The sequence below is a fragment of the Hermetia illucens genome, chromosome 4 (genome assembly GCF_905115235.1).
Source record: "Hermetia illucens chromosome 4, iHerIll2.2.curated.20191125, whole genome shotgun sequence".
In the NCBI taxonomy this organism is placed as follows: Eukaryota; Metazoa; Arthropoda; class Insecta; order Diptera; family Stratiomyidae; genus Hermetia; species Hermetia illucens.
The window spans coordinates 143,609,012-143,681,100 of NC_051852.1; the positions used below are offsets into that span (position 1 = coordinate 143,609,012).

At 43.5% G+C, this 72,089-nt stretch overlaps 2 protein-coding genes and 2 non-coding genes across 4 annotated transcripts; 2 read left to right on the forward strand and 2 right to left on the reverse strand.

Moving 5' to 3' along the window:
• Positions 1 to 10,353: 10,353 nt before the first annotated feature.
• On the forward strand, positions 10,354 to 44,448 carry LOC119654626. Its single transcript, XM_038060098.1, has 6 exons — positions 10,354 to 11,517; positions 42,787 to 43,186; positions 43,246 to 43,332; positions 43,396 to 43,500; positions 43,618 to 43,752; positions 43,825 to 44,448. Exons 1-6 carry the CDS (start codon positions 10,874 to 10,876, stop codon positions 44,338 to 44,340), a joined length of 1,887 nt encoding a protein of 628 aa, XP_037916026.1. The 5' UTR covers positions 10,354 to 10,873; the 3' UTR covers positions 44,341 to 44,448.
• Positions 21,663 to 21,744, reverse strand: Trnas-uga. Its single transcript has one exon. It is a non-coding gene; the product is annotated as a tRNA-Ser (tRNA).
• Positions 44,449 to 58,174: 13,726 nt separating the features above from the next.
• Positions 58,175 to 60,125, reverse strand: LOC119656015 (chitin deacetylase 7-like). The gene is made up of 3 exons (XM_038062265.1): positions 59,473 to 60,125; positions 58,670 to 59,394; positions 58,175 to 58,596 (listed from the first exon to the last, which is right to left on the reverse strand). The coding sequence occupies exons 1-3, from the start codon at positions 60,100 to 60,102 to the stop codon at positions 58,329 to 58,331; spliced, it is 1,623 nt and encodes a 540-aa protein (XP_037918193.1). The 5' UTR covers positions 60,103 to 60,125; the 3' UTR covers positions 58,175 to 58,328.
• An 8,341-nt stretch (positions 60,126 to 68,466) lies between these two features.
• Trnal-aag lies at positions 68,467 to 68,548 on the forward strand. The gene has a single exon. It is a non-coding gene; the product is annotated as a tRNA-Leu (tRNA).
• Positions 68,549 to 72,089: the final 3,541 nt, after the last annotated feature.

Below are 72,089 nucleotides of genomic sequence, written 5' to 3' on the forward strand. Positions count from 1 at the left end.
TCCATCTACCAGGGCTGAATGAACAAAGATTGGTTCTTTCCTCTAATGTAAAGTATCTGGGTGTAATCTTGGATCCTAAGCTAAATTGGAGGTTGAACATAGAAGGCCTGTATAGCCTTCTATGCCTGCAAGAGAACCTTTGCAAAGAAATGGGGTCTCCGGCCAAAGATGGTTCTCTGGATGTACACCGCTGTAGTGCGTCCGATCCTCAGGCAGGCAGGTGGCAGGCTTTGAAGAAAAAATACAATAGAACAAAGCTTAATAGGATTCAAAGAACTGCATGTGCGGGTGCTACTGGGGCTCTGCAGTCCTGTCCGGCAGATGCTCTCAATGTACTCCTGCATCTCCTCCCCCTAGATCTCCACATCAAATATGTTGCAGCGTGCAGTGTCGTCTGACTACGTGAGTCCGGATGCTGAGCAGCGAAGTCCTATGGCCGCAGCAATATCCTAGATGAAATACCTCGGTAAATCTGGGCACCCCCCACGGACTATGCCACTAGCAAGCTGAACTTCACGAGAAACTTTGCTGTGGACCTTGCAACCTGAGAAAAGTGGAAGACCGCCGGCGTGTTGCAAAACTATGACAAAGTATTCTTCACGGACGGATCAAAGATGGCCTATGGATTCAGCTCGGGGGTTTTCTCGAATTCACACAGTGTATCCAAGTCGTATGGTCTCCTAGGTTTCGCCAGTGTATTCCAGAGGGAAGTACTGGCGATATTGGAAGTCTATCGATGGCTGGAGCGTGATTCGAGCCCCAAGCGTAACATAGCCATTCTGATCGACAGCCAAGCGGCCATCAAGGCCTTGTACTCAACGATGACATCTTCCCGGCTGGTGGGGCAGTGCAGAGACGCGCTTAACTGTCTGGGCGGCACGCTCAAGGTCACTCTCCTCTGGGTTTCCGGGCATAGGAACATATACGGGGAATGAGCGGGCTGCCGGATTGGCCAGGCAAGGCTCTGTTCTTGGCAGTCCCTCCGATCATGCCGCTAGGCTCGGTATGCCCTACAACTCGCATTGCCGAAGCTGCGGAGAAGAAAGGGAAACCTTCATGCACTTTCTCTGCGATTGCCCGGCTCTAGCTAGAGTCAGGCTGCGGACACTGGGTAAACCATTCTTTGGGGACCTCAGAGAGATTTCTAGCTGTAGGGTGAGAGAGCTGCTTTCCTTCGTGAATGCTACAGGCTGGGTCTGAAGATCCCAGCCGGTTGGACTCTGCCTTGTTGCTCCCATAACAACAGTCACGGTCTTAAGAGTTTGTGACATCAAAACGGCGCACCAAAGCGCTAATTGGGCTCCTCGGCGGCCACTAATACCTACCTACCTACCCCTGACATTGACTTTCAAGGAAGACGAGTGAGCGTAAGTATAGGAATTTGTTCCGCATATATCTACGCTATCGTCTTAAAACTGCTCTCGAAATTGGTGTGGAGTTAAAGGCTCAATGGCCATTATATGGATTTACGTGGCTCAGCTGTGAAACGGCGGGGGAAATATTTTTTAACGTGAGTAGAGCTTAGAACAAGTCGGCGCTTCAGGTATAAAGGTTTTATGTTCATCTTATGTGAGGAACTTTCTACGTACATTTTTCCATTCGTACATAGATAGTTCGTTTCAACTCAGCTGAACAATCCCTGCCGGCTTCGAGTTTTGCTACGAGAGGCAACAACATCTGCAAAGATAGAGAAAGACATACATCTGACGATACACACACTCCTTATACTGGTGACGTAGTGTACACAGGCTAGACAAAATAATATCAATACGAAACGTCAAATTGCTGATGATGTCACATGAACCGATATAATGTGTAGTGAAATTTAATGAACATCTTGCATCTCTGGAACTATTATGGCTAAAGGAAAGTTATGAATTAAGATGTGCAGGTAACATCTCTATCTATGAATAAAGTCCATATCTATGCTGATCCCAACCCAAGTAAAGGAGGAGGTTTTGAGGCAACGTACTCTGTACTCTTCTTTTTCTTCAGCCTTTGTCCCGTTCACAAGCGGGGTCGGCTAGTCGTGATTGGTTTCGCCATTTGGCTCTATCGAATGCCTAATCCGGGTGCAATCTCTAGACTTTCAAATCCCCATCCAGCGTATCAAGCCACCGTTGTTTAGGTCTGCCTTTTGGTCGTTTACCATCGACTTCGATGTTCAGACCAATCTTGGCAAGTGAATTCTCGTTGGCACCAATTGCGTGACCATACCATCGAAGACGACTCTCTCGCAACTTTTCCACGATCGGTGCAACCCCATAACGATCGCGGATATCCTCATTTCGGATGTGATCTAAACGTGTCACGCCACTAGCATCTTCGTCTCCATTACCGCAAGACGCCGTTCATTGTCTTTTATAGTCAGCCAACACTCAGAACCATAGAGAGCGACTGGACGGACGACATTGCGGTAAATTTTAGATTTCAGACGTTCGTTGATACGTCGATCACAAAGGACACCAGTTGTGGAACGCCACTTCATCCAGGTTCATAACGCAGTTCTCCATTGGCTGATAGCGTTGACCAGAGGTATTTAAATCGCTCAATTCTGGGTAGATCACTGTCGCTGACAGTGATTGTGCCTGTTTCATGGGGATCGGTCGTCCAAAATTTAGTTTTGTTTAAATTCAATCTGAGACCATGTTGCATGAGGCGATCATTCCATTTTTGAACAAGTTGCTCGAGATCACTTTTGCTATCAGATGCTAGGAAAACATCATCTGCATAAACCAGTGTGTATGACGCTGGACGTTGGATATCCCGTGTGACGGTGTCCATAACAAGAACAAAGAGGAGTGGTGAGGGGACAATTCTTTGATGAACCCCAACAGAGGCACGAAGCGGTTTTGATACACCCGCCATACCTCGAACTTTACTTTTCGGATCGTGGTAGAGCATTTGAATCCAGCGCAAGAGTTCTTCTGGTACTAAGTGTTGTCGTAACGCATACCAGATGAGTTCGTGTGGTACACGGTCAAACGCTTTCTCGGTATCCAGAAAGGCAATGTAAAGAGGGCGATGCTTCTCACGGTGTTTCTCCATGAGTAACTGCGCAGCGTGTATTGCGTCAGTAGTTCCGCAGTTCTTGACAAATCCGGCTTGATTCACGGTTATTTCAACGATTTCGCGAATACGGTTGTCAAGAATGCGTTCAAAAATCTTCATGGTATGAGAAAGTAACCGGATCGGACGGTAATTTGAACATTTTGCTGGACTACTTTTCTTTTTCCATATTGGCACAGTGGTACTTTCTTGCCAGTCAGATGGTTTTCTTCCTTCCTGAATAACCCGGTTAAAGAATTCACTGAGCCACGGTGTTGGGTCCCAGCTCTTCACTTTTCAGAGCTCCGATGCGATGTCGTCAGGTCCTGTTGCTTTCCCCGACTTCATTTGTTTTATTGCCTCCTCGACTTCAGTTGCGCTGACAGGTGCAACTGGTCCAAATGTCGGCAATGATTGTGGAAGTGGAGAATGAGCAAATTCTTCAGTTGAAATCTGCTCGAAGTATTCTCGCCTTCTATCCGTTGCGGCTCGACGGTTGGTAAGCAAAGTACCGTTCTTGTCATTAACGCAACAGAAATGTTCGATATCTTGTATGCGTTCATTACGGCTTTTAGCAAGTCGATACAGATCTCTCTCGCCATCCCGAGTGTCCAGTTTATCGTAAAGACTTTTGAAATGGTTCGCTCGGGTGACAGCGACCGCTTTCTTTGCTTCCCGGTTGGCAGTTTTATAAATTTGCCAATTAGCAGGCGTTATCGTCGAGAAATTTGTGGTAGAGGTGTTTCTTTTCACCGACCTTCATTTCAACATCATCATTCCAAAGCCAAGTATCACGGTTGATGTATCGCTTACAGGCGCAGAGGCCGCTTTCTGGATCGTGCCTTTCATTTGGTTCCATGATTCTTCCACATTCGTAATGGTCGGCGATCGCATGGGTGAGATCGTTTCTTCTTTCTTCTCACCAAATCGTCACTATTTAATGTGTCGCGGGCCAGTGCGTTCATCACGCTGTTTTATCGGTGGCTTAATTCGCAGGACGGCAATCAACGGCCGATGTTGAGGTGTGATGGTCTCATAGGGAACGACTTTGCAATCAGTGACAGTGGTAAAATTTTGGCGTCTTATGAGAATATAGTCGATTAGCGTTTTACTGTTCCCACTATAAAATGTAGGAAGATGAGACAATCGTTTGATGAACCATGTATTCGTAAGTACAAGGTCATGGGTGTCCGCAAAATCGATTATACGCTCGCCACCCTCATTGCGCGCTCCGAACCCCTTTCCCCCATGGCACCTGGTACCGTCTGCCTTTTCACCCATATAACCATTAAGGTCGCCGGCAATGATTATATAGTCGTCAGCAGGCACGTGACAAGTCTTTTCATCGAGAAGTTGCCAGAAGGCATCTTTCTCGGCATCAGGTCAACCTGTCTGTGGTGCGTACGCGGTGAAGAAGTGAATAGTACGATCAGCTGATATAATGGTGAGCTTTATCAGCCGATCATCAAATCGTTCGACTTCTTTAATGGCATCACGGAAACCCTCTGAGATAGTAATGCCAACACCATATTGAGTGTGCGGTTTACCAAAATAGAGAAGTTTATAGCCATTTGTACCGCGTTCGCATTCAATGTCGCATCTTTTAGCACCAGACCATCGGGTTTCTTGCAGAGCGCAGATATCAATGCGCCACCACTTCGATATCCTTAAAAGCTGTCTGGCGTCTTGACCTACGCCGTCGCTCCATCTCAGGCAGGATCTACCACATCTTCTTTTTCTACTATCGATATTGCCCTTATAGACTTTCTGGGCTGGATCATCCTCATCCATACGGATTAAGCGACCCGCCCACCGTAACCTATTAAGCCGGATTTTATCCACAAACTGACGGGCATGGTATAGCTTATAGATTTCTTCGTTATGTAGGCTACGGAATCGTCAATCCTCATTTAAGGGGCCAAAAATTCTTCGGAGGATTCTTCTCTCGAACGCGGCCAAGAGTTCGCAATTCTTCTTGCTAAGAACCCAAGTCTCCGAGAAATACATGAGGACTGGCAAAATCATTGTCTTGTACAGTAAGAGCTTTGACCCTATGGTGAGACGTTTCAAGCTTAACAGTTTTTGTAAGCTGAAATAGGCTCTGTTGGCTGACAACAACGGTGCGCGGATTTCTTCATCGTAACTGTTATGTTTTCGACCCTAGATAGGAGAAATTATCAACGGTCTCAAAGTTTCTTCTACCTTTATTCTTGCCATTTGTTGGTTGGTTGGTTTTCGATGCTGACGTTGTCACCATATATTTCGTCTTGCCTTCATTCATGTGCAGCCCGAGATTTCGCGCCGCCTGCTCGATCTGGATAAAGGCAGTTTGTACGTCTCGGGTCGTTCTTCCAATGATGTCGATATCGTCAGCATAGGCAGGTAGTTGGGTGGACTTAAAGAGGATCGTACTCCTCGCATTTATCTCAGCGTCACGGATCACTTTCTCCACCGCCAGGTTAAAGAGGACGCATGACATGGCATCCCCTTGTCTTAGACCGTTGTTGATGTCGAATGGTTTTGAGAGTGATCCTGCTGTTTTTATCTAGCCTCGCACATTGGTCAGGGTCAGCCTATTCAGTCTTATCAATTTCGTCGGGATACCGAATTCTCTCATGACCGTGTACAGTTTTACTGTGGCGCGGTAGGATTCGCGGCATTCGAAATTTATTTCAAATGTTGCGAATGTGAGCGGTCAGATGGCGCCACCGGCGCTCTCCATACATTTTTTAGAACTCGCCGCAGGAGTGGAGAGGGCTCTCGATAAGTAGGGGGCAGAGTGACGTAAAAAATAAGAGAGATATATTACGGAGTCTTCCGTCAGACGTTAAGTTGATGACATAATCGAATTTGCTAATCAAATAAAATATATGTATATATTGTAACTTAATATTCATGAAACTAAATTGGATTAACCAAATCGGTAATATTTTTCTCTTATTTTTTTAAGTCACTCTGCCGCCTACTTATCGAGAGCGCTCTCCACTCCTGTGACGAGTTCTAAAAAACGTGTGGAGAGCGCCGGTGGCGTCATCTGACCGTTCACATTCGCAACATCCGAAATAAATTTCGAATGCCGCGAATCCTGCCGCGCCACATTACCCTGACTATGCTATCATACGCGGCTTTAAAGTCGATGAAAAGATGGTGAAACTGATGGCCATATTCGAACAGTTTTTCCATTGCTTGCCGCACAGAGAAAATCTGATCTGTTGCTGATTTGCCTGGAGTGAAGCCTCTTTGGTATGGGCCAATGATTCTCTGGGCGTATGGGGCTATGCGGCCTAGCAAGATAGCGGATATACCTCTATAATTGCTGCACTGTCTAATATCTCCCTTTTTATGTGTGGGACAGATAATGCCTCGTTGCCAGTCGTCAGGCATTGATTCGCTGTCCCACACCTTGAGCACAAGTTAGTGAACCACTTGGTGTGATTGGGCGCCTCCATATTTAACTAATTCGTCTGTAATTCCATCGGTTCCTGGCGACTTATGATTTTTAAGCCGATGAATTGCACGATCTGTTTCTTCTATACTTGGTGGTGACAGTGTTTGTCTGTCGTCTTCAGTTGGCAGGACCTCCAACTCGCCGATGTTCCGGTTGTTCAGTAGTTCATCAAAGTACTAAACCCATCGCTCCAATATGCCCATACTCTCGGAAATCTGATTTCCCTCTTTGTCTCGGCAGGATGAGTATCGAGGTATGTAAGGCTTCAGCCAGCTGACTTGCTGGTGAAACTTGCACGCCTGGTGCGATTGCTCCCTGCATTTTTCGAGTTCACAGATTTGCTGGTTCTCCTAGGCTTCTTTTTTCCGTCTGTGAAGTCGCTTCTTAGCTCGGCGGAGTTCGTGGTAAGTCTCCGCGCGTGCCCGCGAGAATGCAACATTACTTGGTATGCAGCATTCTTCCGTTCTGTGGCTAGCTTACATTCATCGTCGAATCAGCCGTTCCGACTCTTTTTGCGGCTGGGACCAAGTATGCTTGTGGCCGTATCCGTGATAACGTTCTTCAAGTGGTTGTGATGATCATTTGTTGATGCTTCATCTCCTGGGTCTCTGAAGGGCTGTGTTGTGGATGGCTTCAGTATTCGCTCTCACCTGATTGTTAGAGGGGATTGTAGGTGGTGTCGTAATTCGAGCTCGGAGCACCATGCCAACGAGATAATGGTCCGAGTCTATATTGGCCCGCCCCCTATATATGTTCTGACATTCATCAAGGCTGAGAGGTGGCGGCATTCAATGAGCACTTGGAGAATTTGGTTGAAAGTGGTCCCGTCTGGAGAGGCCCACCGTTTTCCATGCAAAGCAGATACTTCCAACAACCATTTCGTGCAATACTGCTAACTGAATAAACCGCAGTCCGTTATCATTGGTATCCCTATGTAAGCTATGGTAGCCAACGTATCGCCTGAATACGGGCTCCGTTCCTACTTGACTGTTGAAATCTCCAAGTATGATTGTGATATAATGCTTGGGACATGCTTTGCGGATCCGCTCAACTACCTCGTAGAAGATATCCTTCTCCGACTCTGCAGTCTCCTCTGTAGGGGCGTGAACGTTAATGAGGCTGATATTTATAAATTTATCTCGGATCCCGCAGAGTGGATAGACTTTCACTTATCATTTCAAAGCCGATAACAGCAGGTTCGATTTTTTGGCTGACTAAGAAGTCTACTCCGAGCACATGGTTTACTAGATGGCTGCTATAATATATGGTGTAGCGGCTCTTCTCCAGGAAACCGGTCCCTGTCCATCGGATCTCTTGCAACATCAGCCTTATATTGGTAGAGGGTATCGGTTAGCTGCTCAGTAGCATTCGGTCTGTACAGGGAGCGCTCCTTCCATGGCTTCGTAACATCGGTTTTCCGTGTAGGTTTGTCAGCCCTACATTTTGTCCCGTTTTTAGGCGGCGGAGACTCGCCTTCACCCTCCTCCGTCTGCAGTTTTTCATGAAGAAAGAACTCCCAGCGGTCACTACGTGGAGGTGGAGATAGGGTTTGGTAGTAGAATTGTTGGTGTTGGTTCAGCAGGCGTTTCCCAGGTTTTATGCTCAATCGCGGGTATCAATCCACGTTTCGCCCTGGGACCTATACTGCCCTTTGACAGCCAATCCTTCTTAGCTCTCTTCAATTCCCTCGTGAGGAATACCTTCGAGTACTGCTCTGTGAACTGGTCACCTTCCCGTAACTGTGATTGACTATCTTGCCCTTAAAAATGTGGAACGTAAATTCATCCGTTCCCTCTTCGATAAGAAAAGTTTCCCTTGTGTGGGCAAAGCCTTTCGCCAAACTTTCCGAACCTCCCCTTCCTACAATAGCATAAATCCTATCTGGATTTAAGTGCATTTCTTAAACTTTCCTCGTGTCGTGTCCTGCGTTTTATAACACACGTAACCCAGGCATTTTCAACACGCCCTTCGCAGAGCTCGAAGTATACTTTCATTCCCCGATTCCTAGGCTTGCCCGAAATTACAACGCACAATAGCTTGGTCCTCCTGAGGACAATAAATAAATGTTTGTTGTCACTTAACTAAATTAACAAATAAATATCCGCCGAAAATTACGCCTTTCTGCGTGGTGTAGCAACGCCCATGTCCACAGAAGAGAAGAAACTTCGCCTTCTTTCGCAGTGCCTTCCTTTGTCTTTGGCTGGGAATCCTTCTAGGTTCACGGTGGCCGGGTCTCTCGGATCTGTTGCCACATGCTGGTATTAGACCAGTTGTGTCCATATCACAAGTTTTTGTTCCGCTTCTCCTGATAAAGGCGGAGGAGAAGATTCTGACAGGTAAAATTTAGCCTATAGTCCCCTCTTTTTTGCAACTGAAGTTTTCTTCTGCCGAGCCGTTTTCTGGAAGGATTGGGCAACCGTGCCATCGACAGGCCAACCGTAGTCAAGTTTCTTGTTCCTCTTATTAAGGGCAGCTGTCCGCGCCGTAAACATTGGGTACAGGATTTCCAATGAGCATGTTTTCCACAGATTTCTCCGTGGGGAGCACGAATCTGGTGATGCCTCAAAGTCGTGGGTGGATTCGAAGTCTGTGACTTCTTACCATTTGGAGGGTTACAATCTATTGCTAGCATCTTCATGGACACTTTTAGTTATAAAATCGTCGTAGTTATAAACTACCAAAGGCTCCTCCACCACGACAGTGTGGTGTCCAAAGCGGATTAGTACTAATCTTTTCTTTTATATTTTTTTTCGTCGGATCATGAAGTTGAACCGGTTTTTGCCTATTTCTTCAACGAATTCCATGTTGACGCTGCTGGTAGATGTAGGTGGTGTCTCTAGCTCGGATGAAGATTGTGGAGGTCCAGGCAGTTGGTATTGCTATCTGAAAGTTAGATTCTAGGGATTTCTATATATCTTCTAATTGTCTAAGTGATCTTATCAGCATCTCTTAATTGTTCTCTTAAAGCTTCAATTTGTGAGGCAATTTTTCCTTCGCTGCTTGTTTACCGACATTTTTAACCGAAAAATGAATTCCTGGACCTGCTGGAACCGTCGCACCATGTAATATCCTTATTTATAAAATATACAAGACCTTTTTGACGGGAGTTACGGGCTGTAACTATGTAACTCTGTGTGAGAACTTAGATTTTTCAATTGTTAGAAAGAAAAGGGCGGCGAGCAATTTTATCCAGGCCAGAGGCAACTTATCAGACTCTGCCTAATTTCTGCCCTGGCAACAGCAGGACTTAAACAAATAGGAATGAATTGTTAAATCCAATGAATAAATACCAAGAATTGTTAAGAGATCTTCCAAATGAGCTTCTCTTTCTTCTTATCGCAATTTACATACAGACGTCATTCTATACGCCCACGTTTGGTTGCTCCAACTTGCTATGTAATATTGGATTCTGATTAATCGAAATCTCTGCGGAAACCAATGCATTTGCTTTCCTGAAGCGTAGTAAACAAACAATAACCAGTTACAGATGCCCCCATGGGACTTACCTTCAGTTTCAGGCATGTATACACGAAGCATAATGAGAAAGCACCGATTGTGATCAACAGTAGTTAGGGGTCTTCCCGGCCGTGTTTTCTTCACTCTTTCTTTACACTTGAAGCCATTTTCTCTTGCACAGACGAAGTATCTTATCTTGCCTAGTAATAATTACCATCGATAATTTCATATTCTGTCAAGATAAAATGCTTATTCTTGGGTGCGCAAACCATTCCGATGACTGGACACCTTATCATGACTTAGCACAACTGATAAGGCGCCGGGGATTTTCGCTTCGAACAGTGATTACCCATTGTGCTATGCAAGCAAACTGGTCGAAGGTGGGTTGTTACGACCTTACGGCAACTTCGCTAGTTTTATCGAGTTTCTCAGTTGACTGACGATATTCGCTGCCAAGACGCCGTTTGCGCGATTGAGAGATCTGAACTATCTGAGCTTTGCGAGTAGCACACCTTGTGAGGCAGCCGCGCACTCTCAAGGCAATTTAGCCCCAAGTGCAACATATTTAGTATTATTCCATACGCGATCAAAATATCGAAATATTTAGCGACACTCGCGATCGCTAAGTCGTGAGCTTGTTGCCATTTTCTTGGGGACTCTTGGTTTTGCGTGGTGCGTGGGAGAATCAAAACATCGACACAGCCAGGCAGTGGAGCAATTTAATAAATTCAAAGAAATCTTTTTCGCTGATTTCGGCAGAAGTGCGCTGTGTATAGATATTTTGTTGATTCAATAGTGTTGAGGGTCATTGCTGGTGTAGAGTCACCAATACTATTCTTAGCGCTTACACGCTCGACGGGGAGTAGTAATTATTGAATCGCGTGTTCTGTCGGTGCGACCTGGGAACGATTCGCGTCTGAAATGGGGGAGAGCAATGATTTTGGCTACATCAAGAACCACTTAAACCATCATCACAAGCATCATCATTACCATCATCACTACAATAAGCGAGATGATGACCGGATCGATAGTGATGCGCGATCGGTGGACTCAGTCGCCTCATCATCGAGCTCCTCCATGAAAATCAGCTATTCAGTGAATTCGCAAAGTGAATACGGTTTCGCTCTTTGCTCGGCCCAAAAAGCTGGCAAGGAATTGTCACATGTTCAACAAATGCGCCTCAAATTCGAAAATATCGAAAGTGAATTCAAATACCGTCCACCACCGCGATTCATACCTGAAATAGTACCGAAATCGAAACGAGATTCCGGAAAGGATCAAACGGATATGTCGCAAGAAGATAGTGAAGTGCCCTCGGAAGATGAAGTTGATGATTTTGGTGAATCTGAAGAAGTTGATACAGAAAATGGTGTTGAGCAAGCGGATCTAGATGAACCTCCACAATCACCGAGCAAGTTTAGGGTTGAGCTTGAAATACCAGAGATATCAGTCGACGAAGTCTACACGAAGGATGATAGCAACTACGTTCACACAAGCGGAGCTGATAGCAGTTATCTGCATGATAGCGGCGTCCATACACTGCGTGGCGGTGGTATTGGTTTCAGGTATGGAACTGTTCTATTTCTGTTCATTAAATGCTTACATTAGCGACAGACTGTTAAATTCATAAGATAGACTCCGATGATAAGCGAAAGTAAATTTAATTTGAATATCAGAGGTTTGTAGTGTGTTATTGCCGAGTGAGATTAGGTTTAAATGGAGACGAAATCTTGATCGACTTTGAAAGCCTCTCTGCCCTCACTAGCAACAGAAATGGTCCACCCTTGGGTATCTGACTGACCTTATCATTTGAATTGTGGTTTTTATTTGCGTTACTGTAATCTTCATAGCAAATATCTCATAAAAACAATTACTCTTCCAGAAAATATGTCAAGAAATCGGTCGAATCACCACAGATATTATTTTTAGATACAAATTGGATCATTTCTTGCTGAAAAGTAAAAAAAAAATGAATTTTTGTATGAATGCAATTTAAAAATTAAGAATAAATTCAACTGAACCCTTGCCAATTAGGCAGTCATTTTTGAAAATAAAGTACCCTTTCCAGGGCTCACTTATTCAGTAGTATATCATTATTATATTACGCCCGTATTTGCTACAAAAAGAAGCTCTTTTGTGATGAAGAAACTCTGAACAAAGGAGGCGTCTATAACGTGTTTTTTTTTCATATGAGTCGCATGATTGGAGTGCATATCCGCCAAAATTCTGCGTCAATGGAACAGAATAAGTTCGAAATGTAGTGATATGGATAAGTGAATGTATTTATTAGAAACGATAAGAAATGTGTCGTTGCTTTTCACTGTATTTTGCAATTATGAATTATACATCGCAATACGCACTCACGACCATAGATCACATATTAGTCATTGCAGTCGATTTAAAACGTATTTCCTTTTTTTGCTTTCGAAATTTCGAAATGTTCTTTGCACTCGTGAACAATTTTGCAATGATCTAAAATAAATACAAAAGTCAATGGCTAGAAATAATTGAGTTGTTAACCTTATTAAAATGGCTTAGTCATTGGCCTAGACACGCCTCTGTGTGGGATTTTCACCCATAAAAACTTGTCCCGTGGAACCACCACAAGCTATTCCATCACCAGGTGGAGTTAACTTATTCTAGCTTGGTCCCCTCGGCATACGTAACCGCGCTTTTCTCGTCTCCTCTGACTTTCGCAGTCTACTCTGTATGGGTCCACTGAGACTCCACCGCAATTTAGGCGATCAGGTGAGATATCCAGTTCAAACCTTTACAGGTGATGGCGATATCCTCAATGCACCGTGGGGTTATTCCCCCGTGTAAGATTATAATTGATCTCGCCGTGCCGTCTGCCCAATCACTCCTTGACGGCAGGTATGAGCCTGTGTGTTCACCGACCCTTTCTCGAGACGTTATATATGCTCGTCATCTAATTTGCCACGATATCAATCCGATGACGAACGCTGCATCATCTGAAACACTCCTGAAGGCAGAGGACACCCCTAGAGTTGTTTTTCAGTAGACTACACTCAGTTTGTTAGCGCTAAACTGGGGTTGCGTAGTGCAAGATCGACCTCCCCACCCTGACTATAAGCAACCTAGAACCCTACCGTGTCCCTCCTACGTTCTTCATCGTCCTCGCCAGGATCACACTTGCAGTGGATCCTTTGTCGCAAGCATACTGCATCCGTTACTTACAACTAAACTTGGCTTCTATCATCACTTCCAAGTATTTAATGGCAATGATAAGATTTCCAATTTGAATTCGGACATAATTTCCTTTACAACGCTTGTTGATAAGGACCGTTTGGGTTTTTTTCCTCCGCAATGATCTAATCAGAACTCTCTACCAACCCTTTACAGCACCTATCGCTTCGCTATGCCGTCCGTGTAATCCACCACTGTGGCCTCCTCCACAATTGGAAGATTAAACACATAGTTGTACACGATGTTCTACAGCAGCAGGCCAAGTACGGAACCCTGTTCAATACTCCCGGAAACAGCGTACCATACTACTGATCTAAGAGACCTGCTTGGCTGTCGACGACCGGGAGCAACCTATCGTAGATTACGCGCTCTAACATTTTCCCCATAGTTTCTAGAAGACATAGGGGCCATTAGGAGAACGGTTCAACTGGAGTTTTACCAGTTTTCCGTATCAATACCAGCTTATGTCATTTTCATGCTGTAGGGAATATCCCCTCAGATATGCACGCTTCGAACAACCCGGCAAACATATCCGGTATGCCGTTCAGACCCGGGGCTTTATTGCCGCTTATTCTACCGTAGATTACCAATAGCTCTCTGGTGACCGTCGAAACCGGCGCCATCTTCAGTGGTCACTGCAACGTGTCAGTGGCCCCTCTTCCTGGGGAAATAACCCCTGGATGATTTTTAGCAAGAGGGCAGGGCACGTTATCTGGAGAAATGAGCGCTCTTCTTCTTCCGCATGGATGACGAGCTTGAGGTTCTTGTGGCCGTCGTTATAGGCGTTCTCCTTTTCCCACTGATTGGTCTTAACTACTGCCCTCTCGGTTGTTCGTCTGGCTCGGTGGCAAGTCGATCGAAGGCTGGCCAGCTCACCATCCCACCAATAACTGGGTCTTCTAGTGAGGCGTTAAGGCATTAATGCGTCACATCTTTTAGCGACGCATTTTGTGGCATGGAGAGCTCTATCCGTGGAGTTGCCTGCCTTGCTAGGCTGGTCTACGCACACCTTCTTGAAGGTTTACTCATACATTGCTTTTGAAGACCATTGTGGTGGTCTTTTCGGGGTACGGATCTACTGCCCTGTCGCTCTATTCATAGTTCAAAGATGATTGGCTGGTGGTCGATGTACGTGAAGTCCTCGAAAACGTGCCAGGACATACTACGTGCCAGAGCAGGACTGACAAAAGTCAGATCCAAAATTGAACTGAACCCCCCTTTCCGATAAGTGCTTACATCACGTTCGTTGGCTAAAACTATACTTATATGGGAAAATGTTTCTAATAAGCACCGCTCCTTTGGATTAGCCTCTTTGCTGCACCACTCGATGGACCTTTGGACTTCGTCTCTTTGCATCGAGAACTAGACCGTCTAATAGGTCTTGAAATTCAGATTATGTGAGTCTTGGTTGGGAATAGCAGCTGTATATGAATTTACCGATTATTTTTCCCGCACAAAGCTGCTTGACCCATGGTATATTGTAAGGCTTAGCGATCGCATGCCCATATCGCCGCTCCACGGGTCCAATCTGCAACCATCAAGGCTTCTGTATAGTTCACTTATGACGGCAATATCCATCGCAGATTCGTAAGTAATCTACACAAGCAAATGCTGTGCGACCCTGCAATCATTGAGGATTACTGATTTTGTCATTGCAGTTAACGCCTCCTTAATTCCGGGCATTTACCAGTTGCGTCAATATCGATCGGAACAGTCAATGTCGGTAGTGCCTGCCTTCTTCCCCAAAACTTCAGGGATTCGAAACTTGAGGAATTTGAAGCACCTCTTTAGAGAGATCTGTTCCCTTAGACGGCAAACAATCCATTCAATTCTAATGGCAGTCGCACTGTGGCCGCTTAAGTGCCATCGTAAGTTTTTCTCACAATCACGATGGATTCTTCTCTGAATTCCTCCAACATGAATACTTGTTCATCGAGATCTTCTTCTTTTTAAGGTTTTGTGTAAACACGAAACCTTATTAAAATCGGTTTACTGTCTGTCTGTCCGTCACCCGCATTTTTCTCGGAGACGGTTATAGCGATTGACACCAAATTTTGTATAAAGGTGGGAATTGTGAAGGCTCACGCATACAGTGAATTACATCCTTTTACGTCGAATTTAAGGGGGGGTCCCCATACATGCAAAAGGGGAGTGTAAAATTTTTTTCATCAAATATAGTCATGTGGGGTATCAAATTAAAGGTCTCGATTAGTACTTTTCAAAGCCGATCTTAGTTTTGACATTTGTTGGAAGGGTGGGGAGCGCGGGGGGTTGAAATTGATCACTTCTTTAAGGGGACCATTCTCAGAAACTATCAAACCGAAAAATCTGAAAAAAATCAGGAGGCTGCCATTATATGGTGCATGGGCTCCGAAATACCTTCCATCCAGATATCTGTTTAAATAAAGTTAATAATAATATATTACTACAATTTTTTGTAATTGGTTAGAAACCCCCCTTAAGTTCATCCTAGTACCATGCAATTGCAACGATATAGGCTATAATATAGAGCATGATTTTACCAAGTTTGGTAGAAATCGCACTATTACTAACAAAGTTATAATACCTCAAATTTGTTGCCTCTTTGAAAATTGAAGACTATGAATGTCAATATCACCCGAAAGTGGATACTCTCACATAATATATGGATATATTACGTGCTACGTACTAAGAAATACACAAAACTTTTCGTACATGAAGCGTCCAGCTTCCGGTTTCCCGACTTGTTTTCTACTCTTTGCCCGGGTGACTGTATATTGATGTCATGTTTTTGGGAAAGTACCGCGACATTCTCCTCAGGCGAATTTATGTTGGGTACGAAAGCCGTCATTTTTCCCACCCTGGATTTTTTCAGCTCAAACCTGAGAACCCTTTTCTGGGCCCTTCGGATTTTGCTGATATTTCGCCATAGGTCTCTTAAGTAGGGGTCAGCTTTGACCTTTTTATTATCTTTGCTTACGATAGATTTCCCTTGTTGGAGATTACAATTGTCTCTAGGAGAATTCGGACTTTGGTTTCCTCTGTATCTTTTTGTTTACGATTTGAGTCCATTTATCGTTCTTATTTTCCTTGAGTTTCGTTTCGTTAGCCGATATTTCCACTTTGGGCACATATTTCCTTTTTATGAACTTTCAGTTCCATTTGTTGTTGCGCCTGTCGATTCCTTAAAAGTTCCCCCGTTTTGTACCGCACTCTTTCACTTGGCCCGGGGTCGGTGACCTTGCGGTTTGGTGTCATTTAGCTCTGTGTGCTGTAGGGGCAGCAGGTTTCGGCTTTTCCTTATCTCTTCTTCCTTCTTTTTGCGATCTGTTTTAGAGCTCCCTGATGCATATTCTTAATAGCGTGGTGCACGTTGTGCTTTTCGTTAATAAATTCGAATAGCGCAACTATGTTAGCTCCAAGGTGCATGAAAGGCGGTTCTTCCGGATCAGGGCTCTGTTCTCGGTGGATTATTTCTTTTACAGGCTCATTCACCTTTATTGTTTGCTAATCTTCCATAAGCTTTCTATTTTGCCGAATTTGGCATTGGAGGAGATAGTAATTTGATAAGGTTCTCCTCAATGGATGTATTTGCTAACTCTGGAATACTCATTGAGAAGATGTGGTTTGTATTGAAATCGCCCCTTCTGGCCCGCTTCCTTTCAACCCATCATTCTTGACAGAGTTGTGCTTCGTTTGAACACCTCCTTCTCCAAATCTAAAACACTTGTAGCGTTTGGTGCCACGGCGGCCAAATTGTCCACTAGCGAGGCACTGCGGTCGAGAGATACCGACGCCCGGGAACCTGCTTGTTCACTCCCAAAAGCTGCCGGTTCTGTGGTTTCGAGTCCCTGCACAGTAAATTTCTTCGTTCTTCGTTCTTGGATGTTGGTTTTATTTTCTCGCTATCCTTTCCACTGCCATTTTGGTCTACGCACCAGAGATGAGCAAATAAGTGCCTATCGACAGTCAGAAAAGGAAAGTACATGAACACATATTTACACATCAACTGGTATGCCCTTATCCACCGACTGCTCACACCTGATGGGAGATCTGGAAAACTTCTCACCGGTCTGTCTGTCATACCCACTTTCTCAGAAGCGATTACTCCTATTGAAACGTAACTTGATGAAAAGTTGGGACCTGTGAATCCTCGGAATACAGGGAGTTGCATTATTCTACATTTAGTTTTTCACCGAGTATATTCATGTGAGGTATCAAATGAAGGGTCCGATATTAGCTTTTATATTGGTTGCAGATGGAGGGTCCGAAAGGGGCTAATTTATAGACCCGTTCTCCTGCTTCCACCAATCGCTATCCTTCCAAACTGCTCCTAGGGTTCCTTTGAAGGGTATTTAACGATTTCTCAGAAACCTGTTTCAAAGTCCAAGCGTCAGCTCCATATCAAACACAGGCCTGATAGTTATTTTATATACCAGGAGCTTCGTGCTCCTCTGTTTGTTCCTCTTGATATTACCTCCTTCGCAGCATTGGCAAGCTTTACGAGGGTTTCTTTGGCACTGAGGAGCCAGTGTGACAATGTGTTGTGTCATCGGTGTATGCTACCTCTGCGTTGACCTAAGAACCTTTTGAATCAGCGGGGATTTTTCTAATCGCGTGCTCAAGGAGTAAGCTGAAGAGCATCGGAATCATCGCATCTTTCTGCTTGAGACTGTTTTGTATTAGAAACGGATCAGTCAGACTGTTTTTAAGTGGTACTTGCTAAGTTGGCTCTGCAAAGGCTCCTTTTATGAGGCAAACTTGTTTTGTTGGCATGCCAAACTGTTTGTTTGAAGTCGATGAGTATTTGTAAGATATCAACGTTGAACTCCCAATACTTTTGGAGTACTTGTTTCATGATGCTGAGCTGATCTATTGTTGACTACTTCTCCTCCAACTCTGAAGCAACCCTGATATTCCCTATCAGTTTTTTCCGTATAGGGCTTCAACCTGTTTTCCACAATTTAAGTGAATACTTTATTGACTCAAGACAGAGGCGAGATTTGCTTATAATTGTTGAATGAAATCTTGCCGCCTTTTTTTGTAGAATACCTTTTCCTTCCATATTTGCTAGGTATGTGGATGACCAATTCCACTCAATTGTAATCCTCTCTCAATAGCTCCACGAGCATATCATCTATTGCTGCGTGTTGGTTGCAAAGTCATCTGTTGGTATTATGTCTAATCGGCAAAGTGCGACCCCCACCATCATTTTTTCTGCCATTTATACGTCTACACATATATATTTGAGGTGGGAATCTACTTTTTATCCTTTTCCCTGCCTTCTAAGCTTGCTCTGTCAATATGGCGTCTCCTCTTTTTCCTTAGTATTCTATTGGCTATTGCTCGAAGGTTATTGTGCTAATTTTTCTAGTTCTAGTGCTTCTAATCAAATCAATGGTTCCTTCTTCTCCCTGGTTCTCTCCTAGTGTTGCTTCAGGAGGTTATTTTCCAGGTTATTGATTATCTCTTTTCTTTGCGGACTGTGGCTTTGTTTTCGCTCAGTGTAGATATACGATATGTGTTTTCACTAAATAGTGATCAAAGTCGCAGTTGATGCCTCCATATGTATGATCATCGAACATCTTAGATATCTATATTTTCCAAATAAGCACATGGTCGCCCTGGTTGCCAGCATGTGGAGATGCCCAAGTTCTTTTGTGTATGAGCTTATGTAGAAACCATGTGGAACTTACTATCATATTCTGATTACGGGGAGACGAAGTGATGAATAGATGTCTCCTGTAAATTATGCAACTTTAACTGCTTTTCTAAAGAAGTGACCTCATAAGGATGTTAGTGCTGGAGATCGTATGCTTTTAAGCGCGCATCTTCAGATCTTGTTGAAAATTTGATCTTCGGTCAGTCTCGAAGATCAGAGTTAGCTCTCACCTTTCTAATGACATACCGCCCCCGCTGAAATATCAATCGCCTCGGTAGGGGTTCTCATTTTTCGACCAAGTTCAACCTTCATGTTCTTGCCGATTGGATTTCGCCAACCGGTTGGGAAGTACGTAATCAAAAATTTTGAAAAAATTTTGATACCTGATACCCCTTAGGTCTCAAAATTATTTTTATCGCGCTAACTGTTCCAATCAAATTAATAATAGTGTATCTCTATATTTTGCTATTTAACCCCCACCCCGGCTTTTAATTTTGATATGTATCTGCCGCAATCACATCTTTTTTAACTTTGGCTTCCAGAGAAGACATCCCTTGGTTGCCTTTTTCCAGTAAGAACATGCAAATTTGATATTCCATTTACTATGATACTTCGGCCTTAGCTTAATTCAAAAAGCAAGACTTTCAGCAATTTTGAGTCTGGAGTATGTTTGTTGATCAAAACATAGCATTTTTCAGTTATTCCGGGAACCATTTGATCCCTTTATCAGTATGGAATCTTCAAATGGTTCCCGAAACACAGCATATGTGGTTGGGTCTACGACTTTTTCATTTTCCTTTGAGTTTTATGAAAAGTGACAGCTTACATTAAGTCTTAACACAAATGAGTTGATCGAGTTGGTTCAAACTTTCTGTTAGCAGGGTCCCGAAAACCCCCTTTTGAAAGTCAGCAAGGGATGAAGCAAAAGGACTAAGCTGCAAGTGGTTATATTCACGCAAACTTTTACAATGATTAATGAGATTGTGCGATAGTCATGGAGCACTTACAGCTGGCCGAAGTCAACTAAGAAGGCAAAGCTATCTCAGAAACTGAACGGGGTCATCCCGTGTGAAGGCCGTTTTTTTCGCTTTTTTTTTAAATCTTTTGTGAAGAACTGGATAAAGATACAAATACGAATTTTTCACCATAGATTTATTATTATCTTGAGCGTTCACAGTAATTTTTCCAGCCCGATCACATAGTTCGTTATTGAAATACAGAGCAATTTATACACCCATCTCCAAGAAAGATGTTTTTCTGCTGCCACACTAGAGGGCGCTGAGATCATCTCAAAGAAAAAAGTAAACGACATTTTAACGTACAGACTTAACTACAGTCCGCAAGCTAGGATTATTAAAAAATATTAAAAGCTAAATTTTTGGTACCGTGTTAAACTTTTTTTTTGTGAATTTTGTTGTTTTGTTACAATTTCTTCAATGAATAAAAAAAATTGCTGAATGAAGCGCAATTATCCTAGTTTGTGGACCGTAGAAATATGTTCTGAATAGGTCGTGACAATTTCGTTGGATAGATTTTAGACTATGGTGGCAATCGATTTTCAACATGCAGTTCTGAGAAAAACGCATTTAAAAAGTAGAATGCGATTTTTAGCCATAAAACCGTAACTGACCATTAATCTGCTATACCTAACCCATAGACCTTAGGTATCCTCAAGAAACACATGTACAGCCTTGCTTTCAATTCTTGTCCTTTTAGCGAAGTCATGCGAACGTCATTCGGACCGATGAATCTGGCATGTGACTTATCACGTGTTTAACACTATAATTTCCGAACGACTACAAATATCAAGATTATGATGAGCACTATTCTAGAGCAAAAAAATAGAATATTTTTGACACCAATGTGATAACTAACAAATGTCAAACAATCCCTTTGCCCAAAAATTCCCCACTATATCTAGATGCAATTGGTGCCAAAAAAATTCAATTCCGCGGGTCCAACACACGGGATGACCCCCTTAAGAAAGTAGTGCAATTGACCGTGAAAGTCAACCCACAAATAGTCCAGGTTCGCTGAAGTGTACTATCGCCACGCGGATACATGCTTCTGCGCTAGCCAGGATTAGGAATTTGGAACGGAGGGTCCTTTTGGGCATCATAGTCCCGTTGACGTCATTAAAAAAGTTTCGAGTGTCTTTTGGGACTGAACCAAAACTTGAAATGTAAAACGGGGAATATCGCGGAAACCTAACCGAAAAAGGATACCTGCTCGACCACACATGTAGAACAATACCTTAGTGTCACGATCAAAAGGGAAAATCTACGACGAATCGCATTCTCAACCGGTGTTTTCCTTGCCTCAGGACCTTAGGAGGCGCGGTTTTTGAGTCTCGAGTTGTCAGCTACACACGCACGGTCGAGCGCTTTTCTTTATATCTGCTTTTAGAAGCACAAGCCAAATATCTCTGCTGTTCGATTAAGAGAACTAAAGTAGTAGGGTTCCATTTAAAATTCAGTGACTTAGTAGACGACCTCTTTCGAACTGATTCAACTGTAAGGTAACCGCAATTATGGCAAGGAGACCATATGGCGGAAGGGTAGTTAAAAAATATTTCAGAGAAGAATGAATATTCATGGGTTGATCAGGCATTCTGGAAGCTTGATTGGTAACATCGATATGGTAAAGATTAAATTGTAACTTTCTGTCAAACGCACTGAGGTCCTTTTTAAATGCCTTAATTATTAGAGGTTTTTTGTGAATAACACACTGGATAGTACTTGCTCGCTGTGGCATCTTATATAGCAGTAGGTATTTGAAGGAAGGGCCGTTTATGAAGATTCAAAACAAAAATGAATTAAGGGTGCCACCCTAGGATACTTGAAGGAAAAAAGTACGCATCCACGCTGCAGACAGGATTCGAACCTGTGCGGGTAGAACCCAATGGATTTCAAGTCCATCTCCTTAACCACTCGGACACCGCAGCTCACAAAGGTCCTTAGTTAATGAATTAGCATGCAATGAGATATGGCGCGGTAAGAAGTAATCAACTGCAAAGCTAAGATTTATTTTTTTTTAGAGGAGAAGCCAGCCATGATGTTATGGAGAGAAAAAAATAGAATAGGTCAAGTTACTCCAGAATGACACAGTTGCTTTCCAATTAGGCTAAATGTTATTGAGCGTTGTTCTCCAACTTCAAAATACATCTGGTTAGATAGCAACAGTTCCATAAAGCAAATAAAGAAGATGACAAAAGTGATTCAGTAATTTAATATCAATTTCCCTCTTAGCTTTGCTGAATAGGTGCCTCTCTCAACTACTGCCCCCCTACTGGCGTTACTTGCAGTGAGTGAAAGTATCTAATTGACCCTATTTTAGTAACAAACATAGATGCCCGATTAGTTATTATAATATCATTATTATCAATGGCGCAACAACTGGTATTAGGTCTAGGCCTGCCTTAATAAGGAACTCCAGAAAGCCCGGTTTTGGGCGAGGTCCACCAATTGGATATCCCTCAAAGCTGTCTGGCGTCCTGACTTATGCCATTGCTCCATCTCAGGCAGGGTCTCCCTCGCCTCTTTTTCTACCATTGATATTGCCCTTATAGACTTTCCGGGCTGGAACCTGTTGAACCGGATTTTATCCACAACTAGACGGTCATGGTATCGCTCATAGATTTCGTCGTTATGTAGGCTACGGAATAGTCCATCCTCTTGTAGGGGGCCAAAAATTCTTCGGAAGATTCTTCTCTCGAACGCGGTCAAGAGTTCGCAGTTATTTTTCTAAGACCCCAAGTGTCCAAGGAATACGTAAGGACTGGCAAGATCATAACCTTGTACAGTAAGAGCTATGCTGAGACGTTTCGAGCGGAACAGTTTTTGTAAGCTGAAATAGGTTCTATGGGCAGCCAACAACCGTCTGCCGATTTCATCGTCATAGTTGTTATCGGTTGTGATTTTCGACCCTAGATAGGAGAAATTTTCAACGGCGGGACCTCCAACTCGCCTGGTGCGGTTGCTCCCTGTACTTTTCGAGTTCATAGACCTGTTTGTTCTCCCAGGCTTCCTTTGTCCGTCTATGAAGTCGCTTCTCCGCTCGCCGGAGTTCGTGATAAGTCTCTGTGAGAATGGGACATCACTCGGTATGCAGCAGTCTTCCACTCCATTGCTAGTTTATATTCATCGTCGAGCCAGCCGTTCCGACTTGCGGCTGGGGCCAAGTGTCTTTGTGGCCGTATCAATGATAATGTTCTTCAGGTGGTTGTGAAGATTATTTGTTGATGCTTCATCTCCAGGATCTCTGTTGACTGCGGTTATTGCACAATATTCTGTTCTCCAAAATTTCAAATAAGCTGCAAGCAATTTCGGAATCTATTCGAAAGGTAAGCAGTTTGGAATGTTCTGGGCATTATGAAAGAATACCATTTCATATCACCTGGGCACCCAACTTACTGATCAATCGACTGCCGCAAAACCACCGATCGTATTGATTTCGGAATCACTAAAAATATTCTTCGGGAAACGATTTAAGCTGAACCTTCTCACCAACTCTCTTCTCTATCCTCTTTAGGAAGCTTGTAGGAATCTGAAAAGACCGAAGTAACATTCATCACCCTTGTCCTTAGCAAATGGCGACTGGGTCCAAAGTCATGCTGAAAAAGGTGCCACCTTGGCGATTCATTTGGAAAATGTTTTCACCTGGCCAACCCGGTGAAAAACAAAATTTAACTTTCGTGATGCTCACCCTCATTTGCTAAAATGAACCTCCACTTCAGAGTTGAAAATGCTGTTCGCATCACCAGAGAACTGGACCCTAAGAAAGGATGTGGCTACAACCAAATTGCGGGTAAAATGGTGAAAGAACTCTCTCTCCATGCTATCAAGCACCTGATTAAGATCTTCAACGTCATGCCACGCATTGGTTACTTACCGAACATGTGAAGAGCTTCTTTAATAATTATGTTCGCAAACCCGGGAAAAGATGCAATACAAGCAGAAATATACCGACTGGTAAACCTGCGTCTTGCCTTATCAAAAGTGTGATTCTGTCGTTTCTTGAAATGCTGACGTTGTGATTGAAAAACCAGCCTATCGAGCTAGGTGTCCCCCGAGGAAGCGAGAGATGAATTTATATTGTTTTTACTCACTAGATTCGATCACATATTGTTACTTCTGCAAAAAGTGGGGGATCATCAACCTCATCAACGGTGGAACAACCGGTAACCGGTCTAGGCCTGCCTTAATAAGCAACTCCAGACATTCCGGTTTTGCGCCAAGGTTCACCAATTCGATATCCCTAAAAGCTGTCTGGCCTCCTGGTCTACGCCATCCATCTTAGGCAGAGTCTACCTCAAAAAGTGGGAGATACAATAATAAATGAAGTTGCAAAAATAAAATATTTTGTGGTTTGTCATATGTACTTCTTTCCCTTCCACTGTGCGGAAAACACTCTTATCAACATGCCGAGCGTTTTTATCGTACGGTACGCTCATAGATCTCTAGTGGTTCCTCCTCGTCCTGTTGAACCGTTGACAGAGGTCCGTTTACTTCTTGCTGATGAAGAAGGTTTAAAATCATTTCTAACGAGAGCCACAATTACGTCACTTAAAGTGTTGTTTGCCTTCGCATCTTGTTCGTTACAGTTTTTTAGGCAGCGATCCACGAATCCATATTGGTTTCAAAGGACAGATGTGTGTAACAATCTCGTTTACTTTTTTGTTACGTCCCTTTGAAGGCTCCCCATATTTTTTCCCGCTGTTAGTGCTCCGGCTTACTCCAAGTTCTATAGCAAAGTTGCATACAAGATGATTCCAATGCCGAGATTTTCTGATTCCACCAGTAGTTTGGTTTCTTAATGTGATGTAGATGCCGTCGTTGCATTGCAGTATCGAGTGCCTTCGTTAAACATTTTAAAAGCTGGCTCATTTTTGGAAATTAAGTTCTCTCCTATTCATGACCTGTTTCTAAAGCTGCAAGGAATATCTCCTCAAAATTCTCGGAGGACACACAACTATCCTACGATTTCTACTTCCAAAGTGTTTTCAATTATCGTCTTCTCCGTTTTCCATATCCAGAATGGACAATCACAAGGCTTTCATGCTGGCTTAACTTAAATTTGACGACAGTTTCTGGACGCTACTTAATCCGCTTTTTAAGGTTTTGTGTGAAGCAAAACCTTATTAGAATCGAGACGGTGTCTGTCTGTCCGTCTGTCCGTCTGTCTGTCTGTCTGTCACACCCGATTTATTCGGAAACGACTAGACCGATTGTCACGAAAATTGGTGAGAGTATGTAATCTGGTGATCCCTTTATATGCAGTAAGTGGCGCCATCTTGTGTTAAGTTTAAGGGGGGGCTCCCCATACATGTGAATGGAGGGTGCAAATTTTTTTTTCACAGAATGTAGTCATGTAGGGTATCAAATGAAAGGTCTCAATTAGTACTTTTCGAATCTGGTTCAATATTTGATATTAGATGAAACATAGGGGAGTGAGGGTTCAAAATATGACCCACAAAAAGTGTAACAGGGCTCGTTCTCCGAACCTATCCAACCGAAAAATCTGAAAAAAATCACAGTGGTGCATCTCTACGAAATCTAGGCCTCAAAATATATCCGGTTCCGATATATGCACAAATAAAGTTAATAATAGTATATTTCCACATTTTAGAAATTTACCCGGCAACCCCCCTTATGTTCATCCCAGAAGTACAAAATTTGGCATGCGTATAATGAAGAACATAATGCACAGTTTGGTCAAGTTTGAAGAAAATCCAACTATTATTAACTAAGTTATAGGGGGTGAAACTTTACAATTTTTTGTGAATTTCGTGCACTCTACAACCTGCATGACGTCATCATCACATATCAATTCGTCAATACCACAACGAAATGAGCTCTTATGAATTGGGTCGCAGAGAATTATTTTGTTTTAGTTTTTTAGTCACTTGTATATGAATATCAATTACTCCAACCAGACATGTGTGTATGTAGGTATATAATATATGCGTGCTAATGAACTTTGCGGGTAGTGCCTAATTCAAATAGATATAAGAAGTAAATCGGAAATATGGGTACGATCAATTTATATACGTGCATATATGTGTACAGTATTCGGTAATAGGCAGTTTGTTTGTTTAGGGTGTGATATCTATGGCTGTAATATGTACGTATGTCTCGTAGTTTGGAAAAATATGAAGGATTTGTAGCTATATACGGACGGAAAAATGTGCGTTGAAGTTTCTCACCTAAGATGAACACAAAACCTTTATAGCCGAAGCGCGAGCTTCCGGTATTCCGACTTGTTTAAGGTTAAGGTGATCTTAATGCAAAGTCTTGCTTTTGATGTTTGGGCACGGTCCTGTGGTAGAAACAACAACGGTGAAACATTCGAAGGTTAGAGCAACTTTCGCCACCTCGCTTTTGGCGTTATGAATAGAAGCTCTGGCACGAGGTGGAAATGGTAGATTTAGAGGTTACCTTTTGCCTGTACGTAATAGGAGCAATGTTGACATTGATGGCCGTCTAGCTTTTTTTCATGCTAGTCCTACGTCCGCTCGTAGGAAAACGGAACGTTAGCCTCCCAGATTCTATACGGCCGTATCAGTGGGTGTGCAAAAGACATAAATTCTGTAAAACCTGAAATTGTCGGCCCCGTTTCAAACGGACATCACAAGACCTAGTTGATGATGGAAACGTCCACCTTATTGATGAACGTAACGAGCCCACAGCTCTTTTGATGGCTGCGGGGGAGAGAGAGTTATTGTGACATCCTGGAGCTCTATCACCGTGACAAAGAAAAGGAAGTACAGCGCAGCGTACGTCATCGCAAACTGAGTTCCTCGTTGATGAGAGAAGCGGGAAGATACCCTAAATAACAACGATTTTAGTACCGTTATCGTATCACAAAAGGCCTGGGGATGTGGGCGTAAGCCTTTCGATAATCCTGTGCAGGATGCTTCTGATTGGCTTCTTACCTATGATGATGAGCGGCTGGAAAGATGGAGGAGGCACTTCAATATGATTCTCATGGGTGACATGGTAAGCCACCGTAACATCAAGGTATAGACGGCAGGTTTGCATCTTTTTATCGACATTTTTCTTGTTGTTATGACATTTATTAGGCACCTTGTCTAGAGAACATAGAGGGATCTAATGGACGATGTCACCTTTCCTCAAATATCTCATGTCATCTGGGCTGGCTTGAGATAATAACTAATGAAAAATTGTGTCGGCCTATGGGTCATATAGATTACAAAGTGAAAATATCACATAACACATATTGAGAAAGGGCGAACCCTTTGTTACTGGTTACTCAATACAACTCGCTCTCTCAGTATAGTGGGCGAGTCGGTCGTCCTATAAATATGCGGCGTAGAGCAGTTGAAGAGGTAAATTTTTCGGAAAGTGAGAATGTTAAAGTACATTGTCTTAAATATTTCTTGAATTATTTCAATAATCGAAAGTCGGAACATGATTTCTCCTATCATTCCTAGATGTTTTCATCACTTCTACATAATGAAATATGGCGCCATTATTACACTGCAAGCGCAGAGCATGATACTTCGAGGCAGTTTGCGAGAACAAAACCATAACCTTTTTGTGGTCCCCAGACTCTTCGTTTAGGGTATAGAACCCACATGTGCTAATGGTTCCGCCTAGGGCAAAGGCAATTCATCAGATCATGCCTCACCTATCTGTTTACAAAAAATTATGATAAAATTTTGAAATTTGAAAAAACTTCCTGAAAATCAAGTCCGCACAAAACTTGTAAACAGTGTCCGTAGATATTCCTAATTTCCCCTTGTGATAGTTTAGTCGGTAGTGAAGAGCGAGTATTCCCACTATAATTCGGAGGTTTTTCTTGGTGAGGTTTAAATAGTCCGCTATGTGTTCGATTTACCCAATAAACATCCTGGAATGCTCCATTCCTGATAGGTTCACCCAGTATAGTCTCCACAGCCGTTCCTCTTCATTTTTTAATGTTATTGCCACGAACCCGTTTCTGTTTCCACAGAACGGTTTTGATCCGTGTAAAGGCGTCCCTGCTCTCTTGATGACCAGTCCGTCGGCTGTCTTATTACCTTCCTGATATTCCCTGCCCTCCTTGCTTGCATCGGTATGTACAGATGGAGAGAAGTTAATCGCAGAAAGACTTCAAAGAATGCCATTGAGCATGGTCTCATTGCCCTACTGAAATACACGCATGCCAATCTTTGAAGTTTGTGTAACTCTCTGGTTGTATGATGAATTCGGGTCTTTCTGCCTAGATTACCAGCCTTAGATAACTATAGGCTTTACTATTACAATGTATATCCAAAGTAGTATCTTTGGTGTGCAGCCCCATTCCTTCCCTGCTATGGACCTGCAAGTCATCAAAGCCCTTGTAGGTTTCCGGCAAGTATTTCCAACAGCGGTCCTCCAGAGTAATTTATGGTTTAGTGTAATTCCTAAATATTTAACCTCTGTTTTTCGTTTCACCTCCATGCCATATCCCCAATAGCTCTCAGGAGATTAAGCTTATGCTTCCTAGCGCATCAGGCACTAGTAAGTTTTAGTCCAGTTTGGATTCATCAAATAGGGTATCCTCGTATTTGCCCCTGCAGATCAAAACAATGTCGTCTGCGCAACCCTGGACCTGTATTTCAGTATTTGCTAACCCCCTTAGGAGTTCATCCACTACCATGCTCCACATAAGCGGTGATAGTACACCACCATGTGGGCAAGGGAAGATGCCATCTATTTCGGGCGATTTCAGTGGCTTAGAGGTTCCCATTGCCCACATTACCCGAATTTCCGAGCAGACCTCTTTTACAAGTTTCGATTTCATCTTTCTTCCCCGTTTGTTGTTGGAGTGCCAGGTGGAATATTGTTTCCTATTGTCATGGGGTAGAAACCCGGCAAATGGGTTCCGCGAAACAGACTTACTCTGTCCACCTTATTCTTGGTAAATGCCCCATCTTCTTTCTTGAGATAGACAGGTTTGTATAGCCAGCCTGCTTCTGTGGTTTGTATCATCCCTTCACAGAACCCCCTGAAACTGTTCCGTTTAGCTTCCCTAATCGCGTTTCTGTACGTAGTGAGTGCATTTGTATACCTTGACTAACCGCGGTTTAGTTTGTCCGGACTGTCCCCTGTTCTTATTCTGGCTAGGTTTCTGTTCCGCTAGAGTACCTTACTTCATGACTTAACTGTTTTAGCCGGACAGCTTGCCTCATATGCTTCTTGAGGTCTGCCACTACTGTTTCCAATTCCAGTTCACTTATGATATTACTGCCTCTTTCTAGGTGGGCCGTGTTGTTGCTTACATAGGAGTCACAGTCCGTTCTCCTGGGGTTCCTTAATATTCTTTTTAGTTCAGAGTTGCCTTCATTGTCAAATGTGATTGTCATGTAATTCCAAATAGAGGACTCGTCCGACACCTTCGAATTCCTGTTGTGTTTAGTACCTTTTGTCTAGTGTTGGTCATGAATGTTGGAGTGTTCCTTATGTTATATATTCCTAACTTATTGCTAAGAATAAATTCAAGAAGATACAGACGTCCTCGATTAGTGTCGGTGGCCTTTCGCCTTTGTGATGGGCGTTGATATCGCGGCCGAGGAGAAATGGCAGAAGCTCCTTTTTACAGAACTTCACCAGTCTAACGACTAACTTCGGTGGGATCCGCGTGTTACCTCCTGGGAAGTAGCCCGATGCCATGAGTGCCTTCCAAGTCCCCCCCCCGCGGCTTTTAGTGAAACTTGAACAGTCACGAGGTCTCCAGTTCCAGTGAAAGGCATATATATTTTAAATACCGTTTAAGAATGATGCTAGACCTTGGCTTTTCGCAAGAGGGGTCCCAAATTATCTGCATATTTTTTTCCTTGCAGACCACAAATCTTCCCTCGGTACACCCAGTGTTCTTGAGCCAGCACTATTCCAATATTGTCCTTCGAGATTGCTTTTGCAATCACTGCAGATGCAGGACTTGCATGGTGGATGGTTACCTTGGCTATTTAGTGCTGGCCATTGGCTCCATTAGAGCTCTTTTCCACTTTTGAAAGTTGTTCTGCTTCTACTCTTCACTAACAGGAGATTGCGGTAGATTTTCCACCCGATGTCTTCTCCGAAGTGTCTTTCTTTTGTGCACGTGCACAGGTATATTGCCAAATCTATAGTTGATATGGGAATTTTGACGTTTGATTGCCTCCAGGACCCCGATCGTGAGGAGTTTACCTTGCTTCTGAAAACTCACTATAATCGCGTGTGGAGATCATCATTTTGAGCAATTAACAAGCCCATAAAATCTTGCGTCTCACCATGTGTGTCCACCAGTATATGACCTAGTCGAAAGCGTATCCCGTATCAGTTTCGCATTCCATCCCTTGCACATTTGCTTGACGACAAGGTCTTCGATACTCTCCTGCTCATCATGAGTAAGTATTTGCTCCGAAAACGTTTCTCGCAGTATGGTTACCCGAATGCCCTTAACCGCACTAGCATAGCTAGTGGTGGAGTTCCTGACTCCAATTTCACCCTGACATATCCAGGATTTCCCTGCTCTTGATACACCTATGTGGACTAATCTTCGGTTTTTTGGCTCTGATTATGATGGCATCGGCGCTACTGAGGCCTGTCTCTTTCCTGATGTATGATAAACTGATTTCAAACGTGCTTTCTCCTGTTGCTGCTTTTTGTGGAGTGGCCTTTGTTAGTTGTGGTTCTCGCAGTTGGCCAATGTTGACGTTGACTACATTGCTTCCCTTTTGGTTTTTGGTGCTTCGGAGGTGTGCCTTTACCTAGAGGGCCAGCTTGTGTGCGGTACTGGGTCCTGTCTGCTTGTTTTTTAAGGTTTTGTTTGTAAAGCAAAACCTTATTAAAATCGGTTTACTGTCTGTCTGTCTGTCATGCTGTCTGTCTGTCTATCTGTCTGTCTGTCTGTCCGTCACACGTATTTTTCTCGGAGACGGTTATAGCGATTGACACCAAATTTGGTAGAAAGGTGGGAACTGTGACGGCTCACGCATATAGTGAGCTACATTCTTTTACGATGAATTTAAGGGGGGATCCCTATACATGCAAAAGGGGGGTGTACATTTTTTTTCATCAAATGTAGTCATGTGGGGTATCAAATTAAAGGTCTCGGTTAGTACTTTTCGAAGCCGGTCTTAGTTTTGCCTTTCGTTGAAAAGGTGGTGAGTGCGGGGGGTTGAAAGTGGTAATTTTTTTAAGGAACCCATTCTCAGGAACTACCCAACCGAAAAATCTAGAAAAAATCAGGGGGCTGCCATTATATGGTGCCTAGGCTCCGAAATACCCTCCATAACGATACCTGTTCAAATAAAGTTAATAATAGTATGTTACTTTAATTTTTAGTAATTGATATGAAACCCACCTTAAGTTCACCCTAGAATCACAAAATTTTGCAACAATATAGGCTACAGTATAGATCATGATCCTGCCAAATTTGGTGAAAATCGCACTATTACTAACAAAGTTATACTAGGTGAAATCTGTCGCTCCTCTGCAAATGCAAGACTATGAATGTCAATATCACTTGAAAGTGGATATTTTCACATAATATATGCATATTTTACGTGCTACATGCTAATAGGACAAATGTACACCCAAATCTCTTTATAAAAGAAATACACAAAACCTTTCATACCTGAAGCGTCTAGCTTCCGGTTTCCCGACTTGTTTAATATTCATTGGTGTACCCTTTTGATTGCCACGAGTATGGGGGTTAGGAAGTCTGTCATGCCATAGGCCCCTGTAGCAGAGTAAGGTCAAACTTACCTACTAAGGCGACCAGGTATCAGTGAGGCTTCGTTCAAATACAGTCAGTTACCTCAACTATCCAATGGGCACAGTTCGCATGACACCCTGGATTGGGGGCGGTGTTTTTCGATCCGTGGCGCTTTTGTTAATGCTAGGATTATCTCGAACCGAGTGTGGCTATCACCACTCACTAACGGTCTTGGTAGATGAGAGGTTTGGAGAAAACTTATCACCCTCGGAGTGATTTTCGGGAGGTATATTTCTCGGCAGTTTATCCTGCAGTCCATTGCTTGACTCCAGTTATTACACGTGCATATATGTTCAAAGTAACTACTTAGAAACCTTTGTCAGGTCCATCTTTGATTTGAAATAAAAATGTAAGATGTTTAAAATAAAATGCTCTAAATTATTGACTTTTCAAAAACTTCCACTTTTTCACGTAACTTCCTCTTAACCTACCATAGATGATAGCCAACTACTACATCATTCACTTAGATGTCAGCTCGTACCTATAAAAGTTAGAAAACACCTGTCTGCCGCTGCCTATGTTATTTGTTGAACTATCTGTTTAACAGATAGGCAAGGTCCCCATTGTACTCTACGCCACATAAAACCTAATATTTATTCAGCCAAAAGTGATTTATTTTCCAGATTTTAGTAACTTCTGTTGTGCCTAAGCCGAACTACCCTCGCGGAAGCTAGTTGCAGCCCCGGTATCTGATCGAGAGCAACGTACTCAGAGAAAAGTGCGGTGCTACCTTTGCACCTCCCTTCGGTACTAGTCTGAGTTTTTCCACCTCTTTACAGTGCATAATAATAACATTCAGATACTATCAGGTTTCAATTTGTTCAGCTGATCACGATGTTTTGTTGCATGTATTGTTTGTTCGGTTGTTAATGACATCACCTAAAATGTAATACGAAATTGGTGTCAAGTGATCACGTAATGTATGTATGGGAAGAATGTGGTCTTCGTTGTTGCTTCTAAAGGCAATTCCAGTTCGGGAATTGATTTGATTATTATTTTCACGACATTATTTTTATTCGAGTGATTCATACCCTAAGCAACATGAGGAGAATTAATGGCTACGCAACACTAAGGTTAGTTTATTATGTTTTTATATAATCAAAACGTGCATTGTTCGAATACGTCTCGGAGAATTTTTATTGGGCTTTTTATAGACTCAGATATTGGATTTATTCGAAAGATTGCGAATGCGATGTTATCGCCGTGTTTTCGAGTATAGGTGCAAAATATATCTTTGTCGGTGAATCTATATTTTTGTTCTCATTTTAGGAGAATGATTTCTGGGAAAAAACCTCCACAAAGCACCTTGTTAAGATTGATTATCTGTTTTTTTTTCGTAGACCAACCTTAAAGTTGCTAATCTGAGGCGTTAATGCGTATAAACACTACTCCATAATCCATAAAAAAAACAAGCCTATCAATAAGCTTTTAGAAAATATATTATATTGTATCCGGGGGATGTTAGAAATTTGATAAAAAATAAAGATTCCATCAGGAAACTGTAATAACAACCTAAGAGGATGCTAACTGGAGGTCGACACATATAATTCGTAAATATCGCGAGAATGGGATACTGACCTACATTAATGAAAACCCAATAAATTAACATACAAGACAGCCACATCCTTTTATACATTCTCCCTTGCTTTACCATAATTAATTCTTTCCCGAAATTTGCTACCCTTAACAATTACTAACTTTTCCTAACCCAGACATTAGAACTCGATAATAAATCTCGTCTTCCTAAAACCACAAAATACCAATAATAATTCGAAATCTATAAAACTTTGATATTCCCATCCATGCATCAACATATTGCAACCTTCCCTACACCAGAAAACCAATTATTATGCGAATTTAGAATTCCCAAGTCGGTTAAAAGCCCGTTATGGGAAAAGTTCTATTCTAACTCCTACTGAAAAGATTGTGAAATATAATAGTTTGCGTATCTGCTAATTTCGATTCCGAACAGTAAAGATGAAATTTGTTGTAAACTTTTGAAAACTCTATCAATAATTTTCGTTGGGTTATCCCAACGCTAAACAGGGACTGCCGTTTAGGGGAAAAAATGGCTCATCCCTCAGTTGCTTGTTTAATCGAATCCATGAGCAATGAAAAAACCGATCAAATCGCTATATCTGGAGCAATAATCTGGCGTTGAGCTCAAGTAGCTAATGGTATTATAATAGATAACTAGAAAGTCTCTAATAGATTTGAAAGTTCAATGCCATACATACAATTAGTTGCTGTTTCTGCTATTAACGTAGAAAGAATGCTTGCGTAACCAAAAGACTGTTGATTTTATTGCAAGCGTTTCTAGCTAATATGGTCGTCCCCTATGTTTTCTTGTAAATATTTGTGCACTTAGCCTCTCTCCCTGTCTTGTCACAAAGAAAATATTTGCCTAGTTAACATTATAAGAAACCAGATTATGAAGTCTGAGACAATATTCATTTCCAATTTTAATTCATTTTCAATTTAATTTTCAAAATTTAAAAATCAAAATCTATTGTATGTATGGAATTTCTTGGTTAATGAAAGGCTCATTTATAGTATGAGAGTACTCTCGTGAGGGGCTATTTTGCAGGATTTGTCACTTCCACTGAGAATACCAAATTCAACTTTAATCCTCCGAAATTTCTTTTGAAAGAGAGCCTCCCAAGTGGTTTACACAACAATAGCGTACTCACAAGAAAGCACTGTCACGATACTTAGCTCTGTAATAGATCTGTTGATATATGTATGCAAAGTCCTTGGCCGATCTTGGATTCATGTCTGGTATTTCTTCACTTGCTCTCTTGAAACCCCTCGTACGTTGGCCCCCTGACTGGAAAGACCGAGGAATGCGCAAGAGCCCTTCGGAAAAGGCGTATTGATATCTCTGCTCAACAAGAAACACGATGGTTTGGTGCCAAAAGTTGTGACATAGAACGCGAAAGTGGCGAAAATGAATATAAAGGTCTCTATTTTGGTAGCCCAAACATTATCATCTGCGGCTTTACCATCTCCAAGGGTTTCCTTGACGCCATTAAAGATATTGAACGATTTGGTGACCGCCGGTCACCATTATATCAGCTGATTGCACTAGTCACCTCTTCACCGCGTACGCACCACAAACAAGCCGACCTGATCCCGAGAAAGATGGCTTTTGGCAACTTCTCGATGTAAGGATTTACGACGTGCCTGCTGATGACTATATAATCATTGCAGGAGACCTTATTGACCTTGTATTTATAAATACATGGTTGATCAAACTATTGTCTCATCTTACTACATTTTATAGTGGGAACAGTAGAACGCAAATCGACTGTATTCTCATAAAACGACGACCTTTTACCACCATAACTGATTGCAAAGCCATTCCCTATGAGACCATCGTTAATTGGCTGAATCAAGACACCGATAAAACAGCCACGCATTAAATCGTGACGATTTTGTGAGAGGAAAGAAGAAATGATCTCACTTCCGCGATTACCAACCATTACGAATGTGGGAGGACCGTGGAACCAAATTAAAGACATCATCCACAAAGCGGGCTTTGCAGCCCTCGGGGTCATCAAGCCGGGTAAGCTGTTCATAAACCGAAATCTTGGCTTTGGAATGAGATGTCGAAAGAAAGGTCCGTGAAAAGCAACGCCTCTATCACAAGTTTTTCGATTATAAAACGCTCGCCAATTGGCAAATTTATAAAATTGCCAACCAGAAAGCAAACAAAGCAATAGCTGTCCCCTAAGCGATCAAGTACAAAGATTTTTACGATAAACTGGACACTCGGGGTGGCGAGAAAGATCTGCATCGCTTTGTCAAAAACTGACACTAACACGTATAGGGTATCGAAAATTTCTGTTGCGTTCATAACAAGAGCATTAAAGCGTACCACGCTTTCTCCTCGTGATGGTACCAGGAAATGCTGCATTCACTTTGGTTTGCTGGCCGTAATGCATTTGACGACTGCTCAATGGCCTAATTAAGGCAATCAGATCCGAGTCTGCACGGGGACTCATCGAAAGTTGCTTCGGTAACGAAACCTTACCATAGGTATACTGGTTCCATGCGAACCGGGATAGTCCCTGAATTCTAACGTTTCATGAGAAATATTGGAGCATGTGAATCCAGCTCGGTTGCTTGCGGTTGACTCCCTTGTGGGAGCTTCATAGGGGTTGTTCATCATCATCAACGGCGCAACAACCGGTATCCGGTCTAGGCCTGCCTTAATAAGGAACTCCAGACATCCCGGTTTTGCGCCGGGGTCCACCAATTCGATATCCCTAAAAGCTGTCTGGCGTCCTGACCTACGCCATCGCTCCATCTTAGGCAGGGTCTGCCTCGTCTTCTTTTTCTACCATCGATATTGCCCTTATAGACTTTCCGGGTGGGATCATCTTCATCCATACGGATTAAGTGACCCGCCCACCGTAACCTATTGAGCCGGATTTTATCCACAACCGGACGGTCATGGTATCGCTCATAGATTTCGTCATTGTGTAGGCTACGGAATCGTCCATCCTCATGTAGGGGGCCAAAAATTCTTCGGAGGATTCTTTTCTCGAACGCGGCCAAGAGATCGCAATTTTTCTTGCTAAGAACCCAAGTTTCCGAGGAATACATGGGGACTGGCAAGATCATAGTCTTATACAGTAAGAGGTTTGACCCTATGGTGAGACGTTTCGAGCGGAACAGTCTTTGTAAGCTGAAATAGGCTCTGCTGGCTGACAACAACCGTGTGCGGATTTCATCATCGTAGTTGTTATCGGTTGTGATTTTCGACCCTAGATAGGAGAAATTGTCAACGGTCTCAAAGTTGTATTCTCCTATCCTTATTCTTCTTCGTGTTTGTTGCGGTTTGATGTTGTTGGTTGGTTCGTCTTCGGTGCTGACGTTGCCACCATATATTTTGTCTTACCTTCATTGATGTGCAGCCCAAGATCTCGCGCCGCCTGCTCGATCTGGATGAAGGCCGTTTGTACGTCTCAGGTGGTTCTTCCCATGATGTCGATATCGTCAGCATAGGCCAGTAGTTGGACGGACTTGAAGAGGATCGTACGTCTTGCATTTACCTCAGCATCACGGATCACTTTCTCGAGGGCCAGGTTAAAGAGGACGCATGATAGGGCATCCCCTTGTCGTAGACCGTTGTTGATGTCGAATGGTCTTGAGAGTGATCCTGCTGCTTTTATCTGGCCTCGCACATTGGTCAGGGTCAGCCTAGTCAGTCTTATTAATTTCGTCGCCTCTGAAGCCTCTTTGGTATGGGCCAATGATGTTCTGGGCGTATGGGGCTATCCGGCCTAGCAAGATAGCGGAGAATATCTTATAGATGGTACTCAGCAACGTGATACCTCTATAATTGCTGCACTGTGTGATATCTCCCTTTTTATGTATGAGACAGATAATGCCTCGTTGCCAATCGTCAGGCATTGATTCGCTATCCCATACCTTGAGCACAAGTTGATGAACCACTTGGTGTAACTGGTCGCCTCCATATTTAACCAATTTGGCTGTAATTCCATCGGCTCCTGGCGACTTATGATTATTTAGCCGATGAATTGCACGGACTGTTTCTCCTAAACTTGGTGGTGGCAGTATTTGTCCGTCGTCTTCAGTTGGCGGGACCTCCAACTCGCCGATGTTCTGGTTGTTCAGTAGCTCATCAAAGTATTCAATCCATCGCTCTAATATGCCATTCTGTCGGAAATCGAGGTGTATAAGGATTCATCCTGCTGACTTGTTGGTAAAACTTCCGCGCCTGGTGCGGTTCTCCCTGTACTTTTCTAGTTCACAGACTTGTTGGTTCTCCCAGGCTTCCTTTTTCCGTCTGTGAAGTCGCTTCTCCGTTCGACGGAGTTCGTGATAAGTCTCTGCGCGCGCCCGCGTTCTTTGAGAATGCAACATTACTCGGTATGCGGCATTCTTCCGTTGCGTTGCTAGCTTACATTCATCGTCAAACCAACCGTTCCGACTCCTTTTGCGGCTGGGGCCAAGTATGTTTGTGGCCGTATCCATGATAACGTTCTTCAGGTGATTGTGAAGATCATTTGTTGATGCTTCATCTCCAGGTCCTCTGTTGACTGCGGTTATTGCAGCATCCATTTCCCTTTTATAGGTGTCGCGGAGGGTTGTGTTGTGGATGGCTTCAGTGTTAACTCTTACCTGATTGTCAGAGGGGATTCTAGGTGGTATTGTTATTTGGGCTCGGAGCACCATGCCAACGAGATTGTGATCCGAGTCTATATTGGCTCCCCTATGTGTTCTGACATTCATCAAGGCTGAGAGGTGGCGGCGTTCGATCAACACGTGGTCAATTTGGTTGGAAGTGGTCCCGTCTGGAGAGGCCCACGTATGTTTGTGGACCGCTTTCCGCGCAAACCAGGTACTTCCAACAACCATTTCGTGTGACCCTGCTAATTGAATAGTCCGCAGTCCGTTATCATTTGTTTTTTCGTGTAAACTATGGGAGCCAACGTATCGCCTGAATACTGGCTCCTTCCCTACTTGGCTGTTAAAATCCCCAAGTATGATTTTGATATCATATCTGGGACAGGCTTCGAGGGTTCGTTCTACTGCCTCGTAGAAGGTATCCTTCTCCGACTCTGCAGTCTCCTCTGTAGGGGCGTGAACGTTTATGAGGCTTATATTTCTAAACTTGCCTCGCAAGCGCAGAGTGCATAGCCGTTCGCTTATGTTTTCAAAGCCGATAACAGCAGGTTTCATTTTTTGGCTGACTAAGAAACCTACTCCGAGCACATGGTTTACTGGATGACCGCTGTAATATATGGTGTAATGGCTCTTCTCCAGGAAACCGGTCCCTGTCAATCGCATCTCTTGCAACGCTGTTATATCAGCCCTATATTGGGACAGGGTATCGGCTAGCTGCTCATCAGCTTCATCTCTGTACAGGGAGCACACTTTCCATGAGAAAATGCGCAAATCGTTGTTCCGCTGTCGTTGCCGGGTCCGTCGTTTTAAAATCCGTCCTGTCCGAGGCTCCTGTTGTGGCTTCGTAACGAGTTGTTTTCCGTGTAGGGTTGTCAGCCCTACCCAACCCCCAACCTGGAGGACCAGTTGGTACAATTTGTCCCGTTTTTAGGCGCGGGAGACTCGCCTTCATCCTTCTCCGTCTGCAGCTTTTCGTCGAGAAAGAGCTCCCAGCGGTCACCACGTGGATGTGGAGATAGGGTTTGGTAGTAGAGCTGTTGGTGTTGGTTCAGCAGGCATTTCCCAGGTTTTATGCTCCATCGTGGGTACAAATCCACGTTTCGCCCCGGGACCTATACTACCCTTTGACCTTTGGGTTGTTGGTTACGTTTAATCGAACGAGAGACCTTCAGGCTTAAAACGCGGTGTGCATTTAAACACGTGTGCCGTACTCCAAAGCTCGGTAGACATTTAGGTAGGTCTTGCATCCACCAGTATAAATAAATACGGCCACACACTCAATATAGACTGGTATCGTTGCGTTTGTCTCAGTAGGGCTCTCATTGTGGGGATTAAGTCCACTGGCAGGTGCTCACGTAAAACTAATAGAGACTGCCAGTGCAATTGAATTGTCACATCGCATCTGAGCTCTGGAATGCGAAAAGTTACAATGATGCAACCCATTATGACAAGCCAATCTCGCTTGTGAACGAGACAAAAACTGAAGAAGGGTTTTGTAAATGAGTAGGTTATTTATTAAATTCTTCCCATTAGACAAATAACTTTATTTTCATTAAGATGTTCAGCATTTTTATTATGATGAGCTCTTTCCCGACTTCACGATTTCTCTCCCTACTTTTCTCAGAATTGATCGTGCCTCTGTCGTTGAGGCTAAAATGGTGTGGGCTTTGCTCGAGGACTACGCGAGACGTCCGTCCTAATTAGGACATGCGTGCAGGAGTCGAGACCTCTGCAAACGTCGGCCACATTTTTTGCGTGGTTGGCGGGTAGTGGCAACTTTATCTTCCTCATTGCGTTACTGAGCAATCGCTAAAACCGGTTGGTTAAGCGCAATCTAATGTTGAGAATGAGGTCGCTGAAGACACACAGGTTCTCCACGTATACCAGCTCCGTGGGACTTACAGCAAATTCCTCGCGGTTGGCTGTCTGGAAGCTAAGTAGAGCGAGTGGCAAGACTTGTAACCAAGAAGGGTTAACTTGTGTCATCATAGCGGCCTTCAGCGTTCTGTATTCTCTGCAAACATCCCATTAGACTGTGGCCGGTACGCAGTTGTTTATTAGCGATTGAAGCCGACGAGTTCGCTCAACTCGGAGAAAACAGATGACTCGAATTGCATTCCCTGGTCGGTGGTTTTAACTGTTGGCACACGAAAACACGAAATCCATTCTCGACAGAGTGCTTCAGGGTCAACACGTGAACCTATCGATGATTGCGAGGCTATACTTGAAACCGTGCCAGTTTCGCAAGGGCTAACTAAATGGAGATGAATTGTGTGGAAACGCTTGGTGGATCGAGGGAACGCACCTATGTCTCCCTCATATATTTCGTAGCCTTGCACTTCTGGCATGCCTTGCACTGTCTGAACTAAGAATTAATGTCCTTGTTTAAGGACCGAAAGAAATACATTGTGGCGACTAATTAATTCGTTGTCCACATGAATGAATGCACTAGATTGTGAACAGTGTGAAATACTTCTTTACTGAAATTGGCCGGAATATAAGGCCTTGGTTCCTTTGAGGTCTCAGAATACATACTGAACTTTGAGCCAAGCATAGGGAATTTTCTAAATGTCAACCTAAATGAAATCATTGCCAAGCCCGGATTGACGGCCAGGAAGATTATGCTATGTGTTTGGTGGGATTGGAACCGAATCATCCACTATGAGCTGCTCAACTACGGCCTGACCCTCGATTCGGTCCTCTACTGTGAGCAACTCGACCGTTTGAAGCAGGCGAATGACCAGAAGCGGCCAGATTTGGTCAATAGGAATGGTGTTGTGGTCCACCAGGACAACGCTCGGCCTCACACATCTTTGACGACGTGCCAGAAGCTACGGGAGCTCGGCTGGAATGTCCTATCGCACCCACTGTATAGTCCAGACTTGGCACCAAGTGATTACCATCTCTTTCGGTCCATGCAAAACGCTCTTGGTGCTACTGAGTTGGCCTCAAAAGAGGATTGCGAAAACTGGCTGTCTGAGTTTATTGCAAATAAGGAGGGGGGTTTTATAAGGGGGATAATGAAGTTGCCTTCTGAATGGCAATACGTTTGCGAACAAAACGGCGCATATTTGACTTAAATCGGATAATTCTTAGTATGTTAAATAAAGCGTCAAATTTCGATCACATATGCGACATTTCTTTTTCCCCAACTCGATATATGGTGTAGCGGCTCTTCTCACTTCTCCAGGAAACATCAGCCTTATAGTCGGACAAGGTATCGGCTAGCTGCTCAGCAGCATTCGGTCTGTACAGGGAGCGCACGTTCCATGAAAAAATGCGCAAATCGTTAATCCGTTGTCGTTGCCGGGTTCGTCGTTGTAAAATCCATCCTGTCCTAGGTTATTTTCGTGGCTTCTTAACAAGTTGTTTTCCGTGTAGGGTTGTCAGCCCTACCCAGCCCTCAACCTGGAGGACCAATTGGTACATTTTGTCCCGCTTTTAGCCGCTCGCCTTCAGCCTTCTGCGTCTGCAGTTTTTCATAAAGAAAGAACTCCTAGCAATCACCACCTTTGGTAGTAAAGCTGTTGGTGTTAGTTCAGCAGGCGTTTTCCAGGCTTTATGCTCCATCATGGGTACCAATCCACGTTTCGCCCTGGGACCTATACTACCCTTTGACTGCCAGAGCTTCACTCCAGACAAATTGCCGTCGTAGAAGAATTTTCGATGGCATCGTTAGATCATTTTCAACAGAATGTTTGCCTTCCTCTTCTATACTTTTGTACTCTGAAGGCTGTGGAAGTAGACGCGTGTTTGGCTGGATCTTGACTGCAAGATTTCGGTCTAAATTATGGAGAAAACTATACAAAGTATTACGTCGCGGGTTAGACTTGACTCTAACCTTTCCCTTCGGCTGCCGATTGCATTCGCTACCGCTTTTCCTCGACTTCTCAGCCTGCCCTGAATTCCACAATTAGACTTTCCGGTGCTACTATCCGCTAGACTCACCATACGTTCATATGTTGTTGTTGGAAACCAATCTGTGGGTTCATCCACCCTTTTCCCTCAACGATGTGGCCACCTGATTAATGATTCCTCTCTGTCGGCGACTTTCAAAGACCGCTCATCATCCCATTCCTGTTCCCATGCGAGCTTCTTTTCAAGGTTTTGTGATCAGAACCGCCTCCCTTTTGTCCACAGCGTGCACTAGACTTGTGTCTTTCAGTTACTTCTTTATCGCGGTGATTGCCTCGGATAAATACAACTCTACATCCGCGAAATATTTTGCGTAAGGGCAGGACGGTAAGACTCTAGAGAGAGTATCTCTATTGTGCTGTGGTGCAGGTTATATGGAAGAACTGGGCACGGAGTGAGCCGGGATACTATTATGGTTTCATTTCATTAAAAATCTTTCCAGAAAATCCGGGCACGTCCAGAACTACCCTATCGCTTTTTCTCGTCAGGTCTGAACAAGGAGACATATAAAATGTTGGAAGAGGTAAAGGGCTAGGGGAGGAACGTTTAGATACTCCTGTTTTGGTATGGCGAGAATGAAGGAATAGGACGCAGTCCGGGTGGATTTTTTCTAATTGATCAAAAATATCCTTCAAAGTAATCCGAAGTTTTCTGAAGTACTTCTGACATCATTACTAGTATTTCCAAATATCTTTTTTGAATGAAATTGCAAGAAGGTTTTTCAAATCTCAAATGAAGAGGCTGTTACTCAAGCTTACGTTACATAGCGGCACTGGATGACCTATACAGTGAAGAGAGCCAACTTCTTTGGAGAGATAGTAGTCCAGCGCTCATGTAAATGGTATGAGACCCCCAGAGGACAATCTAAGATACTTTGATTACATTTTTCAAATAAAGGGCAGCATCTGAAGAGCGTTGCAGATATTCATTAAGACTTTTGCAACTTATAAAAGTATGTTGCAGAAGCTGAAGATACTCGTATTAGTACTTGTTGCTTCCTTAAGATTTAAAGCACTGTCAGAGATGATTATTTTAAAGCCGTCCAGTAACATAAAGACAAATTCCACATTTTTAGTGTAAGTGAAATCCCTTTTCCCAACCACTATCACATTTTTGCACGCAATTACTTCTACTCAATTTTTCAAATTCATCCAATATTCATCCTTTCCAGACCACACAGTCATCCAGTTCCCGAAGCAACAAATCGACATGTAGTCTATAAATCATACTCCTGTAAGGAGCGTAAACCCATCATCACGAAGGAGGAGTTTGCCAGCGCTGCCAATAAGCAACTCGACAACAACATTGAATCCCATGAATGTCACATAATCAACGAGCTGATAGCGACCGAACAGAGTTACGTTGACACATTGAAGCGGGGCCTTAAAAATTATGTTAGCATCTACGAAAATGAGATAAATCTTCCAGCTAATCTGCGGGGCAAAAAGTATTTCCTTTTCGGAAACATCGAACAAATTGTGGAATTACACGAGAACGAACTGTTACCGATGTTGAATGAGAACCGAAATGCTGTTGCGAAAATATGTGAGAGGTTTTACGAGTTATTAATGGTGGGTGAAGGATTCGAGGTGGGGGAAACATGTGTAATGGTTGTTTTTCTTTCCTGCAGGAAAACAGGTTTTATGGATACGTCCTGTACGCCATAAACAAAAGTAACTCAGAGAAAATTTGCATAGAGGAAAAGCTTTATTTTAAGGTAAGTGTAGAGTTGGAGCCCCTGGGCTACTGGAGATTGATGAAGACCTTCATTCCTTTCTAGAATATTCAAGAACTTGCTGGTGATAAGTTAGGTATTGATAGTTTCCTAGTCCAGCCAATCCAAAGACTGCCACGATATGGTTTACTGTTTGAGGAATTGATATCGGTAAGTTTCACAAATCGTATAGAAAAGCAAAAACGCCTAGAATCTTGTAGCTTAAGGTTTTCGTGGTTCCATTGATAGTGGAAGGACGTCCTTTTTCATTTTGTTCTATGATTTCAGAAATACTTCAAAGGTGACATAGTAAAATACAAAACTGAAGTGGCTCTCTGCTGTAAAGTAGAGAAGCATATTCGGAACCTGTTGGAGACCGTGAATTCAGCCATGCAGATTAATGATATTCAGGAATGTTTCGACGTAAGCTTTTCTAGGATTTTTTTACATCAAAAGTTTAAACTAATGTACTTTCTTACTCCTTCCGCACTTTAGATAAACCTACTCTACCAGGGCTGTTTCAAACGATGCTTCGACTTCAACAATTACGACCACGCCCAACGGCGGACCTACAAATGTCGCCTTTTCATATTTGAAAGAGCCGTCGTTTACACCGAAATCATAAAAGAGAAAAAGCTAATATACCGCGGCTATTACCCCAGGGAGAGGATAGGAATTGTGGTTGGCAAAAAGAATTTCTCACTTTTCTACCAAAAACGAAAGATACAAGAGTGTGACTTCTCCGGCGAATCGCAGGAACCCTGTGTGGATCTTATCATGGCCATGATGAGGTCCTTTGCTATTGAAGAGAAAGAGAAAATACAGGAGAAATACCAAAAAGTCAGTGATATCTTCAGACGTCCGGGCCCCAGACTGCAACTGCATCCTTCTAGTCGGTACAGTACTGATAGCGGGGTAGGATCTGTTCTTAGTGGTGCGTCAAATACTTCGGATGAAGCAAATCCCCGAACGACGTGGTATACAGAGTCATTTGTGACGTCTGGAGCGTGATTGTTATTTGTTTGTAGTTAGCAATGTAAATGTACTGAGTTAAGTTGTGATCTTTACATTATATGTATTAAATGTTAGGAATAAAAACTAATTCTAGTGTAAATTAGACATGATGTTATCCAGCCCTGCTGAAACTTATTTTCTTGATTGTCAGATCATGGTTGTCGCCTAGTATTATACCGGCTTATTAAAGACTTCCTATTCGGGAGTACTTTTTCATATCAGTTACACATTTTTTTTTATTAACAGAAGGCGCGTGAAAAACATTCATCATCACCATCATCATCATCAACGGCACAACAACCGGTATCCGGTCTAGGCCTGCCTTAACAAGGTTTTGCGCCGAGGTCTACCAATGCGATATCCCCAAAAGCTGTCTGACGTCCTGGTCTACGCCATCGCTCCATCTCAGGCAGGGTCAACCGTGTCTTCTTTTCCTACCATAGATATTGGCCTTATAGACTTTTCGGACTGGATCATCCTCATCCATACGGATTAAGTGATCCGCCCACCGTAACCTATTGAGTCGGATTTTATCCATAACCTGACGGTCATGGTATCGCTCATAGATTTCGTCGTTATTTAGCCTACGGAATCATCCATCCTCATGTAGGAGGCCAAAAATTCTTTGGAGGATTCTCTTGAACGCGGCCAAGAGTTTATAATTTTTTTTGCTAAGAATCCAGGTTTTCGAGGAATACATATGGACTGGCAAAATCATAGTCTTGTACAGTAAGAGCTTTGACCCTATGGTGAGACGTTTCGAGCGAAACAGTTTTTGTAAGCTGAAATAGGCTCATAGCTGTTATCGGTTGTGATTTTCGACCCTAGATAGGAGAAATTGTCAACGGTCTCAAAGTTGTAATCTCCTATCTTTATTGTTTTTGTTTGACCAGTGCGATTCGATGTTGTTCGTTCTTTGTTTTTGGCGCTGACGTTGCCACCATGTACTTCGGTCTTGCCTTCATTAATGTGCAGCCTAAAGTAGACTGTTCATCTGGGGTTGAACTTCCTATAATTTCAATATCGTCAGCGTAGGCCAGTCGTTGGGTGGATTTGAAGAGGACGGTGCCCCTCGCATTTTCGTCTCCGTCGCGAATCACTTTCTCCAGGGCCAGGTTGAAGAGGACGCATGACCGTTGTTGATGATGAATGGTCTCAAGAGTGACCCTGCTGCTTTTATCTGGCCTCGCACATTGGTCAGGGTCAGCTTAGTCAGTCTTATTAATTTGATCGGTATAGCGAATTCTCTCAAGGCCATGTACAGTTTTACCCTGACTTTGCTATCATAGGCGGCTTTAAAATCGATTAAAAGATTGTGCAACTGATGTCCATATTCCAACAGTTTTTCCATCACTTGCCGCAGAGAGAAAAGTCTTATATCTCAGCCTTTATGGTATGGGCAAATGATCTTGTGGCCATATGGAACTATCCGGCGTAAGAAGATAGCGGAGAACATCTTACAGATTGTACTCAGCAACGTAATAACTCTAATTACTGCACTGCATGATATCCCCCCCTTTTATGTATGGGACTGATAATGCCTCGCTGCCTGTAGTCAGGCATTGATTCGCTGTCCTACACCTTCAGGATCAGTTGATGAACCACTTGGTGTAGTTGTTCACCTCCACATTTAACCAATTCGGCTGTAATTCCATCGGCTCCTGGCGACTTATGGTTTTTAAGCCGGTGGATTGCACGGACTGTGTTTGCTCGTGGCAGCATTTCTCCGTCATCTTCAGATGGTGGGACTCCCAACTCGCCGATGTTCTAATTGTTCAGTAGTTCATCAAAGTACTCAACCCATCGATCCAATATGACCATTTCGACGGAAATCAGATTTCCCTCTTTGTCTCGGCAGGATGAGCATCGAGGTGTCCTTCATCCTACTGACTTGTTGGTAAAACTTACGCGCCTGGTGCGGTTGCTCCTTGTGCTTTTCGAGTTCAAAGATCTGTTGGTTTTCGCAAGTTTCCTTTTTCCGACTGTGCAGTCACTTCTCCGTTCGGCGGAGTTCTTGGTAGGTTTCTGCGCGTGCCCGTGTTCTTTGAAAATGCATCATTACTCGGTATGCAGCATTCTCCCGTTCCGTTGCTAGCTTACATTCATTCCGACTTTTCTTTCGACTGGGGCCAAGTATGTTTGTGGCGGTGTCAATGATAACATTCTTCAGGCGGTTATGAAGATCATTCGTTGATGCTTCATATACAGGACATCAGTTGACTGCGGTTATTCCGGAATCCATTTCCCCCTTATAGGTGTTACGAAGGGTTGTGTTGTGAATGACTTCAATATTCACTCTTACCTGATTGTCGGAGGGGATTGTAAGTGGTGTTGTAATTCGAGCCCGAAGCATTATGCCAACGAGATAGTGATCCGAGTCTATATTCGCCCCCCATATGTTCTGACATTCATCAAGGCTGAGAGGTGGTGGCGTTTGATATGCACTTGGTCAATTTGGTTGAAAGTGGTCCCGTCTGCAGAGGCTCACGTATGTTTGCCTCCCGCGCAAACTAGGTACTTCCAACAAACATTTCGTGCGATACTGCTAACTGAACAGTTCGCAGTCCATTATCATCGGTATCTCTATGTAAGCTATGGGAGCCAACGTATCGCCTGAATACGCGCTCCGGCCCTACTTGACTGATGAAATCCTCAAGTATGATTTTGATATCGTACTTGGGACAGGTTTCGAGGGTCCTCTCAATTGTCTCGTAGAAGGTATCCTTCTCCGGTTGGTAAATTGCCGGTTTCTTACCAGAGTATAGTGGATTTGGATTTTTATGTCCACCCTATAAAATGTAGGCAGAGTAGATAAATGTTTAACAAATCATGTATTAAAATGCCCGCCATAACGACAGTTAAGCATTTGAGTGTTTAACGTAGGTACCTGTCGTGGAGACTTAATCCTACGGTCCTTTTCAGACACCTCTTCTTCAGACACGGATTGATTTTGTGACCACAATCAGAGCCCCGCTGAGACAAGCAACAACGGTACCAGTCTATACCAAGTGCATGACATAGCATTCACACTGGTGGATGCAAGAATTACCTAAATCTCTACCGAACTAAGGAGTACGGCACCCGTGTTGAAACGCAACACCACGCCGAGGTCCGAAGGTCTCTTCTCGCTTGAGCACAACTACAACCACCATGAAACTCCCACTAGGGGGGTCAACCGGAAACAACCGAGCTGTACTGTACTACAACGGGAGTTCACCCGAAGTATGAGAATCCATGGGCTATCCCGGTTTCCATGGTACCAGTATACCCCTGGTAAGGTTTCGTGACCAATTTGCCACATCAGATGAGTCCCCGTGGAGACTCGGCTCTGATCGCCCTGATTAGGCTTTTGGAGCATTCGCCTACTGCATCACGGCCGGCAAACCAAAGTGAGTACAGCGTCTCCCGGTGCCACCACTATGGAAGTTCTCCTCGACCACTTGGTTTTGGTTCAGCCGACAGGGTTGCCGCCCCGTCTTCCTCACCGTCACCTCTGAGCACCCGCCATAAAGGCAAGTAGATTCCAGAACTTCGTGTCAAGTATCCGGCATTGAGTCGCCCTGTCACTTACTAACGGAACATACGCTAGGTGACCGTTAGCCAAGCCAACTGCTGCGTGAAATGAAGTAGTTGGGTGGTGACAAAGTCGGGACCAAGCTGCTACAGTTTTTGTGGCTTCAGAGGCTTCTAGAGAGCATACAGGCCATCCTGGCATGTGCGGAGAGGGGGAGGGGGGAATCCGATCACGTTAGCCACCACTGCAGATAAAATTCATGAGGTTTACGTGCGACCCTTGGCTGGCGAAGTGTCTCGCGACAACTCAAGCCAGGTGGCTCAGTCGCAGCACATGGTGGCAGCATTAACAGCTACCGCCTCTGAGTCGGCAGACACCGTCAGTGCCTTGCGTTCAGGAAGTGGGACTGGATAAATCTCTAGATCCGTCACCCGAAGTGGGCGATCGGATAGTAGGTCATCGGGACCTTTTGCAGGTACCGCGTCATGCTAGTACCGTTGAAGGTTCGACGCAAACACCGCCAAAAAAGCACGACTGCAATTTCGCACCGAAAAAAAACAGACTTGCCGGAAGTTCTGGCAACTGCTAAACGAAATGCAGCACCTCATCGCCTCACAACCATATGATACAAGTGCTGACGTCTCGGCTCTTCCCGCATCGCTGCATAACAATTTAATACCGCAATCATTGAAACCCGCGGCAACAAATTTTTCGTCGATCCGCACGTATAGCTACAGGCAGGCAGACTTGAGTGTAGAACTTCGACGAGCATTTTCTTGGCGCTTCATTATCGCGGACATCAACATTCCCATCTTAGGCGCGGATGGTAACAACTTCTCAACTTTTGTTTTGTATATTTGCATGATGTTCACCCCGCGTCTTCCTCTGAGTTCGAGCATTTAGAGCACCTCGAGTGCACGTTTCAACGTCTTCTTAAGGCCGGGCTAGTACTTAACGTTGAGAAATGCAAATTCCTACAATCGCAGGTGAGATTCCTCAGCTACCTGATTACCCCTGAAGGCATTCAAGCAGACCCAGTCAAGATGCAAGCGATTTCGAGCTTCCTGTTTCCAAAAACCGTGAAGGTTCTTGGGCATGTTAAACTTCGATCGTCTTTTTTTATCCAAAGCCACCCACCATCAATCGATCCTTAATGTCTTCCTCTATACGAAAACCAAAGACTCTCTTCTGATTTTATGGTTTCTAGAGGCTGTCCAGGCGTTTGAAACCACCAAGGAACAGCTGGTGGATTTTACACTTTTGGCATTCTCTCAACAAGATACACCACTAACCAAATTCGTCGATGCCTCAGACATTACAGTAGGTTGTACTCGTCACCAAAAAGTGAATCAAATCTGGCATTCGTTAACCTTCTTCTCCAAACACCTGAATCCCGCTCAACTGAACTACAGCACCTATGATCGTGAGTTACTTGTCGCGTACCTAGCAATTAAATACTTCCCACATTCGCATGAAGGCAAGCTGTTGACACTGTTCACGGATCATAAGCCACTCACTTTTGCTTTAAAACAAAAACCCTACGAAGCGTTCCCTTGCCAACTTTGGCAATTGAGCTTTATCAGCAAGTTTACTTCCGAAATTCAACACGTGTCTGAAAAAGATGACGTAGTTACTGACGTTTTGCCACGTGTTGCAGAGGTCAAGATCTCCACCACCACGAGGGGCAGAAGGACGACGCAGGGACCAACTCGAAATACACATTTAAGGAGTTTCCTATCTTCGGCTCAACATTCAGTATATACTCCGAGACCTCAGATAAAGGACCATGGTTATATATTCCGGCCGATTTCCGTCAAGCTTTTTCACACAATCCGCCCCGACATCATTGCCGAGACTCGGGCGATTTTAGGTATTGCATCGCAATATTCGATAGGTTTACGCGGTAGCCTGAGGCGATACCTCTGAAAGACATTGCCGCACAATCTTGTGCTGAGGCACTCTGTCCGGAATGGATTCCGCGCTTTGGTGTGCCGGCAATTATAATCACGGACCAGTCCTCCTCAGTCTTCCTTTTTCTCAGTGTTGGGCAAACTCCTCGGCTTCAAACCCCTCTGGAATGCCGCGTACCACGCGCAATCCAATCGCATGCTCGAAAGCATGCTGAAGTCCGCTATAATGATCCAAGACAAACCTTCATGGTCGCAGGTCCTGCCACTCGTCCTACTTGGCCCCCGAACAGCCAATTGCAAAGGATTTGTTGCAAGTCCCGCGGAGCAGGTATACGGGGAGAGCCTGAGACACCCCAGTGACCCAGTTCTCTACATTAGGGCGGGACTGAACAATACCGCCCTCCAAAAATCATGGTTATCGTGCCCAGAGATCTCGAATCTTGCACGCATGTCCTAATTAGGACGGTCGCCTCTGGGAAACCGCTGCAGCTACTTTACGAGGGCCCCTTTGAAGATCTCGAGCACGACCGACCCTATTATAGCCTCCGTGTCGGGGATACGGTCAAACGGATTTCCTTGGTTTGACTAAAGCCCTTCGTCTAGCAAGAAAGCGCAACCAGGCGAGAAATGATTTCAACTCAGCACAAAGGCACGCGGTGTGCCCATTTTGACTTGATGCAGCCGAGGTTAGGGTTCTGTGTGTCTGGTTTTTCTGTAAAACTGGGCTTTGTCTATTTCTCGGCTAGAAGATAATAGTTGGCCTTCTCTTTTCCATTTTGATTAGGTTAATCAAGGATCAAGGATCCCCTTGTCTTCCGCAGAATAAGTTGAATCAAACCAAAGCTCCCCAAAAATCCCCTGATAGGTTTCCCTGCGGTGCTAAATTCAAGATATTATAATGAGACTCGCCAATATTTGAGCCAATTTATGTACTTGGATCCAATCTTTTTTTGAAATTTTTCTGTAAAGTTCAATAAATTAGTTTAGTAAACTAGTAAATTTCGCATCTTATAGTTGACCAAGTCATAACAGAGCGTAATCAAATTCAGCCCTTGCTCAGAACTACCCATAACTCATGCTATGTTATGTCTCCAGAATATGTTTTCATGTCTTTTTGCCACTTTCTATCGTTACTATCATTGATGTCGACATGCTTCCTATTTTTTGCAAGGAAAATCAGAAAATATGTAAAATATTCCGGGCATGTCGCACCATCAACGCGACTACGCTCGCCGACATCGAAACGTTTGCTAGTCGTATCTCCATAATTTTCGTTTCTAAATTATATTTAATATTTTTGCATATTCTATCGGAAGATGTGTGATGCAAGCGTGAAGTTCGTGGTTTGGCTGGTACTTTGCCGAAAGGATGTGAGGGATGTGAGGGTATAATGTTCGCTGCTTCTTCTGCGACAGTGGAGAAAGCTTTCTAGATTTCATTTGCGAGCTGTGATTCAGACAGCCCTGCTTGGTAAAGACAGAATTTAAGGACTCTCTTATACGGGACAAGATATGAAAAACAAAATGACATATGCCTCAACTCGTATTCTAAACGCTTACTTAATTGGAAGCGTAAGGATTGCTTGATGTTATTGAAGGAAGACTGATGGCTCTAAGACCAACCCCGCTGTTAGAACGCCAAGTCTAAACGATCTCAACAGCATCCGCAACACTGTACCGAATTGTTTCTGAAAATTCAAAAAATAAGACCCACCGAAAAAAAAGGAGCAGCAAAGCAAAGAAAATAAATGTCAACTACCCGCTGGCAATATCCTTTTTGCATGCTCTGCAGAAGGGAGTTTTTGTTCTTTATGTGACGATGGAACCAATTGGAAAATTCTCCTGAAAAATATTACAAGAACGGAATTGGAGAAAGGCGGATGAATGTTGTGCCGGGACATGTGTTGAATATGAATTTACATGACCGTTTCGGCAGGAATGAAGCATCGGAAAAGGACGAAAAAATAGGCTTGTTGTATTATATTGACACTTCTGTTTTTGCAGCATCAAATAGTGTATAGTGGCGAATTTTAGGAACACATTCCCCATGAAAGTAGGAAAAATTCCAAACGATTGAATTAAATTCTCTTTTTCCAGATAATTTGTTGGAAGCTATTACTTACGGCATCTGAAAAGGGATACTGTCTGGAATTTTTTGGTGATCCCTTTGAATAATTTCGACTCCAGTTTTGTTTGTTGTGGGATTATTTGTATTCATCAATATAACTCAAAGGGCTTATGGTTTTCGAAGGAATTGAATTTACTGTTGGTTGCTTCGTCTATTACATAAGTTTATCATTACACAGATACATATTTCAGAAGCTAATTCCTCCTTCAGTGCTAATTGGCAAGGTAATGTGTGCTTAAGTGTGATGTTTGACCACTCAGGAGTTGCTTTTATTGTCATAGGTAACAATATCATAGAGCTCTGGGAATTCATCAAAGAATGCCGGAATATTCACTATAAAATAAAAATCTTGATGAAAGGCATCAGGATGGGATACCGCAAGGTCCAGGATGAAAGAACAGTAAAGGCATCGAGCGAAAAAGTGAGCGACACCCCACCCCTAAGAGGAAAAAGGGCTCAACTCCTAAAAAAGTGAAGCAGGCGTGGAAGACGGCAGAGACTACCAGCGATACTAAGGTAGTAGCAATTGCGGAGAAGGGGAGTGGATCCCACAAGAAGGAGTGTAGAGAAAGGTGGCGGCTCGGAAAAGGAGAGATCGGAGGAAGATAGGACCATAGGCTACCATCATCTCCAAACGGGGTCATTCGCCGATATTCTCAGGCGAGGCAAGACAGATTCAGAACTCATCAATTTGAGAGATAATGTTCGCTCCATTAGAGGGTCACAGAGAGGAGACCTTCTGTTCGAACTCAGGAAATATTAGGACGTAACCGTGGGTAAATTATCGATCCAAATTAGAAAGATGGCCCTGCACTTTTTATGCAGCTGCCCGGCATCCTCAGATCTCAGACGAAGACACCTTGGCAAGGTTGTCTTCAATCAAGAATCTGCACACTCTCTGCCTCTGGAGAATGTTCTCAGATTCGCTAAAGCCTGCGAACACCGTAGGCGGGAAGCCATTGAATAGGCAACTACGGGGATATTACAATGGGCCTAATAATGGCCTGAGTGCTCGGGGCTGCGGCTCCCCCCAGTTAACTAAACTAACTAACTAACTAGAAAGTCCTTAAGACAGGAAGTCGAAACAGGTGCTAGGAGCTCGAAGGTCTTTATAATCTGCACTAGATGTAGATGAGTTGATCACGAAGGAGGAGGTTTCTAGGCGTTGAAAAAGCAGCGGTAAAAAGCTTATGGAAAGCTGGCTATGCCGTGGGAGCAGCATTCAAACTGTTAGCAGCAGGGAAAGTAAGTAAAGCTGGGTTATTTATCAATTTATGGAACAGGTGGCATCGAAGCGCTTTAGATGTGTGAATTGCATGGAGCAGACCAAATTGCCCACTATACAAAGGAAAGGAGGGTGTGGACCATCGGCGCATTGTGGACAGTTGTAGGTGCTTGGAGTACAGGAGGACCCACAACGCAAACCACAGATGAAATTGACACAAAACAGCCTTTACCACTGCCATGCGGCGCGGGGCCTACTCTCGTAAACCTCGCACGGGAAAGATATCGATGTGGTCACAATTAGTGAGTCACATCGAAGTCACGGTGGTGGCATTCGGTCCATCACCGCTATGGGCCTGCCGAGAACAAACCTTTCAAGAAATAATGGAACAGCCGGAGAAGGGTCTCATTAGAGTGAAAATGAAAGGAATCTACATATATGGCAGCTATAATCCACTCAACAATACTCTTTCCGAATATAAGCCGATATTGAGCGCTATGGTTCTCAACGTTCTCAATAGGGGATCTTAAGGCGTAGTCAATTCGGCGAGGCAGACGGACAGCGAATGTGAAAGAACGTGCCCTGTTTGAAGCATTTCCAGAGCTAGACGGGAAGCACGCGAGTTTCGAGACCTCACACTTTTCCAAAGGGGGCCTGGAGTCTATACGTGAGCCTTTATACGTGAGCACCACTTTGTCCACCACAATCCGAATGTAGATCGAAAGTGAATTGAGCTGAGAAAAGAGCTTTCACCAAATGCCTGGTAGGCTGCCCGGAATAGCGATGAAAGATTTTTGTAAGGACATGTTTTTGTCGGCGCTAGATCCCTATATATGGTACGACTACAAGAAAAGTCACCCAGATAATCTTGTGGTTGACGGAAGCACGCGCTGCATATTGCCAGGAAAGTGATGCACAGGGGAAAGCCAGGTAGCGTCGATCGAGTGAAGATAGAAATAAAACTGCGAGCCCGCTTAAAAGAGTCCTTTCAGAAGAGCAAAAACGGCTGCCTCAAACAGTTCTGCGACTGTACCGATATAAACGCTTGGGGCCTGGTGAGCTGTCTATCCCTGTAAAAGATTGATGCCACTCTGTTTCTTTGACTTCAAAATAGCGGAAGACTAACGGTAGCTCAGGTCAATGAGTACGTAGGTACCTCCAGTTACCGAGGAGCCACTGCGGAAAATATGTGGTAAAACCGGCGACACTAAGGACCCAAATTTGGATGGCATCCCCAACAAAGCTTTGAAGCTGGAAGTAAAGACTAGACCTGATATTTTCACTAGCACCTTTCAGGCTTCCCTGAAAGAAGGAATATTTCCTACTCAGTGGAAAAAGCAAAAGTTGGTGTTGCTTGCCAAATCCAATAAGCCAGATCCAGCATGCTCTTCTTCTTCGTCAGCATTTGTCCCGTTGAGACTTTTGATGCTTTTTGTCGTTTTCCATCGACTTCGAGGTTCAGAGAAACCTTGACAAGTGAATTCTCGTTAGTGTAAATTACGTGAGTATACCATCGAAGAGGCCTCTTTCACATTTTTTCTACGATCGGAGCAACCCCATATTGATAGGAATATGATTATGGCGTGTTACGCCGCTGGTACAATGTAATATCTTTGTCTCCATTACAGTGGGAGCAGCTCATTGTGTTTGTTAGTTGGCCACCACTCAGAATTAAAAAGGGGTACTGGACGGGCGACATTGACGGAGGTCGTATTGGATGCAATGGAACAGATTATGGAGAGAGCCATCTGTAAAAGACTTCTACCTATCGTCGAAAACGACGAGCGATGCCAGAGCGCCAATATGGGTTTCGGCGCGCCCACTCTACGGTGGATGTAATAAGTATTGCGGCTAAATTTTGGCAGCTGTTATGCCGTGTTACCATTGAATATCATACTATGGTTATGCCATTAACCATTAATTTACCTCAATTTTTCCATTTTCGGCGGTAAACAAGATGTGGGATTTCACATTGCCCTTGAGTGCATAAGTATATATTATTTAACAGTTTACCGAAACGACCTCCTTGACAACACATCTTAAGTTATGGAATTTAACTGGGCATACTTGCATAGACTAGGGTTAGGGCCAAGCGGATAATTATGGGTAGCAGCAAACTGGTAATTGAAGCAGTTGAGCGAGGTCAACTTCCAATTGCATGCCGGCGCACATGCAAGTTCTACTCCGCCAATTGGAACTGAATTCATTTGCCGGCATAGATGTTTTTGAATATTTGAGGATTTCCGCCGAGAGTTGTCTCTCAGACAAGACTCTCTGGTAAGGGAAGGATGGAGGCCAGAAAGAGTTTATCATCACTGCGAGGTACCAGGTACCAGGTATTGGATCCCCTGCTGTGGAATGCCACGTATATGGGATTCTTGTTCCTCCCATCCCAGAAGAGGCTATGATTGACGGCTTTGCAGATGGCCTGGCTTTTGTTACAGATAAGCACCCTAGGAAACTCCTGGGTCTGGATTTTGTTATAGCAAATAAAATTTTAAGAACCAGCTTGTTGCTGAATGTTGATGAATAGAAACACTGTCGAAGATTGCTTCTAATATGCGTGCGGTGCGATTCATTCTGCTTTTTGCGTCACCTGTGTGTATGGAGCACTTGCAAACTCTTAGAGACAGCGTTTTTAGTACCACATCAAGGAGGGAGCACTAGTGTTGCGGGCATTCTGGTGAAACAAATAAGTGTTCTGTATCATCCAATACATATGAAGGGGCACACAGAACACAGAAATGCGGCATGGCCAGAGTCGTATGATCACTGGCAACGTAGGAAGGACCAGTCTTCAAAGGATCGCTGGACGCACGGTTCCATTCAATTAGATTATGATTTTAGCGAAAACACACAGGCCATATTATCGAGTTCCACGGGGGAATATTTGCATCAATTTGGGCTGGATGATTCGCCGAGCACCTGAAGTGTCGCCGTCCAAGTTTCCAGATGGAGATGCTAAGGTACTGTCTACTTTGCAATCGTCAAAATTCAGAACGCACTGTTGAAGGAAGTAAGAAGGAGGAAAGCTAAACTAAAAGGAGTAGAAGCGCCAGCACCAAAAGGCAAACGCACTCCACGAAATAATTCTTAAATGCTTATCACGTGGGGCTGAGGCTAGGCTGAGGCTACAGGGAATGGGGGGAGGGGGTGGTGTGGTTGCAGGTTTAGTGAGTGCAATTCCCGCACATGTTTTTCCTCGATTTTTACAGCTCCGTGTACAAACAACAAAAAAATACTACCTTACCAAGAGTTCAGCAGCTAAATTTCAATGCACCGTAGGATCCCTGACTGACTCTGTCCCAGGGGACCACTATTTTAGTATTATTTAATGGGCAGACTTAAAATTAGACCGCCATGATTCGCGCTCTTCGACCTTTCGTCAACCTCCTTCTTCTCCTTTGTTCCGGCTGGTAGTGCAGTCCGTTCCTCTAGATCAAGTTCGACACTTTTCTTGTTCAGAGGCCTGTTCTGGGAACAGGCGAGAGGTTCTCCAATCACCAGTTACAGTAGAAAGGTTTTCTTATTTCGCTCGCTTTTTGGTCATTCCTCATCAGTTTCAATGTTCAGGCCGAGTCCTACAGAGAAAAGGTAGCAAAAGGGGTGATTCACTCGAGATTTTTTGCGGGGCTTCGGATTTTCTATATAGATTTCACCACAGGGATGGGATTTTCCCTCCACGATTCCATTAAAGTCCATTTTTGCGCTTCATGTAGGACGTGAATTATCAAATTCTATGCAACCTCTGCGAAAACCCCTGTCTCCTTCTTGACATCTGATATATTTATCTTAGACGTGCTTTTCCGGGTCCCTGCGTTTTGAGCAGGGGTGTTTGTTGGTTATTGTCCTCGAAGTATACCAATGTTGACCTTGAATCCACTGCTTGGTACTCATTTGGTTCCCACGAGTATGTGGGTTAGGAGGTCCGCCGTGCCTTAGCCCCCCGTAGCACGGGTGACCAGGTATGAGTGGGGCTTCGTGAGAATACAGTCAGTTACCCCCGACTGCACACTCTCCAATGGGCACGGTTCGCATGACACCCTAGATTGGGGGAGATGTTTTTCGACTCCCCAGTATAGACCCTATGCACTTTGTTAATAATAGAGTCATCTCGTACAGGGTGTGGCTGTCACCACTCCCTAATAGTCTTAGTAGACGAGAGGCTTGGTTCCTGAAAAGACACACATCGCCCAAGAGGAGAGACAGCTCACACTCAATGGGAGATAGGCTGGCCTAAGGGAGCTAAATTTCGCGTCAGTCTATCCTGTAGTGCACTGCTTGACATATGTAGGACACCAGTGTATCTCATTGCGTCTTATTTTCTGATCATTCAGGATCCAGTAGCGCATCCTTAATATATTGTTTGAAAGCGGCTAAGAAGGGCAGTTTCGAATTTTTCTTGACAGAAGTGGGCAAAATTACAACCATGGGGTCGAAAAATATTCAGATAAGTTTTTCAGTATTTGGAATAGGTTTGTTTTAGGTGTGCATTTGAATACTCTCTGCGATAGATACTAGATCTTATGCACGCTTCCAAATCTATAAAGTTTAATTGAATTGACGTTCATTATCTTCGAAAAGTCTAGCAAGAAATTGAAGCTAACTTTTAAACGATAATTATCGTAGTTTACCCATTCACTGTGGCAACAATAAACTCAAGAACCATTTTCACAATCATCATACACTCGTAGTTATCTCCGAGAGGAATTTTCCATGTTTAATTACCGGCCGAAGCGTCCTCATCACTTAAAATAGAGTTCAAGTACTAAACTGTGTCTTTTCAGCGTCAACTTTCAAGGACCCTCATGTTAGTTTTAATTGCACCATCAACTATAAGGACAGGTGTGTAGGGAGGACATAGCAGCAGCTTCAGAAGCGGTGAAAAGCCCAAAGTGGAAGAGTGAAACTTCAATAACCGTTAATGAGTGAAAAATGAATAAGGCGATGTGCAATTTGGACGCCTGTTATCCCTGCACGCTACCATCAGGACCAAGTGCTATTGGCGAGGGGTTGGTTTGCTACTTGTTCTCGCCAGGAAAAGAAGGATTGCGATGCCTTTTTTTTTTTAGTTTAATATGTACACGGGTTCCATTTCTGTTTACAACATCTTTAATTGTTTTGTCTAGACGCACAAAATGACAATTTGGGAGAACATCCTGCCACGTTGCGGACTCTCTAAACAAAGTGTGGAAAGTTTGTGTCTCTTCTAATGATCATTTAGTTGTCTTATTGGTTTGCCGAAAGGATTTCCGATCCAGGGATACACAGCCGGGCATGGCATGCATGATTTCATCCAGCGTTCGGTTTTGGTGTCGACTTTCATGAGGCGGCAGAAGCGCTCTTTGCATGTTGGCTCACGAATGGGTTGGCAATTGTCGAAAGGTCTTCCAATTTTGGGATTGCGAACAAACTCCAGGACACGGGCACTCGACACAATGTAGACATCGGGATTTTGGTTGAGGTATCTCAGGAATCTGGCAATGAAAGAGTGAATAGTTACAAATTCCTCAAGGTTGAGTTTATATACGACAATTTGGGGCTGCTTACCTTTTGAAAGCTTCAAAATGATGGTCTCCTTTCAGGAACCATGACGAGTGCAAATAAACACCAAACGGAGCACGATTAGAGAAGAAGGTTTTGTTGAAATTACCAACCATCCAGTTGAAAATGGTTTCGACATCATCCTCTGGAGGATATGGGCAAGCATCAATCATTGAGCAGCGATTTCCTTCTGTATCTTCCCACGACAAAATTGGATTAACCCATACGTTTGGAATTGATGCCGTTGGGCATGTTCCAATGGGACAGTCCTGAACAGATCCGTAATCCAGAGAATATGGCCATAGACCAGGTGATACGAAGTGTTGAGTGGGCCACGAACTATCGTAAGTCAGGCCAATTTGCTTCATGGCCAAGAATGAATTGTTTCCGGGCAATTCGAACAGGGGAACTCGCATTCCAGTTATATCGTTGATATCAATATTGGCGAAATGAGCCATCAGTTGACGTTGACCACCGAATTCTTTCACCAGAGTTTCAACAGTTGCATTTCTCCAGTATTTAGTGTAGGGGCTGTGGGTAATGGAGTGAAGAGCAATTTCGTGTCCTTGAGACCACAACTGGTGGACCTTTGTGTAATCTGTGTATTCGTGTGATACGAAGAAAGTTCCTTGGATTGGACATCCGTCGGGGTTTCTAAGTCCGGTCATGGATTCTTTGATGTAGTTGTAATTCAGGGCGGTAACTGCGTCATCGAATGTCACGACCACAAGCTAAAAATAGAATAAATTAATAAACGTCTCTCTTGCATAGGCGACTAATCCCACTATGGGTATTTTTGGAGCACCTACCTGTGGAACGTCCTTTTCATCAATGTCTCGCGATAGATAAACATCGGAACAGCGGCATTTTGGCGGTTGGCATTTAGCTAAGTTGCAGGATTCAGCTCGCTTAGGCTTTGAGCGGTCGCTTTGATAATGCTGAGGCTGATATTGAGGCCTTTTCGGGGGTGCAGGTTGATCAAACCAGGAAGGTTTTTCGAAAAAATTATTTTGCGGTCTTTCCACTGGCTTGTGGTGATAATTCCCGTGATCGAATGATCCAAAGTAGTTGTTGTATGGGTTTTCTGCTGGCTTCTGGTAATAATCGTCCTTTTCGGGGGCAAAGTAATTATTTTGTGGTTTCTCTGCCGGTCGGTGGAAAAAATCGGGTTCTTGTTTTTCGGCTGGCTTGTGGAAGATATTGGTATCCTCATATGCTGGCTGGGGCGGTGCTGGTTCCTCTGCAGGCTCTACATGTTCCTCCTGTACGGGCTCCTGAACCGGGTTCGACAATTCCTGGAACCATGACGGTGGTTCCACGTCTTCCGATTCGGATTCTGGCTTCTCGTTCGCGACCGGGAAGAAATCCTCATCGAAGTTTAACTGTTTGGCGTAAGCGCCACTTAGGACTAATAAACAAATAGCGAATTTTGTTGCCATTGCGTTACTTTGAAATGGCACTTTCAAATTGATAAATTTTTCAATGCGCTTCGAGCCTTTTATAATAAATTAATGGGAGGAAGAAGTTTAGCTTGTTTTTTGGGGGAAATAATATTTGTTTTAAATTGTTTTACTCATGATTTGCTTAATGGGCATTTGTAGTCTTGTTCGGTGATAAGCAGAGATAGCCCGATAACAGCGATGCTTTATGTTCAACATGACGAGGTGAACAAAAACTATAACAAGATACTCAGCAAAGCGGTCCGCTTCAAACGGAAAAACGACGTGGGTCACTTTCAGAACATGAAAGAGTATTTTCCTTGGAGTTTGGCTAGAATATTTGGGAGCCAATGAAGCACAAAGAAATGTGGGAAATCTAGTTAGTTTTGCGTATAATTTGCAAAACTTTCGATTCCTTTGTTTTGATAGTGCAAATCATTATTGATATCTGTGTGGTTTCGTCACAATTCTGTTATCATCTTAACTTTCACTTTGCGGAGAAGGAGGGGTACTTGTTAGTTTGCCGTGCAGATACACCGACCTTAGGCAAAATATCTTTTACGTTCTACATAAAACTAAAGTTCTAGTTAAATACATTTGAAGGTGCTTTGGGCTATTTGACCTTAAATGAGAGCTGATAACATCCATAGCATTTGGGAAAAATATGTATGACATCAATTAAAATCATAGTAATGATAATTGACGAGGAGAATAGGGCGAATATAAATAAACATATTCGACATCCAATTTATTCATTAGTTATTTTCTTTTTCGACGATTACCTACTTTGTCGTAGTGGCGGAGCTCAGTAAGAAAGATCCTCTAGGGAACCAGAAAGGACACCTGAGGATAAGCGGTAATCAAAACCCGAAGCGAAACTTGGACTACCGTGCCGAGGGCTGAATGATCACAAGGGTTAAGATGGAAGGGGGACTCTGGGTACTAGGCGACCCCCAGTTTCAACTAGCCCTGCCTCGGTGAAAAAGGGCTCTGCCAAAATCACGCAATAAGACTAAAGCCATGGCAGCTAAATATGACAAACCAATAATAAAAACCTTGAAAAACAACTAAAACTAAATTCTGATCCTGACGATCCAATATTGAGTGAAGGCGCAAATAGCACTGGTCAACTAAGAACGATTAAGATAAGAGGCTACAACCTTGAGACAGCTGATCATTTTTCCTGTCTGGGGTCGAGATCCACGCACGGTTGATGGCAGCCAACAGGGCCTATTTCGGTTTATAAAAACGGTTCGCTAGAAACGTCTCATCTAGGCTCACAGCTCGTACTGTACAAGACATTGATATCTTAGCAAGAAAACTTGCGAGCTCTAGACCACGTTCGACGGACGAATCTCCTGAAGTATTTTCGGCCTTCTACAATTGCGACAATTGCGTAGCCTTTATAACGATTAAATCTGCGAACAGCACTATGACCGCCTGGTTGTGAATAAAATCCTGTTCAACAGGTTGTGGCGGGCAGGTCACCTAATCCATATAGGTGAGGAAAATCCAGCCTAGAAAGTCTATAAAGGTAATATCAATGGCAGAAAAGAAGACGTGGCAGATCATACCTCAGATGGAGCGCTGGCGTAAGTCATGACACCTTTAGGGATATTGAATTGGTGGACTTCGGCGCAAAACCGGGATGTCTGGAGTTCCTTATGAAAGCAGGCCTAGGCCGGATACCGGTTATTGCGCCATTGATGATAATGAACGGCTTAGCTTCATTTAAATGCAAAAACGACGGAGATAATTTCGTTTCCTAAACTGTGTGTAATTGCCCGTAGAAACCGTCCTTCTCCGCTGAGAAACTCGAAAAAGTAAGCATTCTGGAATCTTCAAAACCGCAGTCGGTAGCCGTTTTCGATTGCCAAAGGTCGTAACCCCGGAGGCGATCATTGTTGACGTTTTACAACATGCCGTAAGATACGATGTTGCATCCCCCAACCAACTGTTGCTTTTTCCATTGGGTAGGGAATATTCCTTCACCTCAAAGGTGTTAGCGAAAAGGTTGATTCTAGTCCGTTAGGAATCCCATCCAAATCTGGGGAGATATTGTCACCGATCCAAAAACATATTTTGCGTAGCTCCGCTTCGGTACCTGGAGGTATCACGCACTCATTGACCTGGATCATCGCTTGCTTTTCGTTGCTCTTAAGGCGGGGAAACAGAGTAGCAAAAATTTCTTTCAGAAGGTGCGAAGAGGTAAACTAGGATGATTTTAGCAGTTTTTTCATTACCACCTTAGAAACCCTATTCCATGGGTTTATACTGGAATTTTTGCTCAACTGTTTGAAGCAGTCCCTTTTATTTTTGGGAATCGTCTCTTTTAAGTGGTCCGGTGCTACTGGATTGTTTCCTAAGCCTCTAGTGTAAAATCTCTTTGTCCGGAAACATGCGGCTTACATTTTCTATGGCCGGAGGATATATCAGGCTCGCGTTATCAGCGACGCAGAGAACGTGTTCTCTTCGAATGTTTAGCTTCACTATAGACTTCAGGTATGCAGAAAGTGTATTCGGTCGCGAGTACACGATTTTAGCATCTGAGGCGATTGTAACAGTTTATCTGGCTTTTTCGAATGATTTCTTTTAAGTGGTCATACAGCTGCCTATATGTCTCCTATCGATCACAGAGAAGCACTTTTAGCTCAGAGCACTCAACATTGGCGTGTCCTTATCAAGTGAAGCGCCTAGCGGAACATAGCAGCTGTATATCTGAACTCTTTTCACCTTCGCTCTAAAGAAACCTTTCCCCATGTATAATTATTTCCTGGAAGGCTTGTTCTCGGCATACACAGCGCTAAAGCGCATCGTGATTTCCACATGGCTCACTAATGATGGCTGTTGCTGGAGTAGGTCCTACACTGCCTGGTGCATATTGGAGCGATGAGTTGAGTATTTTGATGAGCTGCTCCACAACCAGAACATCGGCGAGTTGGGACCTCCAACTGAAGATGACGGACAAATACTACCACCATCAAATATAGAAGAAACAGTCCGTGCAATTCGTTGCTTAAAAATCATAAGTCGCCAGGAGCTGATGGAATTACAGCCGAATTGGTTAAGTATGGAGGCGGACATTTACAGCAGGCGGTTCATCAACTTATGCCCAAGGTGTGGAACAGCGAATCAATGCCTGACGACTGGCAACAAGGCATTATCTGTCCCAAAGAGGCTTCACTCCAGGAAAATCAGCAACAGATCAGATTTTCTCTGTGCGGCAAGCCATGGAAACACTGTTGGAATATGGACATTAGTTGCACCATCTTTTCATCGACTTTAAAGTCGTTTATGATAGCACAGCCAGGGTAAAACTGTACTCGGCCATGAGAGAATTCGTTATCTCGACGAAATTGATAAGACTGATTAGGCTGACCCTGACCAATGTGCGAGGCCAGATAAAACAGCAGGATCACTCTCAAGACCATTCGACATCAACAATGATTTACGACAAGGGGCTGCCCTATCATGCATCCTCTATAAGCTGGGCCTGCAGAAAGTGATTCACGATTCAAATGCCAACGCAAGAGGTATCATGGTATATTTCAAGTCCACCTTACTACTGGCCTACGTCGACGATGTCGGCATAATGGGAAGAACAACCCGAGATGTGCAGTCTACCTTCATACAGATCGAGTTGGCGGTCCAGATCGAGCTGGCGGCGGGAGACCTCGGGCTGCACATTAATGAAGGCAAGATGAAGTACATCGTGACAACGTCAGCGCCAAGGAATAAAGAACCAATAACATCGCACTGGTCAAACGAAAACAATAAAGATAGGAGACTACAATTTTGAGACCGTTGAAAATTTCTCCTATGTAGGGTCGAAAATCACGACCGATAACAGCTATGCCGATGAAATCGGCGAACGGTTGTTGGTTGGCAACAGAGCTTATTTCAGCTGACAGAAACTGTTCCCCTCGAAACATCTTTCCCTAGGGTCGTAGCTCTTACTGTACAAGACGATGATTTTGCCAGTACTTATGTATTGCTCAAAGACTTGGATTCCCAGCAAGAAAAATTGCGAACTCTTGGCCCCGTTCGAGAGAAGAATCCTTCGCAGTATTTTTGGCCCCCTACATGAGGATGATCGATTCCATAGCCTACATAACGACGAAATCTATGAGTGATACCACGACCGTCAAATTGTGGATAAAATCGATCTTCGCAGGATGAGAATGATCCAGCCCGGAAAGACTAGAAGAGCAATACCTATGTTAGAAAAAGGAGACGAGGTAAACCCTGCCTGAGATGGAGCGATGACGTAGGTCAGGACGCCAGACAGCTTTTAGGGATATCGAATTGGTGGACCTCGGCGCAAAACCGGAGTTCCTTATTAAGGCGGGCCGGATACCGGTTGTAGCGCCGTTGATGATGATGAAGAAGTGCATTCCATTTACAGTGCCTGACAAAAAAATGTTCGCACTGTGAGTGTGAAAGAAGATCCAAGTTCAAAAGAGGTTTTTCGGGTTTATCATGAAACTGGAGAATAAAGTTGTGCTTCTTGTGATTGCATGTGAAGTTCTGGTTATTTACACAAGCAGAAGTTCTAGTCAAAGAATATGGTGCAAAGGAAAGTTGAATTTTTGAGGGAAAAGTTACGTTCTTCAAAGATTTGTGTAGAGTATAAAAAAAAAACCTTGAAAAACATATACTCAGAGAATTTATTAAACTATTTTTTTTTTAATGAAAGTAGATAAGTGAAGGTATCGATAAATGTCAAATTAGAAGAAATTAATTTTCACTTATTATTTTAATTTTTTGGTCTTTGATATTTCGTATGACCGCCATTCGTCCTAATCACCTTTGCAACTCGTGCCGGCATCGCTTTGTATTAATTTTCAATAAAAAAGTCCAGAATTTCATTAAGCCATATTGTTTCTCATTTTTTTTCTAGATTTACTTTGTTCCTTATAGATCTTTATTGCGGTCGCCGCTTCATGAACGCCCTGTAAGTTGTCTATGGAGTTTAAATCGTGAAGGGCGTGCAGTTCGTACAACACACTGGGCGTCAAATCTCTCTCCTGTCCTGCTTCGCACTGGGGATGGACTGTGTAATGAACTTAGCGGAATAGGAGGACCAAACGATCATCCTAAGTGGCCGAGAATGACCCAGAGGGAAGAGCTATCCCAGAAACTTAAAAAGTTGGTGAAATTGAGTGAAGTGCTCGGTTGACACGTTCTTGGACGCCTCTGTGCTAGCTAGGTTCGAGAATGTGGGCGGGTCCTTTGAGCGCTTTAATCCCTCACGTGTTATTAATCCAAAATGAACGTGTCTATACCGATGCGTGAGTCCGCACCGGATTTCAAAATAGACAACAAACGAAGGAATTCGCAACTTTCTTTCCTTTGGATTTTAGAACTTCTGCCACAATTGATACAACGAGTTCATATGATTTGTAATAATCACGATTAAAGCCTTTGGACAATTGTCCGCATAGGCAGAAATCAAATCGCGAACGATACCAGTATTGGTGTTGAACCAATCCAAAACTTTTTCCTTAATCTCACCCGCCAGTCCAGCTGTTTCACCAAGAAGCGCTCTCCATGGCTCTACGTTCGCCTTGAACTATGTTGAGTTCATGTTGCAGCAACATGTGCGTGCGCCTGCGAATGCGACAAATCATTCCCCTCTGTCAAGATTAATTCGCCCGAATGCGTTCAATCTGCGCCGAACATTAGAGTAATTGCACATTATCAAATGCATTATTTGAGGAAATTAATTCAGAAAGAGGCGAATGAGATTCCCCTCCCGTCGCAAAGCCGCGATCACTACAACTGTCAGATCCCAGCAAATTAAATTTCGACTCATCAGAAAACCCAGCTCCCTTCCAATTGTCCACAGTCCAGTCACGTCGTTCCAATGCCCAATTCAGCCTTTTTCGAGCATAGACTTCGTTATAATCGGCTTTTTTGCCGGTCTTCTAGCTCTAATTCTTAATTCATTCAACCGTCTGCACCGCGTGCGTTGCCGCACCGTTCTCACATTCACTGACAATTTTTCCCCTTCCAGCAATTCAGTACGTAATTGAGGAGCGCGAAGGTCGCGGTTCAAATCTCGCCGGCGGCAGTGTGATTTGTATCGCGACTTGACGTCGGATACCAGTCGGCTCAGCTGTGAATGAATACCTGAGTAAAATCAGGGTAATAATCTTGGGCGAGCGCAATGCTGACCACATTGACCCCTACAATATACTATAGTGTACCGTTACGGTCTTAAATGAAGTGCTATAAAACACTTCGAGGCCCTGATCCAATATGGATTGTTGTGCCAACGATTATTATTATTATATAGTTGCAAAACTATAATATTTCAGAAGGATGCTCGCTCTAATGACCGCCTGGTCCAGGGAGTAATCACCCCTTGTTTTCGGCCCAGACTGCTATCTCTGGTATATTTTTAAAAAAAATTCTAATACTTGCCTCAGAGCAGTTGATTTTTCCCCCTATTTCGCCATTCCAATTACCCCGTTCCCCCCCAAAAAAAAAATACGGTCCTTTTCCCCAACACTACTTTTTCCTTCCTGACATTTTTTTCACGGAAAGTTAGGAGTTTTACTCTCTCTCAATCTAAGTCTCCAAGCAAACTTTAAATCGCAAACCAGACAGCATTAGGCGAAACTAAATGTTGGCTAGACGTAATTAAAAAGGTGGAATCATAAAAGTGTTGAGTGCGAACATTTTTTTGTCGAGCACTGTATATTGACTTAGCTAAAACCTTCTACACTGTAAATCACAAGACACTTCTATTCGAATTCTCGTGTCTAAGCGTTCCCATACCACTTGTTTTATGGCTTTCCTTTCCATCCGATCCGTTTTCTGAACCTACCCTTCCGACAACAACTTAGATCTTATCTGGATTTATGCACATTTTTAAGGTTTTGTGTAAACACAAAACCTTATTAAAATCGGTTTACTGTCTGTCTGTCTGTCTGTCCGTCTGTCTGTCTGTCTGTTTGTCTGTCTGTCCGTCACACGCATTTTTCTCGGAGACGGTTATAGCGATTGGCACCAAATTTGGTAGAAAGGTGGGAACTGTGAACGCTCACGCATACAGTGAATTACATCCTTTTACGTGCGAAAGGAGGGTGTAAAATTTTTTTTCATCAAATATAGTCATGTGGGGTATCAAATTAAAGGTCTCGATTAGTACTTTTCAAGGCCGATCTTAGTTTGGACAGTTTGGAAAGGTGGGGAGCGCAGGGGGTTAAAAGTGATCACTTCTTTAAGGGGGCCATTCTCAGAAACTACCCAACCGAAAAATCTGAAAAAAATCTGGAGGCTGCCACTATATGGTGCCTGGGCTCCGAAATACCTTCCATGCCGATATCTGTTTAAATAAAGTTAATAATAGTATATTACTACAATTTTTTGTAATTGGTTAGAAACCCCCCTTAAGTTAATCCTAGTGCCATGAAATTTTGCAGTGATATAGGCTATAATATAGGGCATCATCTTACCAAGTTTGGTGGAAATCGCACTATTACTAACAAAGTTATAATACCTCAAATTTGTTGCATCTTTGAAAATTGAAGACTATGAATGTCAATATCACCCGAAAGTGGATACTCTCACATAATACATATATGGATATATTACGTGCTACGTACTAAGAAATACACAAAACCTTTCGTACCTGAAGCGTCCAGCTTCCGGTTTCCCGACTTGTTTTAACTTTCCTCGGGTTTGAGGGACTGCTCCGCCGTTAACGACATCACCTGCCATTCTGCGTCTTATAACACACGTAGCGCAGACATTTTCAACGTGCCCTTCGCAGAGCTCGAAGTGTACTTGTATTCGCCGATGCCTAGGCTTTGGCGAAGTTACAACGCACAACAACTTGGTCATTTTAATTTTTTGAGTAGTTACAAGCATAGGATATGGTTATTGCTTTCTCCTCCTCGTGAGGTCAATAAGTAATTGGAGTTTACTCTGTTTATTGTCCGTTAAATAAATAAATTCCTCCTTTTGCAAATGAAAACAATAATGCTACTTTTAACTATAAGACGTGGATGCTCCATATTCCATCTAGATGCCAACATAAAACACTCTACAATCGTTCCAGTACATAAAACTATTTCTGTTGAAATATGTATCTGCTGCGCACGAAATAAAGAATTAATTGTAAAGATATTTTTCGTGTACGTTTGTCTAATTTTACACACGAACATATGTGTTGTTGCGTAGCACGCAGTAATCAAGCAAAGCAATCATGCAAACAATTTATTCGACAGCACGCGGAATGTTTTTGTGTGATAGTGCCACCGACTAGAAAGTTACATAAAAATCTAAATTATTTATTCGTTGGTTTTGTATTTAAACACATGAGCTCCCGGTTCATGGGCCCGCGAACAACATGTAGGTAGCGTGGCCGAGCGGTCTAAGGCGCTGGTTTAAGGCACCAGTCTCTTCGGGGGCGTGGGTTCGAATCCCACCGCTGCCATCAATATTTTTGTTGTTCAAAGGTATTTATTCGTTGATATGATTCGCAACTACTTAGATTGTATCTTTAAACCCATTGACACTCATGGGAAAGCTTTAGCATGTATAAGATAAGATTGACTGATTCAGTTGATATTATATATCCCACATCATTAGCCAGTATTTAGTAAAGCGCGGGAAATATCTGACTTCATAAAGAAAGCTGATGAAAAAATAGATCGTTAACATTCTAAAAATAGCACACAAGGAGAGTGATAATTCTATTTTTGATTAATAAATCAAGGTGATTACTATTCAATTAAAAATCAATCACTGGATGTGTGTATTTCAAATTGAATTCTGCATATTTAGAAGTATTTGAACTGAATCTCATACTGTTAGTTGTGTGGAAATTCATAAGCATTATTTAGATATCGGTAGATATATGTATCTAAAACTGCCTCTAATAATATAATTCGGATTTGATGATGATAATCAACTGACCCACTTAATAAATAATTTGTTTCTTGGTCTGAGGTTATCATATACATGGCATTTGGAAATTATTGAGTTTATGAATTTTAAGTCAGGTTATGATTCACATAAATACATGCAAAGTCCACTGGACTTTTTTTTAACGCAGCTAATATTGGTGTTATCACACCAAAATTTATTTTTTAGCATTTTGTCGAAAACAAAGGTTTTGTGTTTCCCAATGTGAGGAGCATAACACAGTTCTCTATTGGCAGATAGCAATGACTCGACTCGACTCCGCCATGCTATTAACATAGTATGCTGGTCCCAAGCCCAGGTAAAGGAGGAGGGTTTGAGGCAACGTACTCTGTACTATCCTCAGTAAAACAAAAATAAAATGCTGAGATCAGGGAAAGAGATAAATAGAGTATAGTTGGAGTTATTCTACTATGCTAAATCCTACCTGATCTCTCTTGGTGACAGACCCCGCGACAGGTCGACCAAGAAAATGCATAGAATGTCGTTACAAACATGATGATCGGATTAAGTCACAGGCCTCCGGGGAAATGCTAGGGCGTCCATCTCAGTCGACGCGGCAGGACGGGCCCCGGTCCTGTCGAGAAATGGGCAAGGGTTCTTGACGCATGGACGGCGTCAGGACGTAAGCAAGTTAGTCCGCACACAACGAACAAAACAAATACGTGTCTGCACGCTAAATGTTGGTACTCTAACTGGAAAGACCGAGGAACTCGCAAGAGCCCTTCGGAAAAGATGCATTGACATCTGCGCTCTGCAAGAAACCCGATGGTCTGGTTCCAAAAGCTGCTACATTGAACGCGAACGCGGTAAAAATGGTTACAAACTTCTCTATTTTGGTAACCCACACACTCAATATGGTGTTGGCATTGCCATCTCAGAGGGTTTCCGTGATGCCATTAAAGAAGTCGAACGATTTGATGATCGGCTGATGAAGCTCACTATTATATCAGCTGATCGCACTATTCACTTCTTCACCGCGTATGCACCACAGACAGGCCGACCTGATGCCGAGAAAGATGCCTTCTGGCAACTTCTCGATGAAAAGACTTGTCACGTGCCTGCCGACGATTACATAATCATTGCCGGCGACCTTAATGGTTATGTGGGTGAAAAGGCAGACGGTAACAGGTGCCATGGAGGAAAGGGGTTCGGAGCGCGCAACGAAGGTGGCGAGCTTATAATCGATTTTGCGGACACCCATGACCTTGTACTTATGAATACATGGTTCATCAAACGATTGTCTCATCTTCCCACATTTTATAGTGGGAACAATAAAACGCAAATCGACTATATTCTCATAAGACGTCTACATTTTACCACTGTCACTGATTGCAAAGTCGTTCCCTATGAGACCATCGCACCTCAACATCGGCCGTTGATTGCTGTCCTGCGAATTAAGCCACCGATAAAACGGCGTGAGGAACGCACTGGCCCGCCGCGCATTAAATGGTGGCGATTTGGTGAGAAGAACGAAGAAACGGTCTCACTCATACGATTGCCAACCATTACGAATGTGGAAGAATCATGGAACCAAATGAAAGACACGATCCACAAAGCGGCCTCTGCAACCCTCGGGGTCACCAAGCCGGGTAAGCGGTACATCAACCGAGATACTTGGCTTTGGAATGATGATGTTGAAATGAAGGTCCGTGAAAAGAAACGCCTCTACCACAAATTTCTCGACGATAAAACACCTGCTAATTGGCAAATTTATAAGAATGCCAACCGGGAAGCAAAGAAAGCGGTCGCTGTCACCCGAGCAAACCATTTCAAAAATCTTTACGATAAACTGGACACTCGGGATGGCGAGAGAGATCTTTATCGACTTGCTAAAAGCCGTGATGAACGCACACAGGATATCGAACACTTCTGTTGTGTTAATGACAAGAACGGTACTTTGCTTACTGATCGTCGAGCCGCCACGGATAGATGGCGAGAATACTTCGAGCAGATTTCAACTGAAGAATTTGCTCATCCTCCACTTCCACAATCATTGCCGACATTTGGAGCAGTTCCACCACTCAGCGCAACTGAAGTCGAGGAGGCAATAAAACAAATGAAATCGGGGAAAGCAACAGGACCTGACGACATCGCATCTGACCTCTGGAAAGCAAAGAGCTGAGACCCAACACCGTGGCTGAGTGAATTCTTTAACCGGGTTATTCAGGAAGGAAGAACACCATCTGGCTGGCAAGAAAGTACCACTGTTCCAATATGGAAAAAGAAAGGTAGTCCAGCAGAATGTTCAAATTACCGTCCGATCCGGTTACTTTCCCATACCATGAAGATTTTTGAACGCATTCTTGACAACCGTATTCGCGAAATCGTTGAAATAACCGTGAATCAAGCCGGATTTGTCAAGAACTGCGGAACTACTGACGCAACACACGCTGCGCGGTTACTCATGGAGAAACACCGTGAGAAGCATCGCCCTCTTTACATTGCCTTTCTGGATCTAGAGAAAGCGTTTGACCGTGTACCACACGAACTCATCTGGTATGCTTTACGACAACACTTCGTGCCAGAAGAACTCGTGCGCTGGGTTCAATTGCTCTACCACGATCCGAAAAGTAAAGTTCGAAGTATGGCGGGTGTATCAAAACCGCTTCGTGTCTCTGTTGGAGTTCATCAAGGAAGTGCCCTCTCACCACTCCTCTTTGTCCTTGTTATGGACACCGTCACACGGGATATCCAACGTCCAGCGCCCTGCACACTGCTTTATGCAGATGATGTTTTCCTAGCATCTGATAGCAAAAATGATCTCGAGCAACTTGTTCAAAAATGGAATGATCGCCTCATGCAACACGGTCTCAGGTTGAATTTAAACAAAACTAAATTTTTGACGACCGATCCCCATGAAACAGGCACAATCACTGTCAGCGGCAGTGATCTGCCCAGAACTGAGCGATTTAAATACCTCGGGTCAACGCTATCAGCCAATGGAGAACTGCGTTATGAAATTGCTTCACGCATTAACACAACCTGGATGAAGTGGCGTTCCACAACTGGTGTCCTTTGTGATCGACGTATCAACGAACGTCTCAAATCTA

Excerpts from the sequence above, each read along its gene's own strand:
- LOC119654626 (XM_038060098.1), top strand. The coding sequence starts at position 10,874 with ATGGGGGAGAGCAATGATTTTGGCTACATCAAGAACCACTTAAACCAT. Across the intron at positions 11,518-42,786 it reads GGCGGTGGTATTGGTTTCAG|ACCACACAGTCATCCAGTTC; the intron begins GTATGGAACTGT and ends CATCCTTTCCAG. Across the intron at positions 43,187-43,245 it reads GGTTTTACGAGTTATTAATG|GAAAACAGGTTTTATGGATA; the intron begins GTGGGTGAAGGA and ends TCTTTCCTGCAG.
- LOC119656015 (XM_038062265.1), bottom strand. The coding sequence starts at position 60,102 with ATGGCAACAAAATTCGCTATTTGTTTATTAGTCCTAAGTGGCGCTTAC. Across the intron at positions 59,395-59,472 it reads ATGAAAAGGACGTTCCACAG|CTTGTGGTCGTGACATTCGA; the intron begins GTAGGTGCTCCA and ends TTCTATTTTTAG. Across the intron at positions 58,597-58,669 it reads CATTTTGAAGCTTTCAAAAG|ATTCCTGAGATACCTCAACC; the intron begins GTAAGCAGCCCC and ends TTTCATTGCCAG.